The sequence below is a fragment of the Hetaerina americana genome, unplaced genomic scaffold (assembly GCF_022747635.1).
Source record: "Hetaerina americana unplaced genomic scaffold, ioHetAmer1.1.p SCAF_45, whole genome shotgun sequence".
Classification (NCBI taxonomy): domain Eukaryota; kingdom Metazoa; phylum Arthropoda; class Insecta; order Odonata; family Calopterygidae; genus Hetaerina; species Hetaerina americana.
The window spans coordinates 3,151,401-3,216,258 of NW_027287041.1; the positions used below are offsets into that span (position 1 = coordinate 3,151,401).

General features: G+C 39.0%; 2 protein-coding genes and 1 non-coding gene across 6 annotated transcripts; all 3 read left to right on the forward strand.

Annotated features, from left to right (window-relative positions):
* The first annotated feature begins 563 nt into the window (after positions 1–563).
* On the forward strand, positions 564–14,563 carry LOC139693240 (zinc finger protein 25-like). Of its 3 annotated transcripts, none has more exons than XM_071591347.1 (5): positions 564–892; positions 990–1,140; positions 5,802–5,922; positions 10,423–10,652; positions 13,781–14,563. In XM_071591347.1, the coding sequence occupies exons 3-5, from the start codon at positions 5,848–5,850 to the stop codon at positions 14,247–14,249; spliced, it is 774 nt and encodes a 257-aa protein (XP_071447448.1). In that variant the 5' UTR covers positions 564–892; positions 990–1,140; positions 5,802–5,847; the 3' UTR covers positions 14,250–14,563. The 3 variants fall into 3 exon arrangements, with proteins under 3 accessions (XP_071447448.1, XP_071447450.1, XP_071447449.1); XM_071591349.1 differs by having other exon boundaries at positions 13,784–14,563; XM_071591348.1 differs by having other exon boundaries at positions 5,811–5,922.
* A 5,490-nt stretch (positions 14,564–20,053) lies between these two features.
* On the forward strand, positions 20,054–57,338 carry LOC139693234 (uncharacterized). 2 transcript variants are annotated; one of them, XM_071591339.1, is made up of 11 exons: positions 20,054–20,515; positions 23,788–23,922; positions 26,541–26,606; positions 27,672–27,794; positions 32,928–33,062; positions 36,163–36,199; positions 37,789–37,997; positions 38,140–38,325; positions 45,851–46,133; positions 48,797–48,867; positions 57,193–57,338. In XM_071591339.1, exons 1-11 carry the CDS (start codon positions 20,399–20,401, stop codon positions 57,331–57,333), a joined length of 1,503 nt encoding a protein of 500 aa, XP_071447440.1. In that variant the 5' UTR covers positions 20,054–20,398; the 3' UTR covers positions 57,334–57,338. The 2 variants fall into 2 exon arrangements, with proteins under 2 accessions (XP_071447440.1, XP_071447441.1); XM_071591340.1 differs by having other exon boundaries at positions 36,166–36,199.
* TRNAA-AGC (transfer RNA alanine (anticodon AGC)) lies at positions 52,775–52,850 on the forward strand. The gene has a single exon. It is a non-coding gene; the product is annotated as a tRNA-Ala (tRNA).
* Positions 57,339–64,858: the final 7,520 nt, after the last annotated feature.

A 64,858-nucleotide genomic window follows, 5' to 3' on the forward strand; every position in this document is an offset into this window, starting at 1 on the left:
GAAAATCTATACTTTACTTTTCCCAACATGAGTTAATAAGCCTTAACGGGCGAATTTAACAGTTTTGGTTGAATCCAATGGATAAGAACTATCTACCAGAAAAGTTGGGTGGTCCATGTTACGTGGTAACTTTGATAATTGCCAATTAAAAACATTTTGATGACTAACATATTCTATGCATACGCTGTCCATATTATTGTTTGTTTATGTTCGCAGTATTGGTATTGGTCGCAGGAGCGCTGTTTCCACCTTTACGAGACTGTTAACACTGGAATATTTTAAATATTACTTTTATAAACTAATTCAAATAATAGTTGGCAGTCATAATAATTGAATAAATATATTTTCAGTTGAATTTAATCTAAAATTTCACCCAGCATTTAAAGTCCAAAAAATACTGAGGTTGAGACTACAAATGTCGCGTATATGCAATCAGCTGATGTTGTTTTCCTGATGGCGTCTTTGTGTTTATTTCAATGTTCGAAAAATGTCTTTTTCATTGTGTTCTCATGAATTACGCCGAGACTTTGGTCACAGGAGCATTATTCTCGTTGTTTGGTTAACGTGTATGTAATTTTTAATGGCTTTTAGTTAGTTTTAATGACTAATTGTTGTTTCATTGATGTACTTTCCTAATTTGAAAGTGCGTCCTTTTTCGTTGAGTTAATGCTATTTAAGAGAAGTGATCAATTTCGTGGGAGAACATAGAAAATTCCTGTACAAGTTATTCCGACGGGCTAGAGTTAATCATCTGATGTTTGTGCGAAGGGTGATAATGCCAACAGACGAAACTTGAGCTAAGATATATTTTTACCTACTTTCTACACTTTAAGAGGTTTAAGTTTCTAATTGGTTGTATATGCAAGACAAGTTGATATCGAGAAATTCACTGGTAAGGCTGAATTGTTGTTGGAAGTTCAAATAAATTGATAATTCTTGGTGGAAAAGTTAATCGTTTACCGCCACAATGTTTTCTTCCATGTTTTCAGGTGGATTACAGGAAGTTTGTATGAAATAAGAGGATGTTAGAGCGGCCCAGTTAGTATTACGAGTGTTTGAATTTGTGGTTAATGAGGAAATGCATTTAGTTTTGAAATCGAGTGAAGGCGTCCACCGAGTTGGAAGCCAGGATTGAAAGAGGTTAGTATCATATCAAGCGAATAGATGTGTTTTTATGTACTTTATATATGTACGTAAATTATTGAATGTGTTAATCTGAACGCTCAATCGTATAAGAAAATGTATATCCCAGATTATTTTGTCATACGTTTTGAAATAATTCTATTCATGTTCGTTTCCGTGTATTTTAATTCTTTTGTACATGTAAATGCCAGCATTCACCTTAATTCATGTGACGAGTTAGCACTCGATGAGTTTTGAGTAACCCATGTACAAATGACATTAATGTGTACTTAAATGGATATGCGTCTATAGAACTGTGTCTGTTTGATTAATTTGATTTTCTTATTTTAAATTCTTATTTTTAGTGTTCAATTCTCTTCTTTTAGTGCTACGTTACGTAGGTTTTGTTAACTTTTTCCCGTGCTGAACCAGTTTATTTTGAATTTATAATCTTATTACTGTTCTACCATTCCAGTTTTGCTATAGTTGTCTTACTTCTAATTTTCGTTCAACTTTAAACAATTAAGCATGTTTCTCTGAAGAGTTTAGGTGTCTACCTGCACAGGAGATTACATCATCATGAATAGTAATGTTTTTCTGGATATATTTAGAAATTTCTGCCATAGTTCTCTTCGTTTTTAATAGCCCCGCAATTTTCGCACGAATTCAAACTATAATGCATGCGTCTAGAAAGTGTCTAGGAGTCTACCTACCATAGAGATTATATTTTCATGAATAATAATGTTTTTGCAAATGTTTTTTTGCAAATTATGTCATATTTCTTCTTTATAAAACATCCCTGCAATTTTCGCACAAATTCCAACAATTAGGAATGCCTCTCGATGGGGTTTAGGAGTCTAAAATACACATGAGATTACGTTATCATAAATAGTAATTATGTTTTTGTGTGTATTTTTTGTAAATTCTGCCGTATTTCTCGTTTTTTTTACAAAAGTATCGCAATTTTCGCATTAATTCAAACAATTATGTACGTCTCACGAAAGGGTTTAGAAGTCTTAAGTACATATGAGATTACATTTTCATGAATTATAATTTTCGCAGATATTTTTTGCAATTTCGGCCATTTATCTCCTCTTTAAAATAACCCTGCAATTTTTCACAAATTCAAACAGTTGCGTATGCCTCTCGATAAGGTTAAGTAGTCTAAAATACTCATGAGATTAAATTTACATGAATACTAATTATGTTTTTGCATGTATATTTTGCAAATTTTTAGCCGTATTTCTCTTTTTTAAAATAGCTCGGCAATTTTTGAATGCATACAAACTAACGTGCATGTCTCTCTCAAAAGGTTTAGGAGTCTACCTAAACTTGATCACATTTTCATGGATAATAATTAGTCTGAATACACATGAGAATACATTTTCATGTGTAGTAATAATGCTTTGGCATATATTTTTGCAAATCCTAGCATTTTTTCCCCTTGTAAATAGCCCTGTACACATTAGATTACATTTCCAGGATTCAAACCCGGGTCATCTGCATGGGAAGCCAGAATGTCATGAGGTAGCACTCAATAGTTTTGAGTAGTCCACGTACAAATGAGATTAATGTCTAAAATTGTAGAACTGTATTTGTCTGCTTAATTTAATTTTTCTTAAGTGTTAATTCTTATTTTCTAGTCATCGTATACATTAGATTACAGTGTAATGAATAAAAATTATGTTTTTTTGGATATTTCTGGCAACTAAGCCTTTTTATTCTTTTTAAGAATGTCTCTCTAAAAGGGGTTTGAGGAGTCTTACCTACCATAGAGATTACATTTCCATGAATAATAATGTTTTGGCATACAGGGTTCATCCGGAAAATAAGTGTACTGAGCTCAGGAAAAAAATTTTATTACACTTTTACATATCTTAAGCTAATATTCCTCAAAATAGGACCCTTGTGAGTTGATACACTTGTTCCAGCGGGGTTCCCATTCCTGGAATGCTCCCTCGAAGGCATCATCGGGAACCTCTCGAAGACTCGTCGTCGACCTCTTCTCTGCCCTCCACGAAAATCTTGTGCCACCGAAAGATCATGTTTCTGGACATGGCTGACTCCCCGTAAGCCTGGTTAATCATACCGACAGTTTCGGTAGACGATTTCCCAAGCTTTACCGCAAATTTGATGGAATAACGCTGCTCCAAAAACTTCGGCATCGCGTTCCGTGACGTGGGTCGAGCGTGGAGGTTCGCGTTAACAGAGCTCCTCACTACACCACAGCTCAGAGCCGACTGCCTTTTTCAGCGTCGCTTGCCAACATACCCCCCTCCAATCGCAGCCCGTCAGAGCAGTGCTGGGCGCGCCTGGAGCGGTGCGCCCAGCCCAGGAGTCAGTACACTTATTTTCCGGACGAACCCTGTATATTTTTTTGCAAATTCTGTCATATTTCTTTTCTATAAAATATCCCTTCAATTTTCACACAAAACCAAACAATTAGGAATGCCTAGGAGAGTCTAAAATACTCATGAGATTACATTTTCATGAATAGTAATTATGTTTTTTCTAATGTATTTTTTTTGCAAATTCGGCCAAATTTTTCGTTTTTAAAATAGCCTGGCAATTTTGGCACGAATACAAACTGTAATGCATGTCTCTCTCAAAAGGGTTTAGGAGTCTACCTACACAGGAGATCACATTTTCATGAATAACATGTGTTTTTGCTGATAATTTTTGCAACATTTTCCATATTTTACTTATTTTTAAATAGCCCTTCGATTTTCACGTGAATTCAAACAATTATGCATGGTCTGAAAAAGGTTTTAGAAGTCCACCTACCATAGAGATTGATGTGTGCATGAATATGCACAGTATTTGTGAATGCAACCAAAACCAAAGTGTCTGTAACAGTTGTTCATTAATATTCAACGTATCTTTCAAAAGACGTCTGTTGACTTCTCTCATAGATGTTGACTTGAGTCTATAGAGAATTTAATCCCTCGGAAGTTGATGAGGAACGATGGTTCAAATGATCCGCAATGAAGTCCGCAACTGCACGCAATGATGCCAATATTTTTCGTCTCTGAAACATGAAATGAGGAAAAGAAGTACTGAGCATGCAATTGAAGACCGTTCTCTTTGCTTATGTTTCTCATTACACTTGAAAGAATCTCCCAAATCAGTTACTTCAATTATTTTCCGATCCCCTTGCTCGTACCTTGATATTGGTGCCAGGTATCATAACGTACGATGCACCAAGCGGTCCTCTCTTGCTTTCATCATCGTTTGGCTTTTGCCCCGGATGCTAAATTAAAATTGGTGCTGAGTTAATCAAGTTTAGGAAGTGTAAATGTCCATCTATGCAGTGGTCTATGGCTTAATGTCCCTTTTGAGTCTGTGGAACAGGAAGAAGTCACAGGACGCTTTCCTTTCATGTCCCTTTTGAGTCTGGGGAATGAGAAGAAGTCGCAGGATGCTTTCCTTTCATGTCCCTTTTTTAAGTCTAAGGAATGAAAAGAAGTCACAGGACGCTTTCCTTTCATGTCCCTTTTGAGTCTGGGGAATGAAAAGAAGTCACAGGATGCTTTCCTTTCATGTCCCTTTTGAGTCTGGGGAACGAAAAGAAGTCACAGGACGCTTTCCTTTCATGTCCCTTTTGAGTCTGGGGAACGAAAAGAAGTCACAGGATGCTTTCCTTTCATGTCCCTTTTGAGTCTGGGGAATGAAAAGAAGTCACAGGACGCTTTCCTTTCATGTCCCTTTTGAGTCTGCGGAATGAAAAGAAGTCACAGGATGCTTTCCTTTCATGTCCCTTTTGAGTCTGGGGAATGAAAAGAAGTCACAGGATGCTTTCCTTTCATGTCCCTTTTGAGTCTGGGGAACGAAAAGAAGTCACAGGACGCTTTCCTTTCATGTCCCTTTTGAGTCTGGGGAACAAAAAGAAGTCACAGGACGCTTTCCTTTCATGTCCCTTTTAAATCTGGGGAACGAAAAGAAGTCACAGGGCGCTTTCCTCTCATGTCCCTTTTGAGTCTGGGGAATGAAAAGAAGTCACAGAACGCTTTCCTTTCATGTCCCTTTTGAGTCTGGGAGTAGTAGTTTTAAGGGGAGGCGACCGACAGCTAAGGTCATTTGCGCCATAGGGGATGGACAGGAAAGGATGGAGAGAAACCCGGCGTCGGCATTAGCCTACTCTTTACGAAAGGGGCCAAGGGGTCCGCAGTTTAACGTCCCATCCGACGGACGGCGTACTCACTCAAAGTGCCCTCCACAAAGCACCTCAAGTAGGGATCGAGATACCTCTGAAAAATATTCAACACCGCCGGGATTTGAACCCGCACCCTCAGGGTGGGAAGCCAGTATGTTAGCCCCCGCACCATCTCGATCCCCTTTTGAGTCTGGGGAACGAAAAAAAGTCACCGGACGCTTTCCTTTCATGTCCCTTTTGAGTCTGGGGAATGAGAAGAAGTCACAGGATGCTTACCTTTCATGTCCCTTCTGAGGCCCATTGGGCTCTCCAAACCTGCAAAATTTAAAAATCCCTTTATTTTCTGAGTGCATTCGTACACTCGGTATGCCTTCTGCTTTGGTAGTATTCAGACTATGAGTCTTCCACTTATCTCACTCTGTGAACTACTAATGGAGTTGTGTATTGGTTTGTTAATAGCAGGTAGGAGTATGGTTGCGTGTATGTCTGTGTGGTATACTAAGTAAAACATTTAAATATATTTCAGTTTTTCCAGGTTTGAGGCGGATTTGCACGAAGGAAACGCTGATGCAATGTCAAGCAAGGAGGGAGACTCGGTGGGCACCAGTTGTCGACGGCCCTGGCCATCAAACCACGAGAATGGGGAGGTGAGTGAGTGAATGTGACATTGTGGAGGGCCAGCCTGGACGTATCAAGCTTTCGGTACCGTTACAGAGAGTCTGGTTGATGGGGTGGGTTTGAGACCTTTAAAGAACGCAATAGGTTGTGGAATTTGTTGAAGGGTACCGAGGGCACTTTCCCTATCGCCTCTCATGCATACCAACATACAAGTATATCATTCCAAACCGACTTGTTTCAATAATTATGAGGGTGGTCTAAAAAGTTTCAGACCTAACAAGGATACAAGACATTTTTCCTGAATTTTTTTTTATTTTTCCACTTACAAAGGGCGGTTCAATAAGTACCCGTGTTAGGAATGAAGAAACCATTTATTCAAAAACAATTTTTTTAATTTTTCAACATAGCAGTCCCCTTTATTAGAAAGATACATTTCTCCCACAGTTCGGGCCATTTTTTTAACTCTTCCAAAAGGTTAGTATTTGTCGAACTCTCTCGAAAATACGCCTGTCTCTTGGCGATAACTTCCTCGTTTGAGCTAAATTTTTTCCCCCGAATCATTTCTTCATGTTAGGGAATAAGAGAAAGTCGCAGGCAGCCAGATCGGGTGAATACGGGGGGTGCGGCAGCAATTCATAATGTAGTTCATGCAGTTCATGAAGTCACAGGCAGCCAGATCGGGTGAATACGGGGGGTGCAACTGCAATTCATAGCATAGTTCATGCAGTTCATGAAGTCACAGGCAGCCAGATCGGGTGAATACGGGGGGTGCAACTGCAATTCATAAGGTAGTTCATGCAGTTCATGAAGTCACAGGCAGCCAGATCGGGTGAATACGGAATGTGCGGCAGCAATTCATAACGTAGTTCATGCAGTTTGGCAGTGACCACTCCAGATCAGCTTGTTGTCCACTGTAAGCAATCGCGGCACCCATCGGGCAAGACAATTTTCTCATTTTGCACACTTATTCATGTAAAATATTAATTGCCGTTCTGGTCGACACACCTCCCACGGCCTCTGCTACTTCGTGCACTTTCATTCGTTGATCAGCGAGATTCATGGCGTGGACTTTTTGAATGATTTCCTCGGTGTAACCACGTCTGCCATGGGTGTCCTGGTCGCTCCTCATTCAAAAATAGATGTTCTACCACGTTTAAATTCGTTGAACCAATATCTAAGTGTGGCCATAGATGGCAAAGTGAAGTGTCCCTATCCAACAGCATCCAATTTTGCTTTTATCTCCTCGCATTTTATTCCAATCCAAAAACACAAAAAGCGAACCACTGAATGATACTGCTCTTTTTTCATCTTCAAGCGAAAATCACGAAGCACACATCTTACACTAAAATGGCTGCCAATTCCAAACTAACCTTTAAATCAGTCTGAAATTTGTTTTACCATCGCTTGATAGATGGCAGCACACGATGATAGCATAAACTTCCCTCAGGAATGCCCTTTGGTCATCAAACACGGGTACTTATTGAACCCTTGTCGTAATCTTCTCGTAACTCTGTCCACACTTCTCTCAGCGATGCACCTATCTAGGTAACTTGTCCAAATAGTACTCGGTGTGTTTCTCTACATAATAATTGTTCACGAATGGTTATTTCCTCTTCATTTGACGGAAAATCTCTGTCCTCCGAGGGCAATTTTTAGATGAGGGAACCAAGAGAAGTCACGTTAGGCTAGATGTGTTGAGTAAGACGGATGGTCAAGCAGTTCAAGCTGTAATTCTTGGATTTTCGCCATTGGCAACTGCTGAAGTGTGAGACCGTGCGTTGTCTTGGTGAAACAGGATTTTTTTTTCCCCAAATGTGACCGTTTTTCTGCAAGTTCTGCCTTCAGCTTGTCAAGCAATGATGTGTAGCAAGCTTCTGTAATGGTTTTTCCTTTTTGAAGATAATCTATTAAAATAACTCCATGTCTATCCCAAAAAAACAGTCTCCATCACTTTACCAGCCAAAATAATAGATTTGGCTGTCCACTTTTTGCATCCTCGTAGGCAGCTTTTTAATACCAGCATCGTACCTTTCTCCCACCACGTCATGAAGCCAACTGACGACTGCTTCTCCGATGTATATAAATTCATCCTGCCATTAAGTGGAAGTGTACAGTGAGAAGTGTATTATGGACATCAAATACGTGCATCTGAAGTGGTGCTGGGAGTTTTTTGATGGCCGGGAAAACGTCCTACCATGAGCAGTGGTCTATGGGTCTACGGCCCGTGTTTGCCAGTGGAATCAACAACGGTGGCTCCAATTGACGAGATGGAGGGCAATAACCAGAGGGAAATACCCTTCATTTAGATAAAGGAAGGCCTTAATGAATGAAGAGAGAGAGAGTGGTTACTTCTCCGTGCTGCAGAATATTGTGTGTCAGAGTTCAATCAGTTACAAACAAGGTGTCTCCTCACTTTAAGGAGTGGGTTTGCATATCATAATACAATGCATGTCCAAGTGTCTTAACATCAAACGACCACCCTACTCAATGAATTCGGCCGATGGGATATATCATCGACCCCCCTCCTCACAGCCCGGAGGACGTTGCCCCCCCATGCGACTAACACTTGTTTCTCACTCTCAAATGAACACCTTAAGAGGACAGAAATTCAAGTCAGACGAGGAAAAATGCAAGAAGCAGTTGTCTCAGTTAGCTTTGTGCGACGAGGTTGGAGAAAGGTACGAAGCTGGTATTTAAAAAGCTGCTTACAAGGATGCAAAAAGTGATTGATCGTCAAGGCGACTATGCAGAAAAATAGCTAAATGCCCAAGCTTTCCTATGATGTACGCAAAGTTGAGAGACTAAATATGATTTTTCATGAAAACAAAAAATAGGTGACCTTACTTTTTGAATCATTCTTGTATATGTAATAGAAAATATCTGCAAGTTCTGCCCTCAGCTTGTCAAGTAATTATGCGTAGCATGCTCTTGTGATGGTTTTTCATTTTTGAGATAATCTATTAAAATAACTCCATGACTATCCCAAAAAAACAGTCTCCATCACTTTCCCAGCCGAAAAAATAGTTTTTGCTTTTTCTTGAGCCGGTTCCCCCTTTGCAATCCACTGCTTCGACTGTATTTTTGTTTCAGGAATATAATGGTGTATCAAAGTTTCATCTACAGTAATTAATTGGTGCCAAAACTCGAATTTATTGTGCCAAAACTGTGCCAACAGAGCTTTGGAAATGTTTATTTGAACACATTTTCGGTCTAATGCGGCATCCAACGTGTGGACATCTTTCTAATGCCTAAGTGTTGATTTAATACAGGGTCGCACCCAAAAGTAGTAGGACTGATTTTTTTACAAGAATTTCATTGACGATATACTTACATCGACTTAATAATCTTCTAAGTGTGCTCCTTGAGCTGCTGCACACTTGGTATAACGTTGCTCCCATTCCCCGTACGCCTGCTGGAAATTTTCTTTGGGGATGCCGTAGTGATGACCTTCATTGAACCCTCTTGAACGGCCTTTATCGAGTCAAAACATCGTCCCTTGAGCTGTCTTTTCATCAGGAGGGAAGAAAAAGAAGTCCGGTGGTGCCAGATCGGGAGAATAGGGCGGGTGTGGCAACGCCGTATTTGGCCAGGAGCTGTCTGACGACGAGCGCCCCATGGCAGAATTTTCGGCACCATCCTGGCGCACACCTTGCGCATGGCCAAATCCTGTGAAATAATGCGTTGGACATTGGATGCAGACAGACCCAACTGGTCTTCAATTTCTTCACTGGTTAAGCGTCGGTCTGTGTTCAGCAGTGTCCTCACTCTGTCCACATTCGTGTCGGTTCTTGCCGTCTGGAGCGATGGTCGTCGTCGATTTGTTTAAAGAGGGTAGGGAGCTCGTTGAAGACGACCATCGCTCCAGACGGCCATCGACGGCAAGAACCGACACGAATGTGGACAGAGTGAGGACACTGCTGAACACAGACCGACGCTTAACCAGTCCAGAAGAAATTGAAGACCAGTTGGGTCTGTCTGCATCCAATGTCCAACGCATTATTTCACAGGATTTGGCCATGCGCAAGGTGTGCGCCAGGATGGTGCCGAAAATTCTGCCATGGCGCGCTCGTCGTCAGACAGCTCCTGGCCAAATACGGCGTTGCCACGTTGCCGCACCCGCCCTATTCTCCCGATCTGGCACCACTGGACTTCTTCTTCTTTTCCCTGATGAAAAGACAGCTCAAGGGACGACGTTTTGACTCGATAAAGGCCGTTCAAGAGGCTTCGAGGAGGGTCATCACAACGGCATCCCCAAAGAAAATTTCCAGCGGGCGTACGGGGAATGGGAGCAACGTTATACTAAGTGTGTAGCAGCTCAAGGAGCATACTTTGAAGATTATTAAGTCGATGTAAGTATATCGTCAATGAAATTCTTGTAAAAAAATCAGTCCTAAAACTTTTGGATGCGACCCTGTATTTCTAAATGATCGGAGACCTTACTTTTGGGAATACGCTCATATTATTTGTGTATGATGTACAAGAATGTTTCCATGTCTGGCAGATGTGGTCATCCCTTTGGTTCTCCGCAGGGTGAGGGTGTGAAGGACAGTCTGGCCGTGCCGGTTGTCGCGAGCTATGCCATAATCAACGGTGAGGAGGGAGGGGAAGGCGATAGGAAGGCCACTGCTCCATCTCGAGAGCTGTTTCATGGTCACTCTGCCGCCATGAGTGGAGAAGAGACCCTTCCCCCAGAGGGCGTCCCACAGATGCACTTCAAGCAGGAACCCAACCTGGAAAACCTACCGGCTGAACAACGCAGGTAATCTCTCACAATCAAAGGTTGCCACTCGGACAATAAGTTCCTCTGAATCGTGTTGCTTCTGTCAAGGATCTTGGTGTATTAACTGATCGCAAACTAAATTTCTCAGGTCATATCAAAGCAGTTAAATGCAAAGCCATGTCTCTTCTAGGACTACTTTACTGCTACACAGAAATAAAAGATGTACAATCTCTAACCGCATATTTCTCAACCATTATCTTACCATTAATTACCTACTGCTCCCCTATATGGTCCATGTCTGCCCTATCTAACCTTAATACCCTTAACACGATAACAAATATTTTCAGTAAAATTGTCAAGTACAGAGTCCCCCATCTTCGGGACTCGCCCACTGAATCACTTCTTCCCTCGCTCCCGATTTGTAATCTCTCCACTCTACGTCTAAAATCCGATTTAAAACTCATGCATAACACCCTTAACTCCATTAACGACTGTCCTGAACTAATTTCCCTTATCAATTTCAGAGTTCCCCCCCGAGTTACCCGCGATCACTCTTTATTCCACCAACCCGTTCCCAGATTGTCCCTCACCAAACGGTCCCTTTTCTTCCGTCTCCCCGCTTTACTGAATTCCCTTCCCGAAAGTATTGACCCCCTCTCACTCCCAGCCAACACATTTATAAACCTTTCTCTGACACATCTCTCACACCTCCCTCAATAGTATAGTCTTGTTGATGTTTGTATGTTTGTGTCCTTATATGTTGCTGTTATACGTGTCACTGTAAATTGGCAATCCTGCTGTATGTGCACAATTTTTTACTTAATAAATGAATAAATAAATAAAATAAATAAATAAGTCACATCAACACTGACTAAGTAGGCTTAATCTCAGAACTAGATCAAGTGCAACGAATAGCGGTTAGGTTTGTGTATCTTTGCCACAATTTCAGAATGTAAAAATCCTTTTGCCTTGACCCGGGATTCGAATCGGGTTCCCTCAAATGTCCGGCCGAATTGCTTCAGCCCAGTTAAGCCATTTGATCCTATGGTTAATTGAATTTTTTCACCATAGTTCTCTCAACAAAGTCTTAAGGGCTCTTGTAACTATGTCCTTCAGGAAGAAACTGAAGTCAGGGACTCCCAAGTACCCTCTTTCGAGGTAATACTGAATTAGACCTGTTAAAAATACTTCTGTACCTCCAAGGCCGATAGATGTTCAGTTTATCTCGTGCCAGAACAGAGAACAAGGTTGGGAAGACAAGAAGTCCAGAAAGTCAATTGGAAATGCAGTCATAAATGACTTTAATTGTGGTTTCCAAGTTCCTTGAGGCTGTTTCAATCCTTAGACATGTCTCCTGGTTGTCTTAGCCTCCAGCCATTGGTTGATTCAGAGAGAATGATGCATGCCTTGTATATTTATCGATTTCCCTTATTTCTTCCCCTCAACCAATTAGCCCTCTTAGTGCGGTGGGGATTCCATGGGTACTTAGTGAGAAGTGCGAAGGGTAATTTAAGAAAATGTATCACCTTAGGAAAAAAAATATTATGGAGTTATTTGTTTAGATATCCATATACAGTGTTTTTTATTTTAAAATAAAATATTGTAGAAAATAATGATGGTTTACATTTACATCATCTGAAAAATAAATGTAATTATTACAGTATTATAAATTTGAAGAATATTTTTTTAGTAGAAATATTTCGATTTTTTAGACACAATACTAATATTTTTTTAAAACATTTTTCATTAAAACTACAATATTTAAATATGACAAAGAATCAAAAAGACATGCAGAAAATATTATAAATAAATAAAGAAAAACCAGTGAATTGCAAATTTTTTTGTCAGCCTCTGCATAGTTTGATTTTGTTGAAAAGGCTGATCTCACCTGAGTCAAAAATTGGGACTTTTCCCCGTTCCTTGAGACTGCGGCAATGTGCTTACAATCTAAAGGCAGGAAACAACCAAGTTCTAACTCGGAGAGAACTGCTGACAATGTAATCCAATACACAGGGCGCAAATGATTAGATAGGATGGATGGCAAGAGAAACCAAAATGATTACAAAGCAGTGCTCTCATTTCCATCGTCTCAACAAAGTCTGAATAAGCAGTTATATATCAACACCACCACACCATAACACATTCAAGAGATTACAGATGAAAACAGATTAGTAGCCTTTCAGTGGCTTTTCATAGTGGAAAGACCACTCAGAAAAAAAACGAGCAAACAATTAGGCTGAGCTTCCCGACATGTACAAAACTGAACCTAAAATTATAGTAAGAATTATACTTTTTGAAAAGCAATTAAAATTGCTAATAAAAAATTAAAAAATGTGTTATATAATTGTATGGAATTCACCCTATCGATAGCACAAAAACCATAAATTATTAGAGAAAAAACCATAAGTTACAGCTATTTAAAGAATAGCCTACACAAGAGCCGATATATATCGACCCGCCGCACTTTTCGCCAGGGATACAAAAGCCGATATATCGACCCGCCGCACTAAGAGGGTTAACAGAAGTATCCTGCAAGTATTTCTACTTATAATTATTTATACTATACTAATGAATAATGGCAGAGCAGAAACACTGACTTTATTTCACGACCATTCAATTGAATTACTGTAATATTATTTTGTATATATTCACAATCAAGACCAATGGTTGCCATTTACTTTTCCACATTAAAATCCAATGACATTGTACGGATTCCCGAAAGAAATTGTATTTACGATGAAGCGTCAGAGGCCAAAGAAACAACAAGTGTATTTAAGGTAATTTAAAAGGTACGGAGAGCGTTTTATTGTTGGAAGAGATTAGTTAAACCAGCCTCATTGTTCTGAGTACTTGTTTCCAAATTCTTGCCCACTTGTCGAGAATTGATAAGGGCACAAAATGATTATTTATAATGTTAAATTACTGATTAGGGTATTTTTCGTTGAGTTTTCAAGGCTTTTTCTAACGTTACGAAGAAACAATGTCTGTTTTTAAGGTGTTACAGACCAAAGGACACTGTATGGCCATAACGTTATGTCTGAGAGGTGTGGCAATGCCGTGGTTGAGCCGTTTGATAGATAGAAAGCCGAGGGCTTTTGTTAGAAGCATTCTAATATGCCGTAGCACTTACTAATATAAATTTCTTCCCCTCACCTCTTTGTTGATAGCAGCCGCAACGAGAAATCATATGAATGCAAGGTCTGCGCACGCAACTTCGAGACGGCCGCAAGGCTTAAGTCTCACCGTGCCGCAAACGCATGCCACGCACCATATGCGTGCCGTCTCTGCTCGAGGGAGTTCCACCGTGCCAACGAGCTAGCGGAACATGCCGAAGCGGCACATGCCGACCCGAGGATGTGCGTACTCTGCGGCCGACTCCTCTCGCGCAAGGACAAGTTGGAGAATCACGTCAGGACGCACACGGGAGAACAACCGTTTGAGTGCAAATTCTGCCTGAAGCGGTTCTCGCGCCGGGATCGGTTCAATGAGCATGAGAAGCTTCACCGCGGTATCTCTTTCAAGTGTGGGGAGTGCCAGAAGTGCTTTTCGCGCCGGGACAAGATGAAGGAACACTTTCAACGGTCCCACCATGACCGAAGTGAGGATTGTGAGTGGTACGGTGGTACACTGAGGTGAACCATGCATACCGCATTGGTCCGCGTGCCATAATAGTGTAACACTGCAAGGCGGTAGCTGTGCACGGAGGTGTAAGTGGGCTCTGTGCCGCATATATTGGTTTTAAAAGCGGAACGGAATCACTGTCCGTGCTGATGAGTAAGGTTTGAAGTGGTTTTTTGAACTCCTGCGAGAAATATTGTTGAAATAAATGAGGTTTAGTAGGCTGTTGTCCGTCTGTTGTGTGATTTTGTATTGCAGAGGTATGATGGGCAACTTTCAATGATTTCTAAAGAAAATAATTGTTATAGAAACTCAAATGCGCAGATATATATATATATATATATATATATATATATATATATATATATATATATATATATATATATATATATATATATGTGTGTATATAATATATATATATATATACATAAACCATAAACACAGTAATCAACCCTGGAAGGTCTGTTTGGTATGGGTGATGGTAGAGTTCACCCAGTACTAAGCCCTATTTACGGCGTGTGAAAATGCACACATCAGGGTATTAAGGGGGGCCAGTTCCTTTCCCTGTACTGGTTATGGTTTCCCAGGAATATCTGGTACACCAAAAATCACTTTACCTTGGGTGTAGCTGCAGGTGCCCAGAGTGCCTTGCCCAGGAATCGAACCCGGGACCCTCTGGTCAGTAGTCTAACTCTACCCACTGGACCACTGCGACCCATATATATATATATAAATATATATATATATATAATTTATATATATATGTCTATATATAAAAATATATTAATATATGTATGTGTATATATATATATATATATATATATATATATATATATATATATATATATATATATATATATATATATGTATATATATATATATATATATATATATATATATATATATATATTTATAACAGCGTGATAAAACTGGTTGGGAGATGTGGTGGGGGGTCTGCCCTTCCAACTTAGCCAGTCGTCAGTTTGCTGCGAGCAGTTTGATAGCTCCATCATGAAAGTAATGTACATAATTTTTTTGTTACGCAATCATCCATGGGAGGGAGATGTGGTGGGAGGTCTGCCCTTCCAATGCACCCAATCATCAGTGTGCTCCGAGCAGTCTGAGTGGTAAGACATGCCTCCATGTGAGGTGTGTGTTACGCTTGAGCAGCGAAAGCTCCATGTTTTGCCTGTAACTTGGAAAGAATGCAAAAAAAACATTCCAGATGCTTCGAGAGACCTTCAAGGACGACTGCATTTCAAGGTTATAGTCCAGGAGTTGGCATAAGGCTGTTAAAAACCCTGATTCCAAACCGCTGACCAACCAATAACCAACAAACATACCCAAGTATTCCTTTTTGCCAATTCGCCACAAAGTAAGGTGTTTCTTGGAGCTGTCAAACATGCTCTCAAGATTTCTCCAGGTAATTGAGCCTTCAAACCAATCGCAGGCATGCTGTAAATTACTGCCACAGGTGGACAGGTGTATAGTAATTAGGATTTATTGCTTCTGATTAACTGTTTCGGGTATTTTTACGCAATGGGCCTTGGGAGGGTTCGATCTCCCATGAATTCCCTCTGGACATTTCATCATGTTTGCAATTTTTTTTTATTTAAACGAAAGTCCAGTTGTGAAAAGGTTGTTGAGGCATTGGATATCAAAATGGAATGCGGGTGTGAATTGTGAATGTTTGTGTTGACGAGGACATGGTTATTTTTCTTGGTATATATGTATATATATATATATACAAATGTGTATGTTTTTGTAATGCAATCTTTTATCCTGTGAAATAAGACAACGAAGGGTAATAAACTATGTAAGGATAAACTTTTCCTCTTATAACAATTTCTTTTGTGAGTAAAAAAGTATATTGAAAGATTATTTGAATTGTTTTATTATGTTTTGTTATGTATGGATGTGTGTGTGTATGTGTGTATATATATATATATATATATATATATATATATATATATATATATATATATATACACATACACACATATATATGTATATATATATACATATATATAAAAATATACACATATATATAAAAATATACATACATATAAAATGATATATATGTATATAAATGTATAGATATAGATATACATAATGAAAAAACACTTAGCACTGGTGGACCCAGACAAAAACACAGAAACACACACAAAAGAGACTCACTATTTTTTGTTTTTGTCTCTGTCCACTAGGGCTAATTGTTATACGTTATTATTCACGTCCATGAGACTTTCAAAAAGTTTATATATATATATATATATGTCAATATAAAAATATCTTCGAAATGGAACGCTCTTCGGCGATGCATAAATATATAAAAACACAGATGTAGATTTTTAGAATATAGAGACACAAAGAAAGGACACTAACAATATGTTGTTGGCCGTCGTCTTCAGAATGGCATTCTCGGGAAAGAGCGGAGAGGATGTGCGGGGGAGAGGTGGAGGAAGGAGAGGTAAAGGGACCAATAGGAAATGAACAAGGGGGTGGGAGGGGATATGTAGGCAGCCAATTGATGCATTCAGTGGGCTTGGTTCAGCCCGGGCGGTTTGAATGATTGGGCCACCCAGATATGCGCCATCTCGCATGTTCTCCCTCTATTATACTCGCAGATTTGGGAAGGATTTCAATCACCGAAATGGAGAAGCAGTCATCAAAAGATTGATTGTGGGAAGCGGTGTGAGTAGGAATGGGATCTGAGAATTAGTCGTGGATTCCAGGGAAGACTGTGTGTATGGGACTAGAATACATATTTTGGAATATTCATTGTAATTATTTAAAAAAATAATGTCAAAAGCATTAAATTTTTCTTGTGAGCCAAGTATTAGTAGCAGAAATTAAATAATTACTAATTATTACTGTAAAAAAATTATTAATAACTAATTTTCTGATCGGACAGTTAGAATTTTGAATTTTTTTGATAAATAAATGTTGAAAACTTTTTTTTCCCCAAAAGATGAGACGAGAAAGCAACATCATTTGATTGTTTTTGTCTTACCTGTAATGGTTTATCACATTTGGATCTGGGAAGAGCTTCTAGACCACGTGTTGAGTGAGTATCCAAATTTATATTAGGAAATGCCCTACCAGACTTCTTTCTTTGCCCCTGCAGCCTCAAATCTATGCCGAAAGGAAGTCAAACCAACTCCGTGGAAGCACTACAACAGGCGGTGATGAGGGAGCTTAGCAGCATTCCGGGCACCGCCTTCCAGAAGGCATACGAGGTGTGGAAAACCCACTGGGAGTGGTGCGTGTGGATGTACAATGGTGCTGCTTCCAAGTCTTTTGAATGAATTTATCAATCCTAGCTATAAATTTAATTTTAATCGACTCAGTCCTGTTACTTTTGGGATAGACCTTGCATGTTACCGTAAAAGTTTCTTCCTGTCAAATATTTCAGCAAATCTTCTGTGTTTTCTCAACATTTCTTTGAAATTCCATTGAAAGAACATTCGTATTTTTGGTTCCAAGTTAAGTGTATAGTAATGATGATCAACTTTAAAAAGGAAAGCTCAAACAATCCAACATCATAGAGATAAGAAATTAAAATGACAAGGATGAAGGGTTTATAAACTTATCGAGAGAAAATATAAATAGATAGAACGATGTGTTTCTGCTTTGGTACGTCTTGTTGGCCAAAGTATTGTTTATACTGCGATAAAATTTATTTTTGTCAGTTAAAATCATCATGTAAGGAACATTAATATCAATTTTACATCATTATTTAACAGCAGATTTCTGGTTCTGTAAGTTGTAAAGATTTCCAAAAGAATACTTATGTGGAAAATGATAATTTAAACATCCCTACGCAATTGGCATGTAATACTCTACGATTAGAATTGCAAACGTTGGTTTATTTGTGGAAAAACCATGATTTTACCAACACTCTCAGACCCTTTGTAAACATTATTCCATGGTAAAATATTATTTCTTTTTATTTTCATAAAAGGAAATTGTCAGGAAACATCCCAAAACTAGGGTCACATCTTAATAAAATACTGCTTAGTTACAAAATTATATTTTTTCATTTAGAATTATCCTGTTACAGCCATGAACTATTCTCTTCTGAAAGTTTGACTAATTTTCTCCAGGATATACAGACTTGGGGAAGTTTATCTGGCTGGGTTTGATTGAGGAGAGTCTTAGTAAAGGCTGGGAGCTGGTGGAAATTGGTTCCCAGCCTTTATAACGTGCGGAACGCTCGCTTGCGAAAGCTCTATAACGTGACCACGTAACGCTCCGTCACGAAACTGTTTTTGAAAGAGTGCTATACCATTCAATGCTTACGTTTAAACTGGGCTAAACCGGGTAACAGACTCATGACATGATCAAGGCTTATGATGATGATGCCAAGGGTAGATAGGTTGTTTTTATAGGGAACTAGTTGTTTGGGGAGGGGTTTTCATTATGAATTATCCCGGCAGAGTCATAAACTGTTTCTTATCTGCAGAGGGGGAGAATGTATATGGATTATATTTTGTTCAATAAATGTTTTATTGAGAAGTAACGGTTGATATTAAGCGAGGGATCTCATTTTCTACGTGTGACCATTAGGTTATGGCCGGGAGGTGGGACCACGACGGGTTAAAGCGAATTTAATATTGCTGAGAAAAGGTTTTTTGAAATTCGCAGAACTGACTACACTCCATAGAATATATCCTAAGTAATTATGCAACACACACGGTTTTATCAGTATTGCGTGGTAGCCTAATAAATGCCTAAACTAGCAAAGCATTGAGCTAGAAAAAGGTTAGAAAAGCTACGGAATAATGAAAAAGTATTACAAAAATGTATCAATAAGGCTTGAAATAGACATTTTAATAGATTGTTTCATTAGCTACTTCAATATGATAACTGTGCTTACCTCACTAACCTTCTTGTCGGAAAGTTTAGCCTATATATAGCATAATATTTCATATAATCTATTTTGAAGAGTAATAAGTAATGAAGTGTTCCTATCTCCAACTATTAACGGATGAAACCCTATCATATGGAATAATGGCTATATCGAGAATGGTCCTTTTGTTATGAATAACTGTTGAAATCTGAAAATCATGAGGAAAAACCACGACGGGAAGCATGTATTTTTAAGATATCCGTTTTCGACAATGCTTTTCCTCTTGTCTGCTGAGAGTTAACATGGATTAAAAGCGTTCTAAGTCAGAACCAGAGTTTTGATAAAGTGGCGATAATTTCTGTAGGCCAAATTTGAGTTAATTTTCCCTAAACCTACGGATGAAGTGGAATTGAAATAAGGTAATACTAAGATTTCACAATTGGTAATGGTATTTGTGATCGAAAATGACAGCGAAACATCATAATTCCTCATTGAGTAACTTAGAAAGAACTTATTGATAGCATTGAAGCAAGTATATATATCGTACTACTTCTGTATGTTAACAATAAAATATAAAAAATAGAAATTTAGCCGATATTGTTTTGCTCCAAGTGGCATTCAAATTTAGCGCGTTATTCAGGTAGTAAATTTATAAGACGAGAGATAACACAGTGATCGCTTAAATTTAGAATAATCTTTGCATTAAACGTAAAAGCAAGGCATAATTATTCAGTCTGGTACAGTTATTTTGGTTTATTTGACGAAGAAAATAACATACAGGAGCTTACCTGAAGCTTGCGCATGATATAGCATGTGTTCTTATTAAAACAAATAAAATGAAGGCGGCTTAAGCGCAAGAGCGCATTTCCACGAATGTATTGTTTACAATCATATGCAATGTTTCTTTACAGTAAAGAAGGCCCGACGGGTGTCCACGTTTGAATATTTATCAATTACTCTTTAGGATTTATTGTGGCATATGTGTACTGTTCATCAGATTGCGAAGAATCTTGTCTATAATTGAATTCATCGACAACATTCACGCTTATGTTCCTGGTATGTGGAAAGTGATATTTGGAAGAGACATCTGTGGTTTTCTCGTTCGGATAGATATTTTAAGGCACTTAATTCGTCACGTAGAGTTACCTTTTCAATTTAAATTGGTGATTTAAAGTGATTTGGTGTAAACTAAGTTGGCCTACATACAATTCGGAGATTGCCTTAGAGAACTACGCCAATATAATGTATATTATCTTCTTCAAAAGTCTATGGTAATCTAAACTAGAAGTTAGCTCGAAGAACTCCAAGTGAAGATATGGGTGGGCCGTGTAGAACCTGTCATGGAACTGGCCAGACGACAAAAAATATATTCATTGAGTTTGAATCCGGCAAACCTTTGTATGAGATAATCAACAATATTTACAAACTTGAGGTGAGTATCATAATTATAATGTATTATTATTAGCCAGAAGTTGTTTTAGTTGGAGGCGTGAAGATATGAATTGGAACCCAAGTATCATAATAGGAAAATTAGTAAATTGAGATAGAGTATAACCTCAACTGATACAGTAAAAAGTTCCCAGTTCATCTCCGACGTACTTTTAGACACAAATGAAAACCTTTTACAAGAAGGAATCACATAGTGTAAAATTTAGTTAGAAATACATGTGAGAATCCTTAAATTTATTGAACCAAGGTGACGGGTCACTAGGCAATACACCGGGTATGACAATGTGGGAGGATATATTTACAATGTTTCGATGAAATGCTATTGAAACGTTAAATCGTCAACGGAAATGTAGGACGAAACGTTGACTCGATAGAAATTAACGTATAGATTGAAAAATATATGGGAAAGGCATCAAAAATCATTAGTTTTATGTCAGAAACGGCCGAAGAATTGCAAAGTCATACCTGTACACGTTAAATTTATCCTTTGCTTTCGGTGATTTTATGCCTCAAATAGGAATCAAATAATATGTGAATGAGTTGGAACTAATTAATAAACACGAAGAAGTTTGTTTTGCGTGCACAACAATACTTAGGTTACTCTGGCGACATTCAGTGTTTACACGACGATTCAACATGCATTAGCGTACAATATAGCAGGGATAACTGTGTTTTAACCTCATTTAGATATAATTTTAACTAAAAACCAGAAGTGGTGTAGTATTTTTATGTCCATTGCCAATTGGTTAAATGCATTGACGATGTGACGTGGTGATGAGCTTTTCGCGGTTCAACTACTTTACGTATTGTAATCGTTTGGAATCCACTAGGAATGTATTTTCGGGGATTGCTTAAACAATTAATACATAGTTAAAAGTGTAGAGTTGACGAAACGTGAGTATAGAATACCTGAGGCATGTGAAGGGAGTTGGATCATTACCTTAAGAGGTAGGTACCACAAACACAATATACAACAAACGGACGTGTTCTAAGTAAATTTGCGAACGAAATTGCATTAAATGTTCCGTTTTCACAAGAATCTTTATAGCTATCATGAAATGTTACCTTTACTTAAGCTCAAACGTAGAAATAGCAGAACGTAGAATATAACCACTTTTCGTAAAAATTACGGCATAATAAGATTACGGAAGAAAATAAACTTTCTTTAGGTGGTTACCTATGGCTTCCCCATTTTACCCCATGCTAGCCGAAGTCTTCCTCAATTCTGAAGAAGAACATCTTTCCAATGCTGACAATCAGCATAACAAAAACGTGGGTTATTGTTTTCGTTACGTTGGCGATATTCTATGCACATGGACAGGAACCAACCGCCCGTTAGACTCCTTCCTTAATTACCTAAACACACTTCATCGGAATATCTCCTTCTCCATGGAAAAAGACGTCAACGGCACCGTCAACTTCCTCGACTTGTCAATTACAATAAGGGAAAATAGGCACGAATTTGCAATTTATAGGAAATCCACTTCCAAATTCATACAGACCGCATAATTTCTAATGATTCCGCGCACCATTTTTCTTACTAACACGCGGCCCTCCACTCCATGATCCACCGCCTCCTACACATCCCCCTTTCCCCCAAAAACGTCAACATTGAACTCGTGAATATCACTAATATAGCTACCAGCAATGGTTACAACCCCAAACTAGTTGACGCATTACTGCCGAAAAAACAAAAATCAATGGCCATAAAAAGTGTTTTCGTATCACAGCCCGCAGTATCTAAAGATTTTAAGTGGTGCTCGATCCCATTTCTGGGAGATATTTCATATAGGATTTCCAACTGCCTACCCACCTCACTCAAAGCAGCCTTCTATCCACCCATAACCCTCTCCAAACTTCTAGCCAATCGAAAATACACCCAGGATAGCCTTCTCAAATCAGACATTTATAAACTGAAATGCGAGGATTGCAACAGCGTTTATGTCGGTCAGACCGGCAGGAATATCAAGTTACGAGTCAAGGAACACGCTAGGTGTCACAAAAATCAGAATAACAACTCTCTCTTCGCCAATCATTTAGTGGAATTCGACCACAGCAGTGACTTTGTCCCTGAGATATTACGCACACTCCCAAAAGGATTAAAAATGGACGCTCTCGAGCAATTAGAGATAAGAAGGCACTTGGCAAACCCCAACACGTCACTTTGTAATGAGCAATTGTTCCCATACCCCTCCCCACTCCTCTCCGAGAATCTGGCCTGGAAATGGTGAAAACAACCCCTCCATGCACCTGAGAGCCCCCACCCCTCTCTGGCCCTTCCAACCCTCCCCGCCCCCACTCTGTCCTGAGGGTATATATTCTGGCACTGTCTGTTTAGCAAATTTGTACCTGATGATACCGCAAGTCATTGAAACGCGTTGTATCGTATAATAAAATCTGTGGAAAAGTATAAGTCTTTCCGTTTAGTATGGATATTAAATACTTCCACGAAGTGAAGCCTGAAACAATGGAATTTATGATTTAATCCACTCGAAAACGAATATTATTTATTTAGCCATTAGTCTGAAAACAGCATTCTGGCCTTTACATCGGACTGTTAACAAAGAATAACAATGGAGACGATTACAAACACCCAAGTCCTAGGTGGAAGAAAAACCCACCCAGGCGGGAATCGAACCCGCGACGAAGGATTTGGCGACGAGGACGTTACCCCGCCGCCACCGAGTCCGGCCAGTATATTTACTTCAGAGCATTATGACGGTTTAAACAGCTGTCAACATTTCAGTAATTTCTTGATAACTTTTACCGCACTTCACCAAAAAACTTCCCGATGATTTCTTGCTCGGTGATATCGTCAAATACCATTTTCAAGTAACAATAAAAACAAGGACGATAGGAACTATCATGACTGGCACCATACTCACGGCTCGACGATCCGCGAAGCACAGACACGCCTCATTAGGTCTCAGGCAACTAGCGCGTAGCTAACCGGGCAGGGCTACAGTTCACGTAATGGTCGCCAGATTGCATCAGTTTGCGTGTTTATCGAACACGCGTAGTGTGCGTTTATCGTAAGAATACCTGGTAGATTCACAACGTACACCAAAAAGAATATGCTTAGTACTTCCAGATTAATTTATGCCGAAATACAAAGTGTATTCTTTCGGGTAAAGATTGTCTGTATTAAAGAAAAGGCGTTCTCTATGTGTACGTGTTTAAATTATCGAGGGACATGACACTTAGCTGCATTGTCACTGCTATTCCTTTGAAACGAAATCTTTTGCTTGTCCACAGATCGCCCCAAGGGATGGGTTACCCAAACAGGTATGTGACAATTGCCATCAGAGTGTGATTGAGTTCCACCGGCTCAAGAGGACGGCACACGAAGGCTATGCCGCCTTGGAAAGAATCAGGAAGAAGCTGATCGAGGTTAGTATTGGTGTCTGGAGCCTCCAGCAAGCTGGAACAGCTGGGGAACTCAAAGGTATCTCGTCAGACTGGAGGTCTATTGAGAATTTTGTCCCTCTTGGGTAGGAATACATGGAGACATTGATTCTATTAATGTGTTTGGGTTTATAGAAACATTTTGGGGAGATATCTGTGGGTATGCTGGAAACTAATGTAAACATGCTTGTAGACCACAAACAATATGGCCTCCAGAAGCACTCCTGGTCTGGGCATGTGGAAGTAACATTCCCCCTCACCACACTTGCGCAGGTTTGAGGTCGTTACATTCATCCTGTGTATATTGAGAAGCGGAAGTATGGAGACTTGTTCTGGTAGCAATAACAAAATGGCCTCCAGAAGCACTCCTGGTCTGGGCATGTGGAAGTAACATTCCCCCCTCAACACACTTGCACAGGTGTGAGGTTGTTACATTCATCCAGTGTATTTTGAGAAGCGGAGGTATGGAAACATGTTTGCAATCATGTACTGTTCTGTCCCATTAGTACGATAACTTATATTTTCCCGGATAGACAGCCTTGGGGCAGTTTCTCTGGCTGGGTTTGGGGGAGGGGAGTCATAGGAAAGGCTGAGAGCCGGTGGCAGTTGGCTCCCAGCCTTTATGAAGTGCAGATCGTTTGCTTGCAAAACCTCTAAAATGTGACTTTGTTACTCTCCGTCACAAACCGGTCATTGGAACAGTTCTATGCCATCAAATTTGGCGTTCAAAATAGGCAAAACCAGGAAAGAGACTCATGTGCTTAAGGCAGAGTTTATGGTGATGTCGCCATGGGTAGATCAGGTATTTTTCGGTGAAACTAGTTGTTTTGGTAGCTAAGAGAAGATGTTGAAGATGCCAAACGTTCAGCCCCTTTGACAGATCTGCCCAAGAGCTTCTGGACCATTTGAGAATCCAAATTTATATTAGAAAATGCCCTACCAGACTTATTCCTTTTCCCCCGCTGCCTCAAATCCGTGCTGAAAGGATATCACCGCAGGTCGATGGAAGTGTTACAAGGGCGGTTCAATTAGTACCCGTGTTAGAAATGGAGAAATCATTTTTTCAAACACATTTTTTTTTCTTTCAACATAGTTCCCTTATTAGAAAGATACACTTCTCCCAACGGTCCGGCCATTTTTTTAACCCCTTCAAAAGAATACGATTTGTTAAACTCTCTCCAAAATACACCTGTCTTGGCGATAACTTCCTCTTTTGAGCTAAATTTTTTTCCAGCGAGCCATTTCTTCATGTTAGGGAATAAGAGAAAGTCGCAGGCAGCCAGATCGGGAGAATACGGGGGGTGCGGCAGCAATTCATAAGGTAGTTCATGCAGTTCATGAAGTCACAGGCAGCAAGATCGGGTCAATACGGGGGGTGCGGCAGCAATTCATAACATAGTTCATGCAGTTTGGCGGCGACAACTCCGGGATCAGCTTGTTGTCTACTGTGAGCAATCGCGGCACCCATCGGGCCGACAATTTTCTCATTTTGCCGACTTATCATGTAAAATATTAATTGCCGTTCCGGTCGACACACCTCCCACGGCCTCTGCTACTTCGTGCACTTTCATTCGTTGATCAGCGAGATTCATGGCGTGGACTTTTTGAATGATTTCCTTGGTATAACCACATCTGTCGTGGGCGTCCTGGTCGCTCCTCATCAAAAACAGATGTTCGCCCACGTTTAAATTCATTGAACCAATATCTAACTGTGGTCGTAGATGGCAAAGTGAAGTGTCCCCATCCAACAGCATCCAACTTTGCTTTCATCTCCTCGCTATTTCTTTCCATCCAAAAACACAAAAAGCGAACCACTGAATGATACTGCTCTTTTTCCATCTTCAAGCGAAAATCACGAGAAACACGTCTTACACTCAAATGGCTGCCAAATCCAAACTAACCTTTGAATCAGTCTGAAATTTGTTTCACCGTCCTTTGATAGATGGGAGCACACGATGATAGCATAAACTTCCCTCAGGAACACCCTTTGTCGTCAAACACAGGTACATATTGAACCGCTCTTGTACAATAGACCGTGACGAGGGAGCTTAGCATTCTGCATTCCGGGTGCCGCCTTCCAGAAGGTCAACAAGGCATGGAAAACCCACTGGGGGCGCACAGGGGCGCTGCTTCAAAGACTTTTGAATGAATGCATCAATTCAGGCAGTCAATTTAAATTTATCAACTCAGTCCGACTACTTTTGGGACAGTCCTTGTATCATTCATGAATCTGGTTCTGATTTTCGAATACCTTTTGCTCTATTTTAAGTTTAATCATGTGCTTTCCTCAAGCCGTCTTTTCCGGCACTTATTACTCATGTTAATAGTCTGTTTTCAATTTGGATAATTTTATGTAATAGTTAAACATTTCTGTTGCAAAAACTTTAAGCTTGGAATAATCTTTGAGTAAAGAGAAAGCTTCCGTCTTGGAAACTTAGAAAAAACCTCATACTAGTGAAATAAAATATGGTTATTAAGGTGCTAGTAAATAGGATTAAACCAGCATTCTCACTATATTATGATCAAATTAAACATAGGTTAATTGTTAATTGAAAATTCATTTACGTACATCTTATTAATGTATGTATGTCTTTTTGTTGCAGCATAATTGTATCTGGATCAAACAAGAGGTGGACGAGACATTAGAAGAGGATGGAGTTCAGATAGAGGTGAGGCATTTAATTGAGGCATTGAGGTTAATTTGGAATTAACTGATTTAAAATCAGGAATTACAACTAAAGGGTTTAAGTAACAGGCAGTAGATTGCAAAATAACAGGATGTGTGCCAAAACTAATGCTAATATTAAAAAAAATTTATAATACAGATTTGGACAAACACTTAAAATTCTTCAAAGTACTGTGGAGTAATGGATGGATGCATTGGGAAAGTAATGCTATTATTTTTTGTTAAATTAATTTATTGAATAGATTTTGGACAAACACTTAAAATTCTTCAAAGTACTGTGGGATAATGGATGGATGTATTGGGAAAGTAATGCTATTATTTTTTGTTAAATTAATTTATTGAATCGATTTTGGACAAACACTTAAAATTCTTCAAAGTACTGTGGAATAATGGATGGATGCATTGGGAAAGTAATGCTATTATTTTTTGTTAAATTAATTTATTGAATCGATTTTGGACAAACACTTAAAATTCTTCAAAGTACTGTGGGATAATGGATGAATGTATTGGGAAAGTAATGCTATTATTTTTTGTTAAATTAATTTATTGAACGGATTTGAACAAAAACTTAAAATTCTTTAAATGACTATGCAACTGTGGATGGACGCATTCCAAAAGTAATGCAATTATTTTTAGTTAAATTAATTTATTGAACAGATTTGGACAAACACTTAAAATTCTTTAAATTACTATGCAACTGTGGATGGACGCATTCCAAAAGTAATGCAATTATTTTTAGTTAAATTAATTTATTGAACAGAATTGGACAAACACTTAAAATTCTTCAAAATACTAAACAACAATGGCTGGACAACATTATAAATTCATTAAGCTGCTTTGTTTTTGGAAACTATTTGCAAGTTTCTGGAAAATATAGGCGTAATGATATACATTTGTATTTTATTTAGGACTTAATTTGTAATAAAAAACATGTAACATCTTCTTCTCAGAGTTTCCGGTTTGAAAATTTGAATAGAGGAGAATTAGTAGCTGAATTAGTTCTTTGCCAGTAATGGGTTTTAATAATAATGTTTCATTTCTCCGACAGGACAAGCTAAACAATCTCTGTCGTATTTGTGTCAACGAGAGCGGATTCCACCTGAACATCTTTCAGTATCGCCACAAAGGGGTGCGGCTCTTCGAAGTCATCAACGAACTCTGTCGTTTAAATGTACGTTGCATTTCTTGCACGTTTACACTTAATCGCATGAATTTTGCACATCTGTGTAGCATATCTATGTTACAAAGGTCACACACATATATATGCCATAAACAATAAAAATGACATGAATATATATTATAAAAAATAATATATATATAAATATATATATATATATATATATATATATATTTTTTTTCATTTTATATATATATATATATATATATATATATATATATATATATATATATATATATATATATATATCTATATATATATATGGGGTCGTGGTAGTCCAGTGCGTAGAGCGTTGGACTGCTGACTGCTGGGTCCCGGGTTCGATTACCGGGCATGGCACTCTGGGCACCTGCAGCTCCACCCAAGCTAAAAGTGATTTTTGGGTACCAGGTCTTCCTGGGAAACCATAACCGGCACAGGGAAAGGAACTGGCCCCCCTTATTACACTGCTAATGTGTGAATTTCACACGCCGTATAGGGCTTGGTACTGGGTGATCTCTACCATCACCTACTAAACCGATGCATGTATGTATGTATATGTATGTATATATGGATATGTGTATATATATATATATATATATATATATATATATATTTTTTTTTAAGTAATCTACCGGTTAAGGTAGGTTTTTGGATGGACACAACTACCAACAAATATTTTATTACTCCTAACTAAACACAAAATCCATCATCCTACTCTATATCAGGTCCCTCTTCATCTCCGAGTACTTTCTTCCTCCCTTCATCCCGTCCAACAACCCTATCCTGTTCCTTCCCTTTCCTCTTTTGCCCAACATTCTACCCTCTATCACAGTCTTCAGCATCCCACTGCCGGTCAAAACCCCCTTCATCCACTTTTCCTGCCTCCATAGGATTGCTCCCAACAAACCCCTCTCTTCGCCCACCATACCAAGTACTTCCTCATTTGTTTTCTTCTCTGTCCATTTCACCTTCTCCATTCTTCTCCACACCCACATTTCAAAAGCCTCCAATCTACGTCTATCCTCCTGCTTCAATGACCACGTTTCCGCTCCGTACATAGCTACGCTCCATATCAAAGTTTTTACGAGTCTTTTCTTAACATCCTTACTCAAAGTCCCTGTCATCAACTCCCTCCTCCTTGTGAAAGCCTCTTTGCCTAGCGCAATTCTTCTCCTTACGTCCCTACTACTTTGACCGTGTTGGTCCAAAACACTACCGAGATACGTAAACTGTTCTACCTGCTCTAGCTTTTGCCCTCCTATTTTAATGTTAAGCTTGGCCTTTTTCTTTCTTGAAAATCGCATAACCTTTGTTTTATTAATATTGATTCTCATCCCATACCTGTCGCACTGAATTTCCAATTCACTAAGCAGTGCTTGCAGCCCCTTGGCTGACTGACAAACTAAAGCTTGGTCATCAGCAAATCTAACTGATTTTACGAATTCCCCGCCCACTTTCATTCCTACCTCCAGTTCTTCCCATGCCTCTTTGATCATTTCCTCTGCGTACAGGTTGAACAGCAACGGTGATAATGGGCAACCCTGCCTTACACCCCTTCCTAACACTGCCCATCCTGACTCCCCGTTTGCCACCCGCACCTGAGCAGTCTGAGACATGTACAGGTTGCGGATTAGCCTCCTTTCCCTCCAATCTATTCCTAATTTCTGCAATAAACTCATTAGTTTTTCCCAATTTACTCTATCAAACGCTTTTTCGAAATCTACGAAACAGGCAAATACCTCCTGGTTGTGTTCTATATTCCTCTCGATTAATAATCTCATTACTGCAATGGCATCACGCGTACCTCTCCCCTTCCTGAACCCAAACTGATCATCCCCTAAGTAATCGTTTGCCCTACTCTCTATCCTTTTGTTTATGATCCTGAGAACAACCTTAGCTGCGTGGGATATCAAACTAATTGTCCTATAGTCCTCACATGATGTGGCCTTTACCTTTTTCGGAATAGGAACTAAAACTGATCTCACAAAGTCTTCCGGCCAGATTCCCTCCTCATAAATACTACGGATCAGCCCATATAGCCTCTTCCTCCCACATTTTCCTAAGCATTTCAAAAGTTCCACGGGAATGTTATCTACCCCCACGGCCTTATTTAGTTTCATCTCCCTTAATGCCCTTTCTATCTCATTGTCCAGTACGTCTGGACCTAAGCTATCTTCTTCTACGTCATGTTCCTTTTCAATGTCTAACTTTGTTGGTCTAAGCTCTTTACTATACAGTTCTTCTACATATTCCTTCCATCTCTCTTGGATCTTTCCTGCGTCAACTATTACCTTACCGGCCTTATCTCTAACTGCTATCGTTGATCTCCCTTTCTTACTTCCCGATAACGATTTAACTTTGCTGTAAAGCGCACCGATTTCCCCCTTCCTCTGCAGACTTTCCATATCCTCTCACTGCGTCTTCCACCATGCTTCCTTTGCTTTATTTGTTGCCCGCCTTAATTTATTGTTCAATTCTTTGTACTTCATTTTGCCTAATTCTGTATTTATATTCTTCCATTTTCGCCGCTCATCCATTTTTGTAATCATCTCATCCGTGATCCATGGTTTACGAGTCCTTTTAGCGTTAACGGTTCCAATAGTGTCTTTTGCCGCTTTAGACAACCCTTTTTTGATACATTCCCATTTTTCTTCGATAGTACTTAGCTCTTTACCGTCCTCCATGATTTTCTCTACCGCCTGTTTGTATTCCTTTCTTTTCAACCCATTTAACGCTTCTACATTCCATTTTCTAACTCGCCGCCCCTGCCTTATCTTTTTAAAACGTACGCTACATTTCATAACAACTAAATTGTGGTCTGAGTCCGCATCCGCTCCCGGGAAGCTGTGGGAATTTATCACACTGTTCCTGAACCTGTGTCTAACCAGGATATAATCTAGCTGATATCTTCCCGAGTCACCTGGCATTTTCCATGTATACCTGCGTCTTTTGTGGTGTCTGAACCAAGTGTTGGTGATAACTAAGCCCTGTCTCCTGCAGAACTCAACTGCTTTCTCCCCGCGGTCATTCCTTGTGCCTAAACCGTAGTCCCCCACCTCATCACCATCTCTTCCTTCGCCTACCGTCGCATTCCAATCCCCCATCACTATCAAATGTTTCCCTGCAGGAACACATGCAATCATGTCCTCTAACTGATCGTATATCCTATCGACCTCTTCTTCCTTATGGTTGCTGGGTGGCATGTATACCTGGATAATAACTAAGTTCGTCGGTTCTGCTTTTATCTCCACCAGTAGTATTCTATCCGTTACCTGCTCTATGTTGACTACGCTTCTTCCTACCTCTTCATTTAATACTATGGCAACCCCTCGTTGGCTCTCGTCCCCACCGCTGTATATTATTCTATACTTATCACTCCAGTAATCCCCGCTATCTTTCCATCTCGCCTCGCATAGACCTAAAATATCTATATTTCCCCTTTCCATCTCTCGCTTAACATTCTCCAATTTCCCCGTCCTCATCATTGTCCTAACATTCCACGTTCCTATTCTAACTAATTTGGTCTTCTTCTCCTGCGTCTTCTGTCCTGCTGTTGCTGGTTTTCCCTTGCAAGGGTTTCGTGGGATGACGACCGTGGAAGCCTTGCCTCCCCCGCTGCCGGGCACGACACACGGCCGATTGGGCCGAGCCCCGTGGTTGCCAGGACTCAAAATATCTCTATTGTCCATCATATTTTTCTAGGGAATGATAATTGAGGTGGTTTCCCGTTGCCTTCCTCAATAGTGTTTTTAACGTGACACCATCACTTACTGGCCGCCCCACTGGGGTCAGACGCCATTGCAGCCGCCTCACTGAGGAACAGACGCTGCGTGGACTACCTTTCGTCTGGCTCCTAACCTTCGACCTATCTGGCATGGGTGACCCTACCAGGAGCAATTTTTATTACTCCCGCCAGTACAGCTCTAGGGGTCATCGGAACGCACAAGCCCTTCCACCACGTCAAGGTTGTAGTCCGGGGAGGGATATATATATATATATATATGTATATGTATATATATATGTATTTGTGTTTGTATATATATATATATATATATATATATATATATAGTACAATACACAGTAACACACAATATAGAAACACAAAAAAAGAAGAACACTCACACGTTATTTCTTGATATTTCGACGGAAACAATCCGTCTTCCTCTGAAGATATAGAAGTAATTACTGATTACTTCTATATCTTCAGAGGAAGATAATTCATCAGTAATTACTTCTATATCTTCAGAGGAAGACGGATTGTTTCCGCCGAAATATCAAGAAATAACGTGTGAGTGTTCTTCTTTTTTTGTGTTTCTATATTATGTGTTACTGTGTATTGTACTATTCGGCACTTCCGTGTTATGTCTACGAAAGCATATATATATATATATATATATATATATATATATATATATATATATATATATATATATATATTTATATATATATATATATATATATATATATATATATATAACTTGAAGAAGGCCTCTGAGAAGGCTGAATGCTCGAACAATTTACCGTGTGAGTGTCCTTTTAAATGTTGCTATTCTAATCTATTTGTGTTATATTGTGTCAGCCCATTAATTGTATATATATATATATATATATATATATATATATATATATATATATATATATATATATATATATATATATATATATATATATATACATATATTTATATATATAACCATAAACACAGTAATCAACCCGAAGGTCGGTTTAGTAGGTGATGGCAGAGATCACCCAGTACTAAGCCCTATACGGCATGTAAAAATTCACACATCAGGGTATTAAGGGGGGCCAGTTCCTTTCCCTGTGCCGGTTATGGTTTCCCAGGAAGACCTGGTAGCCGAAAATTCACTTAAGCTTGGGTGGAGCTGCAGGTGCCCAGAGTGCCTTGTCCGGGAATTGAACCCGGGACCCTCTGGTCAGCAGCCCAATGCTATACCCACTGGACTAGCGCGACACATACCAACACACATATATATGTATATATATATATATATATATATATATATATATATATATATATATATATATATATATATATATATATATATATATATTACTTATTTACTATATTATTTATACAAACTTTCTATTTTTACAATATATGCATACATCTCTTTCCTTTGCAAGGTGTCCGTGGATGATGACCTCCCTGCATGGCTGTGCCAAAGCTGTTTCATAAAGGTTATAGACTTCTACAACTGCAAGTGCCTGGCACACGGAGACATAACAGGTTCTGGCACAAATAATGCCAACGTGAACTTGGTGAGTGTGAACGTTTGCTATGTAATTAAGATTCGATTTCCCGTCATGTGGTATTCAAGGCCTGGAGCAATTTGTCAAAAATGTTGTTAGTATTCATGGTGGCTGAGTTTATGAACTTATTGATGTATTTTACAATTGGTTCAGGGATGACAATACGTGGGAAAGCCCAGAAGTACCCGGTCTGACCTACAGTAGAGATGGTGGTATTTATTTGAAAAATATCACAGTATCAGAAAGTACGCTATCAATAAAGCATTTCTTTAAAGTTTTAAGACACCACGTTGTTCTGTATTTGTTTGGCATCCATCAATAGGGAACGTTTACAATTGAATTTGTGAAAATTCAGAGATATTTGGTCATCGTTACATGTGATACAATATACTTTCATTATCTGAGAGGCCTCTCAGCACACAAACCAATATTTATCAAAGCTGAACTGGATTATTCTACTCTTCTGGAAGTGAGTCTGCTCCTTTGTTTATACAGCAGTAAAATACAAATGGGCAGCAGAGTTTATGAACGAGGCCATATGAGCTGTCAAAGACGAGAACATCGCTATTGGGGTCGACCAAATGAGGTGTGACGACTCATAGAAACGGTGAAGGAAATCCACAAAGTGATACTGGATGATCGTCATCTGAAAATGCACGAGGTAGCAGACATAGAGTAGGCATTTCAAAAAGTGTGGCAAATTGCATATTAACTGAATATTTGGACATGATAAAGCTCTGTGCAAGATGGATGCCACGTTTGCTCACACTCGAGCGAAACCAGTGTTGTGAAGATGTTTAAATTTAGAGTGTTTAGCAAAGCTTCACAGCAACAAAGCAGGATTTTTGTGCCGTTTCAATGACCATGGATGAAACATGGGTCCATTACTTCACACCTGAGACAAAAGAACAATCAAAACAGTGGATTCAAGAGGGAGAACTGACTCCAAAGAAGGCAAAGACCGTTTCATCTGCAGGCAAGGTCTGTGGCATTGGTTTTTTTGGGATGTGCATGGGATAATTTCAAATGACTTTTTTCAAAAAAAGAAATACTATCAACGGCGAGTATTTTTCGGAGTTTATTGCGACGTTTGAGCATAGAAAGCAATCTAAAGTGGCCGCAGTTGACAAAGAAGAAAGTGTTGTTTAATCAAGACAATGCACCAGCTCACAAATCCGTTATTGCAATCCACAAAATTCATTATTTAAACTTTGAATTGCTACCTCATGCATCCTATTATCGCCAGATTTAAGTCCCCTCGGATTATTTTCTGTATTTGCAAACTTGAAAAAATGGCTCAGTGGTCAAAGATTTTCCAACTGTGAAGAAGTGATGTCAAGTGGAGTTATTGGCTATTCTGAGGAGCGAGACAGTTCTTATTATAGAAAAAGGGTATCGCATCAATTGAACATCGCTGGGAACACTGTGTATGAAGCTGAAAGGAGATTATGTTGATATATAAATTCATTTTTTCCAAAATGTTTGTTTTTCTTGTTGGGTCAGGTACTTCTGGGACCACCCTATTAAGTAGGATTGATAATGTACGAGGGTAGGCTAAAAACTAATGCACACATGCTTGTAGACCACAAAAAATGACCTTCCGAAGCACTCCTGGTGGCATGTGGAAGTAACATTCTGCCTCTACACATAGGTTTGAGGTTGTTACATTCATCCGGTGTATTTTGAGAAGCAGAAGTCAAGAGATGAGTTCTAGTTGTACAAACAAATTGACCATCAAAAGTACTCCTGGCTGGCTTGTGGAAGTAACCTTCCCACTTAACATGCATGCGTAGGTTTGAGGTTATGACATTTATCCAGTGTATTTTGACATGCTGAAGAATAGGGACGTGTTTTAGTTATGAAAAAAAATGGCCTTCAAAAGCACTCCTTGTGGCATGTGGAAGTAACATTCCCCCTCAACACGCATGTGCTGGTTTGTGGTCGTTGCATTCATCCAGTGTATTTTGAAAACTAATGCAAACGCATGTTAGTAGACCACAGACAAAACGACCTTCAGAAGCACTCCTTGTCTTAGGCATGTGGAAGTAACATTCCCCTTGTTTGAGATGTGTAATTCATCAAATGTATTTTGAAATGTAGAAGTATGGAGATGTGTTTTAGTTATACAAAAAAATGGCCTTTAAAATCACTCCTTGTGGCATGTGGAAGTAACATTCCTCCCTCAGAATGCATGTGCTGGTCTGAGATTGTGACATTCACATAGTGTATTTCGACATGCAGAAGTATAGAGATATGTTTTAGTTATACAAACAAAATGACCTTCAAAACACTCCTGATCTTGGAATGTGGAAGTAACATTCCCCATCTACACGCATGTGCTGGTTTGAGATTGTGACCTTCATCAAATGTTTTTGAGATATGAACTTATAGAGATGTGTTTTAGTTATACAAGCAAAATAAACTTCAAAAGCACTCCTGAAGGCTTGTGGAAGTAACATTCCCCCTCAACATGCATGTGCTGGTTTGAAATTATGACATTCATCAAGTGTAATTTTAGATGCGGAAGAATAGAGACGAGTTCTAGATGTACAAACAAATTGACCTTCAAAAGCACTCCTGGTTGGCATGTGGAAGTAACATTCCCACTCAACCTGCATTTGATGGTTTGAGATTATGACATTCATCAAGTGTATTTTGAGATGTGGAAGTATGGATATGTGTTTTAGTTATGCAAACAAAATGACCTTCAAAAGCACTTTTGTTGGCATATGGAAGTAACATTACCACTCAACACATGGGCAGGTTTGAGGTCAACGTCAGTTGAACAGTGTGCTGTTTAGCTTGTGTTAATCTATGTCATAGATAGAAGTTTATACCCTTAATAACCTCTGCCCTCAAGATCTAGGCTAATTTTAAGGCACTATTTGTGGTAACAATAGTTCAGTTTATTGGCCAGTAAAGATTTTAGTACTCATAATAGTCTATAAATCTTTTGTTTATGACCAATTGTCATTTGCTATTGGTTGAAACATGCTTTGCATCGACCTCTGAGTGATAAGTGCCCTAAAAATGTCATTTAGTTAATAAGTTTCCATCATTAATCTCAATTAGTCATATTTGTTCTGACTCAATCTGGGTTTTGTTTCAGAAGGTGGACTCTTCGGACAGAGGGAGTGATGGGAATGGTGAGTAAGCATGTAGAGGCATGTAAAAACATTTAGGATATGTAATTGCATATAAACTCATGTAAATACGTCGAAATGCATGTAGAAACATGTGCGAAATTGAAATTCATGTAAACATTTGTAAAAAATTGTCTGAAATGTGAATTCGTTTGACAAGTGAGATGGTTTGCAGCCCATTTAAATACATTCAGCTCATGTAAAAGTATGTAGCTCATGTTAGAAGTGTAAATCCACGTAAATAAAGTAAATTAATCATAAAATATTGTAAATAATAATAAGAAGCATATTATTTCTGGTCACTTCTTTAGTTCTTTAAATGACTGACCAAGTTGAAGTATTCCATTGCATAATTAGTTGACCAATAATTCAAAATCAAAGAAAGATCTGGACAAAATTAGTCTATCATTCAAAAACACTGAAACATATTCCTTATTAATTTCATTTATGCAATTGTTTTTGAAATATGGCTGCAGATATTTCATACCAGTATCGGTTTGTAAATTGATTATCGTATTGGTTTAAAAACTAAGCTTTGGTTCAATATCTACTTGAATTGCTTTATAGATTTAATGTATTTCATGTGTAGACTGCATGATTGGATCTTCAATTTGAGCCTTGTTACCATTTACGGTTTTTAAATCATTGAAAAACTCTTTGCTTGCTCCTTACGTTGCGAGGACCGCTACCATGACTGAATCTAATGGAACATATTCCCATTAAAAGCCTTAAGTATTCCAATTAATTTTTAATGAGCAATTCAGTGGTCTTTTGCATCAGTTTTAGTCAAACAAGTATCCCATTGTGGTGAAATCAATGGTAATAATTAATGAGTGTTTGACAAAGAGTTTAATTTTTTATATTATTGATTGTATTAGAAGGTGTGTTTGCATATAAACAATCAATGGTGTCAATTGAACAGTGCTTTAGTTAATATGGAAAAAGAATTGGTTGTTCTTGTTAATTTAAACAGAATTGAACAAATTCAGAAGAAATCCTCACAAAGTTAAGAGCTTAATTTTTTATATTATTGATTTTTTAAAAAGGGATGCCTGTTTGCTGATGGTGTCAGTTGAACAATGCTTCAGTTAATGTGAGGAAGTAATCGGTTGTTTTTGTTAATTTGAAGGAAATCGAACAAATTCAGAAGAAATCCTAGCAAAGTTAAGAGCTTAATTTTTAATATTATTGATTTTTTTAAAACGGATGCCTGTTTGCTGATGTTGTCAGTTGCACAATGCTTCAGTTAATGTGAGAAAGTAATTTGTTGCTCTTGTTAATTTGAAGGAAATTGAACAAGTTCAGAAGAAATCCTCGCAAAGTTAACAGCTTAATTTTTGATATTATTGATTTTTGAAAAAGGGAAGCCTGTTTGCTGATGGTGTCAGTTGCACAATGCTTCAGTTAATGTGAGGAACTAATTGGTTGCTCTTGTTAATTTGAAGGAAATTGAACAAATTCAGAAGAAATCCTTGCAATGTTAGGGTTTCGCAGGAGTAATGCAGGAGTGTGAAAGATTGATTGTTCTGTCGGCTCCTGAACCTATGCGCTTATGTATAAGTGTACTTCCTTGTTTGATTTGAACAACAAAGGTGGTGGGGTCAAGTATCGTAGTCGGGAAAGGACTTCTCCACAGCAGTTGCACTACATAGCAGACTATATGATGGCACACCCAGAGTTTGCATCAGGGCGCTTCCTCAAGACGCACGGAAAGAGGGCGAACCTGGTCCATTGGGACAAGCTTGCAGGACTTGTGAACAGCCTCTGCGGCCCCAAGAAACAAGGTCTCGAGTGGAAGAAGGTTAGGGTTGTTTTGATCTTTATATAGTCTTGTGGGATTGGAGCATTTTCCAAATAGTGTGCTCTTATCTTCGTGGAATTGAAGTTAGTTTTTCCTTTGCGTGTGGTGGTGCGCAATGCGTTCCTTCATATTTGCCTTCCAGGTATGGGCTGACCTGAAATGCAGTGCAAGGAGTCGAGCAAGCCAAGCAAAGAGCGCCAAGGATCGATCTGGTGCTAATGAAGCACCACTGGTTCTATCGGATCTTGATCAAAAAGTTCTGCATGTGATCCGGATGGAGTCGTCTTTAAACCCTTCTGCGTCTTCACCAGGAACGCAAAACCCCCTGGTAAGATGGCCTTACGCAAGGTGTAGATGATGCTAAATAAAAAGAGTGTTTGTTAGAATGTAATCAGTACTTTGGCAAGCAGAAAACATATGCTATATGAGGTCTGTCTGATAAATATGTGAACTTAGGCCATAAAAACTTTATTTTGCAAAATTTAGAGTCTATACTTGATTGATTTTGGTGTCTATACCTTCTCCAAAGTACTCTCTCTGTCAATTCGTAGTAATGGCTATCTATGCCTTCTCCTTATTATTATATATTTCATCTTCTTCTTCTTATATTCATTTTTACTGTTTAATAATAATAAAGGACCCTCCTCCCCTTTGGGAAGTCCTCCCGCTCTTATTTAAAGGCAGTTCAGTTCTTATTAAGGTTCTTATTATTTAATTATCAGTAGTAGTAGTTTTCTATATCGTCGTTTCTTCTTTGCTTTATTATTATCATTTATTGTGTCTCTTCTAGAGTCTATAGTTAAATGATTTTCTTGTCTATACCTTCTTCAAAGTACTCTCTCTGTCAATTCGTAGTAATGGCTATCTATGCCTTCTTCTTATATTCATTTCCACTGTTTAATAACAAAGCACCCTCCTCCCTTTGAAAGTCCTCATCCTCTTATTTAAAAAGGCAGTTCAGTTCTTATTAAGGATCTTCTTATTTAATTATCAGTAGTAGTACTTTTCTATATCCTCGTTTCTTCTTTGCTTTATTATTATTATTTATTGTGTCTCTTCTAGAGTCTATACTTAAATGATTTTGGTGTCCTTTCCTTCTTCATAGTACTCTCTCTGTCAATTCGTAGTAATGGCTATCTATGCCTTCTTTTTATTATTTTATATATATATATATATATATATATATATATATATATTCCATCTTCTTCTTCTTATATTCATTTCCACTGTTTATTAATAATTAAGCACCCACCCCTTTGGAATTCCTCCTCCTCTTATTTAAAGGCAGTTCAGTTCTTATTAAGGTTCTTCTTATTTAATCAGTAGTAGTATTTTTCTATATCGTCGTTTCTTCTTTGCTTTATTATTTATTTATTTATTGTCTGTCTCTTCTCCAACAAACATATTATTATCATCTTTTGTGCCCCAAAGTGTGATATGACACGTATAATGTCCCCCCAAACATTATTATCATCACATTTCATCGCATCCTTATCGTATTTCCCTCAGGCAATACATTCGATTCAATTACCTCCCACACTTGATGTTAGTACATCTGGGAGAATGCTAGGAGGGTCATTAATATTATCCTCTCCAATAAATGTGCGAACTGAGGCCGTAAAAATGTTATTTTGGTTTAAATTTAGAGTGTATACATGTATTAATGATTTTGGTGTCTATACCTTCTTCAAAGTACTCTCTCTGTCAATTTGTATTAATGACTATCTATGCCTTCTTATTATTATTATATATTCCATCTTCTTCTTCTTCTTATATTCATTTCCACTGTTTAATAATAAGAAAGCACCCTCCCCTTTGGAAGTCCTCCTCCTCTTATTTAAAGGCAGTTTAGTTCTTATTAAGGTTCTTCTTATTTAATTATCAGTAGTAGTAGTGTTCTATATCGGCGTTTCTTCTTTGCTTTATTATTACTATTTATTGTGTCTCTTCTAGAGTCTATAGTTAAATGATTTTGTTGTCTATACCTTCTTCAAAGTACTCTCTCTGTCAATTCGTAGTAATGGCTATCTATGCCTTCTTCTTATTATTACTCTATATTCCATCTTCTTCTTCTTATATTCATTTCCACTGTTTAATAATAAGAAAGCACCCTCCTCCCCTTTGGAAGTCCTCCTCTTATGTAAAGGCAGTTCAGTTCTTATTAAGGTTCTTTTAATTACTTTTCTATCGTCATTTCTTTACTTTATTATTATTTATTGTGTCTCTTCTCCACACATCATCTTGTGCCCAGTGATATACAGTGTCCCCCAATTATGACATTTCATTGCATTTTATGGGAATGAATAGGGAAAAGTTACAAAGAGGAGTAAAGGCCTATTAAGAATGTGATAATAAGGAAGATTGTGATGGAAAGAACTGAAGATGATTGAATATTTTTTAGCCAGAAACAACGGTAAACAATTCAAATACTCTGAATAATGTGTTACATGGTGCATTGTGTCATTATGTGAAGGATCTATCCATCCTGGCCTTCGGTAATCAAATGGTAATAGTGTGGGCACTGTTGATTTTCCTAAATTCAGTTCACTATTCATCAGCTATTATCACTCGGATAACAGTTTATTATAATGACGATTAGATAAGAAGGACAAGGGACCATTGCACACACGATCAATGTTGTCCACGTCAAACACAGGAGGTGTTTGAAGCTCGTCCCGGCCTAGCATCATCCATCTTGCATCTTTAACCCTCTTAGTGCGGCGGGGATTCCAGGGGTACTCAGTGAGAAGTGCGAAGGGTAATTTAAGAAAATGTATCACCTTAGAAAAAAAAAACATTATGAAGTTATTTGTTTAGATATCCATACGCAGTTTTTTTTATTTTAAAATATAATATTGTAGTTAATAATGATGTAATACATTTACATCATCTGAAAAATAAATGTAATTACTACAGTATCGTACATTTGAAGAATATTTTTTTAGCAATTATATTTCTATTTTCTAGACACAAAACTAATATTTTTTTAAAAACATTTTTCAATTAAACTACGATATTTAAAATATAATAAAGAATCAAAAAGACATGTAGAAAATATTATAAATAAATAAAGAAAAACCAGTGAATTGTAAATTTTTTTGTCAGCCTCTGCATAGTTCGATTTTGTTGAAAAGGCTGATCTCACTGAGTCGTATTGGGAATTTTCCCCTTTCCTTGAGACTGCAGCAATGTGCTTACAATCTAAAGGCAGAAAAAAACAAAGTTCTAACTCACAGAGAACTGCTGACAATGTAATCCATTACACAGGGCGCAATTGATTAGATGGGATGGACGGCAAGAGAAACCAAAATGATTACAAAGCAGTGCTCTCATTTCCATCGTCTCAACAAAGTCTGAATAAGCAGGTATATATCAACACCAGGACACCATAACACAGTCAAGAGATTACAGATGAAAACAGATTAGTAGCCTTTCAGTGGCTTTTCATAGTGGCAAGACCACTCAGAAAAAAACGAGCAAACAATTAGGCTGAGCTTCCCGACATGTACAAAACCGAACGTAAAATTATAGTAAGATTAATACTTTTTGAAAAGCATTTAAAATTGCTAATAAAAAATTAAAAAATTACTTACGTAATTCTATGGAATTCAACCTATCGATAGCACAAAAACCATAAATTATTAATGAAAAAACCATAAGTTACAGCGATTTAAAAAATAGCCTACCCAAGAGCCGATATATCGGCCTGCCGCACTTTTCGCCAGGGATACAAAAGCCGATATATCAACCCGCCGCACTAAGAGGGTTAAAATGCTTAATCCACTAGAAAACTGATGCTTTTTTATTCAGAGCATCATCACCATTTAGACAGCTGTCAGGACATTTCAGTAATTTCTTGATAACTTTTCACCACACTTCACCAAATCCCTGATATGTTGATTCGTATTAGTAGTAGTAGTATTTAGGCGAGGCAACCGGCAGCTAAGGTCATTTGTGCCGTTGAGGATGGACAGGAAAGGTTGAAGGGTGGAGAGAGAAACCCGGTGTTGGCATCAGCCTACTCTTAACAAAAGGCACCAAAGGGTCTGCAGCTAAACGTCCCATCCGACGGACGGCGTACTCACTCAAAGTGCCCTCCACAAAGCACCTCAAGTATGGATTGAGATACCTCGGAAAAATATTCAACACCGCCCCTGGGATTTGAACCCGGGCCCTCTGGGTAGGAAGCCAGTACGTTAGTCCCCGCACCACCTCAATCCCCACATAGCTACGCTCCATATCAAAGTTTAAATGAGTCTTTTCTTAATATCCTTACTCAATGTCCCTGTCAACAACTCACTCCTCCTCCTTGTGTGAAAGACTCTTTGCCTAATATGATGCAATTCTTCTCCTTACGTCCCTACTACTTTGACCGTGTTGGTCCAAAACACTTCCTGAGATACGTTTAAACTGTTCCACATGCTCTAGTTTAATTGCCCTCCTATTTTAATGTTTAGCTTTGCCTTTTCCTTTCTATGAAATTGCATAACCTTTGTTTTATTAATATTATTAATGGTTTCTGGCGTAACTTTATGGAACCGATTCATTATAAATAAATGAAAGGACTAACTTTGTAGTTCCAAACGAAAACGATTTATTCACACGACCCGGGTTTCGAAGTAAAACTTCATCATCAGGTGAGCTCTCTACATTTGCAGCCCTTCTTATATAAAACAAAGTTAGTCCTTTATCTACAAAGTTAGTCCTTTCATTTATTTATTAATATTAATTCACATCCCATACCTGTCGCACTGAATTTCCAATTCACTCTGCATTGCTTTCCAACTTTTCATTTATTCCCTTAATGCCTCTTTAATCATTTCCTCCGCATATACGTTGAACAGAACAGATTGCTCTTAAGGAAAGGCAACAAGGGGTCAATCAGTTCAACGTCCCATCCGACGGACGGCGTACTCACTCTAAGTGCCCTCAACAAAGCACCTCAAGTAGGGATCGAGATACCTCTGAAAAATGTTCAACACTGCTGGGATTTGAACCCGGGCCCTCTGGGTGGGAAGCCAGTACGATAGCCACCGCATCAATCGTGATCCCCATTGATTCCTTTCTCTGTGATATGGTCGATTCACATTTTCAGACGACAAACAGTAAAAAGAAGAAAGGACAACAGAATATAACATAACTGGTATATCATACGCACAGCTGAATGATCTGATAAGCACAGTGGCTCCTCATTCGGTTGCTCAGGCAACTGGCGCCTAGCTGGTGGGGGGTAGGCTATAGCCCAAGCGTCATTCTGGCCAAATTGCATCCGTTTGCATATATATCTGGGAAGATTAGGTGCAAAATGAACGTCAGTTCTCGTGAGATATAACTATCAAACTGAGGTTTTACAGTAAATGGAGCTTAAGCCTCTGCGGTGCAGTAAGGATTCCAGGGGTACTTAGTGAGAAGTGCGAAGAGTAATTTAAGAAAATGTATCACATTAGGAAATAAAAACATTATGAAGTTATTTGTTTAGATATCCATATGAGTTTTTATTTTTAATTAAAATATTGTAGTTATTAATGATGTTATACATTTACATCATCTGATAAATAAATGTAATTATTACAGTATTATAAATTTGAAAAGGTTTTTTTTAGCAATAATATTTCGATTTTAGGCACAATACTAATATATTTTTTTTAAACATTTTTCAATAAAACTACGATATTTAAATATAAGAAAGAATCAAAAAGACATGTAGAAAAAATAATAAATAAATATAGAATAACCATTGAATTGCAAATTCTTTTGTCAGACTCTGCATTGTTCGATTTTGTTGAAAAGGCTGATCTCACTGAGTCAAATTGGGACTTGAAAAGCATTTAAAATTGCTAATAAAAAATTAAAAAATGTGTTACATAATTGTATGGAATTCACCCTATCAAATGACAAAAACCATAAATTAAAAGAAAAAACCATAAGTTACTGCGATTTAAAACAATAGCCTACGCAAGAGCCAATATATCGGCCCGCCCCACTTTTCGCCAGGGATACAAAAGCTGATATATCGGCTCGTCGCACTAAGAGGGTTAATGTAAAATTAAAGTTTATGTATTATCAAGGTTTTTTTAAATTGTGGGCTTACATAAAAACAAGGTTTATTTATTTGTTTATTTATTTTATTTTAAAACATTATTCACATATAGCAGTAGCGCCATTTTACTGTTAAAAATATAACAAACAAGACAATAACAGCATAAGAATGACAACGAGAAACCAAGCATTTTAAGCAGGAAAATTTTAATTTACTGAAAGGTGGGATAAAGCTTGGGTTGTGAAATTGTGACAGAATTAATAAAAAGGATGGGCAGTGTGAGGGAGTGATTTTAGAAGGGAGGAGAGCCCAAATATTGAAGGTGAGCGTTAAGTGGGAGATATCCTAGGAATAGGAGCAGAGATGGAGGGGGGATTGGGTTTGGGTGGGCTGAGTTGGTATCCTGAATTTGAAGAGAGAGAGCTGTTCAGTTCACGGCAATCGATAGTCAAGTTTAGGGTGTTGTGGAGGAGTTTTAAATCAGCTCCAAGTCTGCGGTTTTGGGGACTAGAAATGGATAGGGAAGACGGAACAATTTATGTAAAGTTAACATTAAATGGAAATTTATGTTAGAAAGAGTGAATAGATTTGTATGAAATCGAGGTTTTGCAAAAGATTGAAGTGTATGCTGGATTGTACGTAAATGGGAGTTTACCTAAGATAGTGGTTTAGCCTAGATAGGGGGGGGGGTGTTTACATAAATTGTAGGTTTACATGGTATACGAGCTCAGCGATATTAGTTTGATAAAATAAAATTGATGGAGTAATTTGTATTTAGCCTTTAGTGTAGACTTCATATCTGTAAACCCACGTTTCGACTTCTGTTTAAACTTATTTCAGTAATTCTGAATCGTCGTTGACTTCATTTAGTGACTTATCCTAAGTAACTTCCATTCACTGCTGTTTTTCTTGCTTAAATATCAATTTTAGAACAAATTTAGCAGTTTTAGGTGTTTCACACCCAAAACATTCGAAAATATTGCTTGGCATGAGCCTATCGACGTGTTGAGATGATTGGAGACATCTCTGATTGAGATTTGGCCATCATTCTACACCATTTCTTTCACTTTTTCCACGTTTTGTCATTCGGTTGTCGATGTGCTGGGGCGTCCGTTGGTCATCTTCAAACGTCTTCACAGCAATCTTGTAATTGCTTGTTAAATACTCGTATAAACTCTTGTTTTACTCACAGTAGACTCGCCACTAAGGCCTTCTTTTGTTGACTTTTCACCCACTTTGTGATACACTTGCAAAATTTGATTCACAAATTTCTCAACCCATTTTTATAACAAACGAAAATCACGTCTAAACTTAGCGTCTGTCTCCAGACAAATTAACAATGAATAAAGCTGAAAATTTGATCGTACTTCAGGGACAGTTATACCAAAAAAAAAAAAAATTTTGACAATCGGACACTCCAAATCCGCAAAATTTAAAAATTCCGATTACTTCCTGTACACTCCTCATGTATCACCTGATGATGATGTGCAGCATCGAAACCATGATCTTGAGAAATAGTAAATCTTAAAACTAGTAGTACAAAGTTTCTTTTTCCACCATCATCAAGAATATGAAATTCTAAAGGTTAATAACGAATGCTAAAGGGGAAACGATTAATGGGAAATTACAGAGAAGAAAATCAAACCCTCAAATATAAAAAATTCCCATTATTTCCCAGACACAACTCACATGTTATCAACGCTTGACCATTGTCCAATTCAAGGAAAATTTGCCAGCAAAACATTTGACGTACCTTTGGTCCTTCACTCCATTCCTTTAATGTGTATATGTGTGTGTTTGCAAATTTTTGCAGGACGACAGCACCACGCCCCCGTTAGAACCTTTACCAGCCCCCCATCCACCGTCTCCCCAGTCCCTGGTGACCCCTGAACTGACCCCGGTGGTACCCAACGTCCCTGCTGAAGGTTCAAGTGCCAACATGTGGTCACCACAGACGTCAGCGCTCCCGGAAGTGCCCTTCTTCCCTCCGACGTCGTCATCCTACTCTTCCACATCTCTCCACTCCATCTTGGGCAAGGACAGGGCCCAGAGGAAGACCCAAGGGCCGGACACACCACCGACGCTCCCAACATCCGGTGAGTAATCTCCGCTCCCTCCATCTCTCTCTCCGTTTCCCTCAGCAATCATGTACGTGGCCTGTGTTTTGACTTACAGGGTCTTGATTACGTCTCTGTAAGTTGAAACCTGGGTCTTGAATGTTCTTTTCTGATTATGTGTCAATTCCACCTCCTCCCTCTCCCTCCTTGCCTATCTCCACTCACCTCTAGCCTCTCCTCTCCCCAAACCCCTCCTCCACCTCCCATTCTCCCCTTCCCCTGGCCCCCTTCCATTTCTCTCGCACCCCTCACCTCTTCTATACCAGCAGTCAGTACTTCTATTTCTTCTTCTGAGGAAGACGGAGCTAAATTCTTTCAAAATTATCAAGAAATAATATGCGAGTGTTATTCTTATGTGTTCTTGTAATGTTTGTTGCTGTCCCAATTTTTTATTCAACACTTCTGTGTTACTTCGACGAAATCATATAATATACATAAAACTATGAACGCAGTAATCAACTGGAAGGTTGGTTTGGTAGGTGATGGTAGAGTTCACCCAGTACTAAGCCCAATGGCGTGTGAAATTCACACATCAGGGTAGAGGGGCCAGTTCCTTAATATACTGTGCCGGTTATGGTTTCCCAGGAAGAACTGGTACCCGAAAAATCACAAAGCTTGGGTGGAGCTGCAGGTGCTCAGAGTGCCTTGCTCGGGAATCGAACCCAGGCCCCTCCAGTCAGCAGTCCAACGCTCTACCCACTGGACTACCGCGACCCACAAATACATAAAAATATACACATATGTATTTATTTATGTACATATATATATTATATATATATATATACACACAGATATATATATTTATTTATATATATATATTTTATATATACTACCTTGATCAAAAAGTTCCCGGAATAACCACCGTGTGGCGCTCCCATCGTTCCGATTTGAGTTCTGTTTTTTTTGTTAAATTGGTACATCTGTTGTTGATATTCCCTTTAAATCTTAGTGTCATAACTTGACATTTGCAAAAGTTACGTAGCCAAGAGTACATCTATCTCTGTGTGTGTTGGCGATTTTTTACAATTGCAGAAATGGATTTAAATTTGCAACAACGAACTTGTATTAAATTTTGCGTAAAAAACGGATTTAGTGGCGCACGGACGTTGGAAATGTTGGAAAAGTGTTTCGGCAACGATTCTCTAAAAAAAACGGTCGTTTACCAGTGGCACGAGCGGTTCAGAAGTGGTCGTGAGTCAATCGAAGATGATGAACGCAGTGGCAGACCATCGACATCGAAAGTCGGTGAAAAAATTGATAAAGTAAAAGAAATGTTGGTCAATAACCGCAAATTAACCATCAGAGAAATAGCGGAGGACTTGAACATTGCATATGGATCCGCCCAAGACATTGTGGTTAATGATTTGGGTTTCCGTCGTGTAGCAGCAAAGTTGGTGCCAAAAGACCTCAATTTCATGCAAAAAAGAGACCGTGTTGACGTCGCAAAAGACATGATTTGCGAGGCTGAATCCGATCCCACATTCATCAAAAGGATCATTACTGGAGACGAGACGTGGGTTTATGAGTACGAAACGCAATCCAGACATCAGGCAAGTGAATGGCGTTCACCAAATGAGCCGAGACCAAAAAAACCACGTCGTTTTCAGTCAAAAAAGAAGGCAATGCTGACGGTTTTCATGGATTACAACGGTGTAGTGCATCATGAATTTTTGCCAGAAGGCCAGACAGTAAACAAAGAGTATTATTTGGGCGTTATGAGACGTTTGCGTGAAGCAATTCGCCGAAAGAGACCAGAAATGTGGGCAGAAAACTCGTGGATTTTGCACCATGATAACGCACCGTCGCACAGTGCTATCATTATTCGTAATTTTTTGACGAAAAATGCAACAAATACCATCCAACAGCCACCGAATTCACCTGATTTGGCTCCCTGTGACTTCTTTCTGTTCAATCGAGTTAAAAAACCATTACGGGGAACGCGTTTTAGCAGCCGAGAGGAAGTAATGGAAAAATCGCAGGAAGCACTGATGGACATACCGAAAACCGAATATAAAAAATGTTTCGAGGATTGGATCAAGCGCTGGCATAAGTGTGTTGCAGTCGATGGGGATTACTTTGAAGGGGACAATATAGATTTAGATGAATAAACTTGTATTTTTAATTTTCTGAATAAATTCCGGGAAATTTTTGATCAAGGTAGTATATATATATATATATATATATATATATATATATATATATATATATATATATATATATATATATATATATATATATACATATATATATGTATGTATATGTATATATATACACATATATTTATACACACATACATTGTAATTATATGTAACTTATACTTATTTGGCATTTATCCAATGGAGTCAAATTCAATGATATGTTCATTTAGTCACAAAATCTTGATGAAAATTAAGATTTTAAGAATATAATTATTAAAAAATAAGATTAACAGGATTTTAAATAAATCATTTTACAGATGCAATCCTTTAAAATATGATATAATTTGTGGCAATTGTAAATAAAATCGATCGAACGGGTGTTTTAATAATATGCAATTAAGGACTTAAACAACAAAAGATATAGGCATGTTAGATAAATCAGGGGGGATGAATGAATGTGCCCAGGGGATATGGATTTTAGTATTATTATTTTTGTCATTCCAGGTCAGAGGAATGGGATTCCGTCGTCGGCTGAGTCCAGTGAGGGCTCGGATCAAGTGGCTGAAGGGTTAAAGGTGAGTATGGAGAGTTTGCTCAGAGCTACACACATACATACATACATACATGGTCAGTCCTAAAGGTGGTACAACTTATTTTTTCTCAGATTGACAGAAGGCTGGGAGCCAGAGACATTTTGCTCCCAGCCTTTGCAGTTTGGATAATTCATTTGCAATGCCTCTATAACATGACCTTCTTACACTCCTTCATAAACTGGAAGATATATGTAAATATAAATATATATATGTAAATATATATATATATATATATATATATATATATATATATATATATATATATATATATATATATATATATATATATATATATATATATATATATATATATACATACATACATATATCTTATATATGTATATACATATATGTGTATTTTTATACAGGTATATGTATATATATGTATATATATATATATATATACATACATACATATATCTTATATATGTATATACATATATGTGTATTTTTATACAGGTATATGTATATATATGTATATATATATATATATATATATACACATTCAAACACGAAATCCCGCCAAACGGCGAATAAATACTCATATATACAGAAACAGATATAAGGAAAAGGGATAGGAACACATATAAAGGACGAACACAATAGAGGTGGGGAAGGCGGAATCGAACGGATCACAAGAGTAAAAATATCTCCTCAACCGGGACTCGAACACCGGATCTTTCCACTTGCCGGGCGGATGCTCTTAACCACTTGAGCTATCGAGGATAGTCAATTTACCCTGAGATCCGTGGGTCTAATATGTCGCCAAGCGCCCCGATTCTTTCAGCCAAGAGATGGCGTCAGGGGGCTGTTTCACCCACCAAAGGAGAAATAGACAATACACAAGGAAAGGAAAGGACAGTGGGTTAGAATTCATACAACATCATACAGGAAAGGAACAGTGCGTTTCGTGGCACGCATAGCCAGAAGAAAGAGATGAGCCACATTGGCCAAATACACATTCAAACACGAAATCCCGCCAAACGGCGAATAAATACTCATATATACAGAAACAGATATAAGGAAAAGGGATAGGAACACATATAAAGGACGAACACAATAGAGGTGGGGAAGGCGGAATCGAACGGATCACAAGAGTAAAAATATCTCCTCAACCGGGACTCGAACACCGGATCTTTCCACTTGCCGGGCGGATGCTCTTAACCACTTGAGCTATCGAGGATAGTCAATTTACCCTGAGATCCGTGGGTCTAATATGTCGCCAAGCGCCCCGATTCTTTCAGCCAAGAGATGGCGTCAGGGGGCTGTTTCACCCACCAAAGGAGAAATAGACAATACACAAGGAAAGGAAAGGACAGTGGGTTAGAATTCATACAACATCATACAGGAAAGGAACAGTGCGTTTCGTGGCACGCATAGCCAGAAGAAAGAGATGAGCCACATTGGCCAAATACACATTCAAACACGAAATCCCGCCAAACGGCGAATAAATACTCATATATACAGAAACAGATATAAGGAAAAGGGATAGGAACACATATAAAGGACGAACACAATAGAGGTGGGGAAGGCGGAATCGAACGGATCACAAGAGTAAAAATATCTCCTCAACCGGGACTCGAACACCGGATCTTTCCACTTGCCGGGCGGATGCTCTTAACCACTTGAGCTATCGAGGATAGTCAATTTACCCTGAGATCCGTGGGTCTAATATGTCGCCAAGCGCCCCGATTCTTTCAGCCAAGAGATGGCGTCAGGGGGCTGTTTCACCCACCAAAGGAGAAATAGACAATACACAAGGAAAGGAAAGGACAGTGGGTTAGAATTCATACAACATCATACAGGAAAGGAACAGTGCGTTTCGTGGCACGCATAGCCAGAAGAAAGAGATGAGCCACATTGGCCAAATACACATTCAAACACGAAATCCCGCCAAACGGCGAATAAATACTCATATATACAGAAACAGATATAAGGAAAAGGGATAGGAACACATATAAAGGACGAACACAATAGAGGTGGGGAAGGCGGAATCGAACGGATCACAAGAGTAAAAATATCTCCTCAACCGGGACTCGAACACCGGATCTTTCCACTTGCCGGGCGGATGCTCTTAACCACTTGAGCTATCGAGGATAGTCAATTTACCCTGAGATCCGTGGGTCTAATATGTCGCCAAGCGCCCCGATTCTTTCAGCCAAGAGATGGCGTCAGGGGGCTGTTTCACCCACCAAAGGAGAAATAGACAATACACAAGGAAAGGAAAGGACAGTGGGTTAGAATTCATACAACATCATACAGGAAAGGAACAGTGCGTTTCGTGGCACGCATAGCCAGAAGAAAGAGATGAGCCACATTGGCCAAATACACATTCAAACACGAAATCCCGCCAAACGGCGAATAAATACTCATATATACAGAAACAGATATAAGGAAAAGGGATAGGAACACATATAAAGGACGAACACAATAGAGGTGGGGAAGGCGGAATCGAACGGATCACAAGAGTAAAAATATCTCCTCAACCGGGACTCGAACACCGGATCTTTCCACTTGCCGGGCGGATGCTCTTAACCACTTGAGCTATCGAGGATAGTCAATTTACCCTGAGATCCGTGGGTCTAATATGTCGCCAAGCGCCCCGATTCTTTCAGCCAAGAGATGGCGTCAGGGGGCTGTTTCACCCACCAAAGGAGAAATAGACAATACACAAGGAAAGGAAAGGACAGTGGGTTAGAATTCATACAACATCATACAGGAAAGGAACAGTGCGTTTCGTGGCACGCATAGCCAGAAGAAAGAGATGAGCCACATTGGCCAAATACACATTCAAACACGAAATCCCGCCAAACGGCGAATAAATACTCATATATACAGAAACAGATATAAGGAAAAGGGATAGGAACACATATAAAGGACGAACACAATAGAGGTGGGGAAGGCGGAATCGAACGGATCACAAGAGTAAAAATATCTCCTCAACCGGGACTCGAACACCGGATCTTTCCACTTGCCGGGCGGATGCTCTTAACCACTTGAGCTATCGAGGATAGTCAATTTACCCTGAGATCCGTGGGTCTAATATGTCGCCAAGCGCCCCGATTCTTTCAGCCAAGAGATGGCGTCAGGGGGCTGTTTCACCCACCAAAGGAGAAATAGACAATACACAAGGAAAGGAAAGGACAGTGGGTTAGAATTCATACAACATCATACAGGAAAGGAACAGTGCGTTTCGTGGCACGCATAGCCAGAAGAAAGAGATGAGCCACATTGGCCAAATACACATTCAAACACGAAATCCCGCCAAACGGCGAATAAATACTCATATATACAGAAACAGATATAAGGAAAAGGGATAGGAACACATATAAAGGACGAACACAATAGAGGTGGGGAAGGCGGAATCGAACGGATCACAAGAGTAAAAATATCTCCTCAACCGGGACTCGAACACCGGATCTTTCCACTTGCCGGGCGGATGCTCTTAACCACTTGAGCTATCGAGGATAGTCAATTTACCCTGAGATCCGTGGGTCTAATATGTCGCCAAGCGCCCCGATTCTTTCAGCCAAGAGATGGCGTCAGGGGGCTGTTTCACCCACCAAAGGAGATTCCTTTCTATCTATCTATCCTTATATCTGTTTCCGTATATATGAGTATTTATTCGCCGTTTGGCGGGATTTCGTGTTTGAATGTGTATTTGGCCAATGTGGCTCATCTCTTTCTTCTGGCTATGCGTGCCACGAAACGCACTGTTCCTTTCCTGTATGATGTTGTATGAATTCTAACCCACTGTCCTTTCCTTTCCTTGTGTATTGTCTATTTCTCCTTTGGTGGGTGAAGCAGCCCCCTGACGCCATCTCTTGGCTGAAAGAATCGGGGCGCTTGGCGACATATTAGACCCACGGATCTCAGGGTAAATTGACTATCCTCGATAGCTCAAGTGGTTAAGAGCATCCGCCCAGCAAGTGGAAAGATCCGGTGTTCGAGTCCCGGTTGAGGAGATATTTTTACTCTTGTGATCCGTTCGATTCCGCCTTCCCCACCTCTATTGTGTTCGTCCTTTATATGTGTTCCTATCCCTTTTCCTTATATCTGTTTCTGTATATATGAGTATTTATTCGCCGTTTGGCGGGATTTCGTGTTTGAATGTGTATTTGGCCAATGTGGCTCATCTCTTTCTTCTGGCTATGCGTGCCACGAAACGCACTGTTCCTTTCCTGTATGATGTTGTATGAATTCTAACCCACTGTCCTTTCCTTTCCTTGTGTATTGTCTATTTCTCCTTTGGTGGGTGAAACAGCCCCCTGACGCCATCTCTTGGCTGAAAGAATCGGGGCGCTTGGCGACATATTAGACCCACGGATCTCAGGGTAAATTGACTATCCTCGATAGCTCAAGTGGTTAAGAGCATCCGCCCGGCAAGTGGAAAGATCCGGTGTTCGAGTCCCGGTTGAGGAGATATTTTTACTCTTGTGATCCGTTCGATTCCGCCTTCCCCACCTCTATTGTGTTCGTCCTTTATATGTGTTCCTATCCCTTTTCCTTATATCTGTTTCTGTATATATGAGTATTTATTCGCCGTTTGGCGGGATTTCGTGTTTGAATGTGTATTTGGCCAATGTGGCTCATCTCTTTCTTCTGGCTATGCGTGCCACGAAACGCACTGTTCCTTTCCTGTATGATGTTGTATGAATTCTAACCCACTGTCCTTTCCTTTCCTTGTGTATTGTCTATTTCTCCTTTGGTGGGTGAAACAGCCCCCTGACGCCATCTCTTGGCTGAAAGAATCGGGGCGCTTGGCGACATATTAGACCCACGGATCTCAGGGTAAATTGACTATCCTCGATAGCTCAAGTGGTTAAGAGCATCCGCCCGGCAAGTGGAAAGATCCGGTGTTCGAGTCCCGGTTGAGGAGATATTTTTACTCTTGTGATCCGTTCGATTCCGCCTTCCCCACCTCTATTGTGTTCGTCCTTTATATGTGTTCCTATCCCTTTTCCTTATATCTGTTTCTGTATATATGAGTATTTATTCGCCGTTTGGCGGGATTTCGTGTTTGAATGTGTATTTGGCCAATGTGGCTCATCTCTTTCTTCTGGCTATGCGTGCCACGAAACGCACTGTTCCTTTCCTGTATGATGTTGTATGAATTCTAACCCACTGTCCTTTCCTTTCCTTGTGTATTGTCTATTTCTCCTTTGGTGGGTGAAACAGCCCCCTGACGCCATCTCTTGGCTGAAAGAATCGGGGCGCTTGGCGACATATTAGACCCACGGATCTCAGGGTAAATTGACTATCCTCGATAGCTCAAGTGGTTAAGAGCATCCGCCCGGCAAGTGGAAAGATCCGGTGTTCGAGTCCCGGTTGAGGAGATATTTTTACTCTTGTGATCCGTTCGATTCCGCCTTCCCCACCTCTATTGTGTTCGTCCTTTATATGTGTTCCTATCCCTTTTCCTTATATCTGTTTCTGTATATATGAGTATTTATTCGCCGTTTGGCGGGATTTCGTGTTTGAATGTGTATTTGGCCAATGTGGCTCATCTCTTTCTTCTGGCTATGCGTGCCACGAAACGCACTGTTCCTTTCCTGTATGATGTTGTATGAATTCTAACCCACTGTCCTTTCCTTTCCTTGTGTATTGTCTATTTCTCCTTTGGTGGGTGAAACAGCCCCCTGACGCCATCTCTTGGCTGAAAGAATCGGGGCGCTTGGCGACATATTAGACCCACGGATCTCAGGGTAAATTGACTATCCTCGATAGCTCAAGTGGTTAAGAGCATCCGCCCGGCAAGTGGAAAGATCCGGTGTTCGAGTCCCGGTTGAGGAGATATTTTTACTCTTGTGATCCGTTCGATTCCGCCTTCCCCACCTCTATTGTGTTCGTCCTTTATATGTGTTCCTATCCCTTTTCCTTATATCTGTTTCTGTATATATGAGTATTTATTCGCCGTTTGGCGGGATTTCGTGTTTGAATGTGTATTTGGCCAATGTGGCTCATCTCTTTCTTCTGGCTATGCGTGCCACGAAACGCACTGTTCCTTTCCTGTATGATGTTGTATGAATTCTAACCCACTGTCCTTTCCTTTCCTTGTGTATTGTCTATTTCTCCTTTGGTGGGTGAAACAGCCCCCTGACGCCATCTCTTGGCTGAAAGAATCGGGGCGCTTGGCGACATATTAGACCCACGGATCTCAGGGTAAATTCAGGGCAAGAGATCTGGAGATCTGGAGATACGTCCTCCTCGGCTTGAGAATCTCGATCGACTGTCCATCTCAGGCTTCATCCCACCTATATACCAGCCCGGACCCCGAATCCGAGGCCGAGCGGGCATAGGGAGGTAGGACGGTCCGGGACGGACGGTCGGCCGGATTCTGGTCCGAAGGGATGTACCTCCAGGTCACATTCCGTGACAATTCCTTTATTAGAGACATAAATAATTGTACAATGTCGGGGCGAGTAAACAATATCCCCCTTCCTTTTATCAAAGAGTACATAACAGACATATTATCCGTATAAACATTTATCATTGTGTCTGGTTCCGTGACACTGATGGCGTGGTGTGCCGCCATTAGGGCCGCCAGGCCCTCGGCTTCCAATATCTGCCGTTCCTCCTCCAGTGCCCATATCTCTGTAGTCCGGAGCATGGGGATGGTCCATGCTACCTGCCACGGTGTGGCGTCTGCATACACATCTAGGATGTAATGGTAGTTCGTGAATCCCTTTTCCTTATATCTGTTTCTGTATATATGAGTATTTATTCGCCGTTTGGCGGGATTTCGTGTTTGAATGTGTATTTGGCCAATGTGGCTCATCTCTTTCTTCTGGCTATGCGTGCCACGAAACGCACTGTTCCTTTCCTGTATGATGTTGTATGAATTCTAACCCACTGTCCTTTCCTTTCCTTGTGTATTGTCTATTTCTCCTTTGGTGGGTGAAACAGCCCCCTGACGCCATCTCTCGGCTGAAAGAATCGGGGCGCTTGGCGACATATTAGACCCACGGATCTCAGGGTAAATTGACTATCCTCGATAGCTCAAGTGGTTAAGAGCATCCGCCCGGCAAGTGGAAAGATCCGGTGTTCGAGTCCCGGTTGAGGAGATATTTTTACTCTTGTGATCCGTTCGATTCCGCCTTCCCCACCTCTATTGTGTTCGTCCTTTATATGTGTTCCTATCCCTTTTCCTTATATCTGTTTCTGTATATATGAGTATATATATATATATATATATATATATATATATATATATATATATATATATATATTATATAGATACACATTCAAACACAAAATCCAGCCAAATGGCGAGCAAATACTCCTTTATATAGAAACATACATAAGGAAAGGGATAGGAACACACATAAAGGACGAACACGGGAGAGGTGGGGAAGGCGGAATCCAGCAGAGATCACGAATGCAAAAATATTTCCTAGACCGGGACTTGAACTCCAGATCTTTCCACTTGCCATTGGGGGGGAGAGGCTCTTAACCACTTGAGCTATCCAGGAAATGTAATTTTACACTGAGATCTGTGATGCTTTAAGCAACCAAGTGCCTCGATTCTATGGCCAAGAGATGGCGTAAGGGATCTGTTTCACCCACCAAAGGAGAAATAGGCAACACACACAAGAGGAAAGGATAGTAGTAAAGGAATCATACAACATCATATAAGATAGGAACAGTGCATTTCGTGGCATGCATAGCCAGAAGAGACGAGCCACATTGGCCTAATACACATTGAAACACGAAATCCCGCCAAACGGCGAATATATTTTTGCATTCGTTATCTGCTGGAATCCGCCTTCCCCACCTCTCCTGTGTTCGTCCTTTATATGTATTCCTATTCCTTTTCCTTATATTTGTTTCTATGTAAATGAGTATATATATATATATATATATATATATATATATATATATATATATATATATATATATATATATATATATATATATATATATATATATATATATATATATATATATATATATATATATATATATATATATGTTGCATATAATACTTTTGTGAAAGTGTCACAGACAAGAATAATAATGTATATGACTTTAGCTTTAGTGGACAAAGACAAAAACACATAAAAGGAAAAGAAACTCACTTGGTTTCGAATTTACAGTTGTCCACACAATCTTTCTCAAGGAAGAGAAGGACGGAACTCGAAACTTAGTGAATTTCTTGTCTTTTCTTTGTGTTTCTGTGTTTTTGTCTTCATCCTTTGATGCTAACTACGCATATATACATACACACAAGCACTGGCATTCATAATTATCCATTGGTGAATTTGTATTCACTTTTAACTTCTAAATTAATTTCTCTTGTACGCACAGGAAATAGCGGCGTCCATAAGGGAGCATGCGCAAGCCACAAGGGAGAATGCTGCAGCAACCGCGCGTTTGGCGGACGTGGCAGCAAGTTTTTTAAACTATTACATGAAAGACTTCCAGAGGAATAATAAAAATAGTTTATGAAATGATCTTTTTGTCAGTTTTTTTCATCCTTTGATAAATAATACACTCCCTTTGGTTGTATTTTGTGGTTCCAGGTTTCAATTCAATGGTGAACCAACTGGAATACTCCCAACTGCATTACCTTAATCCAAACAAAAACATTTCATTTCCCTTCGATCTTTCTCTTGATTACCAATTTCATCTGGAGTTTATCATTAACTTGTTCATGCTCTTTTGACTTGCCCATGCGATATTGTGAATTCCCATAAATTCAAAATATATCTCTGCCAATTTGTTTGGAGTGCTGTAGTCTAAGCAAATAGTCGTAGCCAAAGTTCCCACAGCTGTTGAAGTGAACCTCAGAATTCACTCTATAAATCAATGTATTGATTACAATTTAAAATACATCAGAGAAATTGGCTAAATAAAAATAAATTTAGTTTATTTACATCTTGATAAACCATAAACACAGTAATCAACCCGAAGGTCGGTTTAGTAGGTGATGGTAGAGTTCACCCAGTACTAAGCCCTATTCGGCATGTGAAAATTCACACATCAGGGTAGGGGGGCCAGTTCCTTTCCCTGTGCCAGAGTGAGCTTTCCCAGAGTGCTTTGCCCGGGAATCGAACCCGGGAACATGCTTCCCATCATAATACCCCTTTCAACCTGTGCTACAATGTTTCCGTCCTGGCCTCCCTTCCCACATCCGATAACCCTATACAATTAAAAACACTTGAAATGGCATTCATTTACATCTGTATGGCCTATCAGCATCCGGGCCTCAATGTCGTTCACTGATGGGAGTGGCCTAAAATTGTTACTTTGTGGAAGCCCACCCTCACCCCTCCTTCGCCTCCCGTTCTCCCCTTCTCCTGGCCCCCTTCCCTTTCTCTCGCACCCCTCACCTCAACAACTCCAGCAGTCATTACTTCTATATCTTCAGAGGAAGACGGATTGTTTCTGTCGAAATATCAAGAAATAACGTGTGAGTGTTCTTCTTTTTTTGTGTTTCTATATTGTGTGTTACTGTGTATTGTACTATATATATATATATATATATATATATATATATATATATATATATATATATATATATAGATATATATATATATTAACGGATTTCGGATATAATACTAGCAATCAACCCTGGAAGGTCGATTTAGTAGGTGATGGTAGAGTTCACCCAGAACTAAACCCAATACGGCGTGTAAAAATTCACACATCAGGGTAGGGGGTCAGTTCCTTTCCCTGTGCCAGTTATGGTTTCCCAGAAAGATCTGGTACCCAAAAAATCACTTTAGCTTGGGTGGAGCTGCGGGTGCCCAGAGTGCCTTGCCCGGGAATCGAACCCAGGACCCTCTGGTCAGCAGTCCAACGCTCTAACCACTGGACTACCATGACCTAGAGCTTTGCATTACTTTCAGCCTAATTACGTAAGAAAGTGTAAAAGCAAACACAATTGGTGTTATTACATGAGAAGTCCAACAACATACAAGATATACATAGGTGGTCACCTAAGTACCTGGCCTATCCTAGAAATGGCGATAATTGTTTGAAAAATATTACTGTAATAGAAATTACGCTATCTATAAAGTATATGTTTCATGTTTGAAGACGCCACGTTGTTTAGTATTTGCTTGGCAGCCATCAATAGTGAAAGCTTTCGGTGAATTTCATGAAAATGCAGAGAAAATTGGTCCTCGTAACAATACAGTTGGCTTCCTGTGACGTGGAAGGAGAAAGGTACGATGCCGCTATTAAAAAGCTGCTTACAAGGATGCAAAAAGTGATTGATCATCAAGGCGACTATGTAGAAAAATAGCTAAATACTCAACCTTTCCATACGATGTACGCAAAGCTGAGAGAATAAATTTGATTTTTCATGAAAAAAAATAGGGGATCTTACTTTTCAAATTGCCCTTGTGCGTGTGCCTTTCATTCAATGTTCCTGCTTCCTTATGATTTCTCCCAAAATTACCACTAGCTCTTTCCCATTTGTGCTTCCTACTGTCCACTTCACCTCTTCACTCCTTCTGCACACCCTCACAATGTCAAAAGCCTCCAATCTATGCCTCCTACCATCATCCTGCCTCTTCAACGACCATGTTTCCATAGCCGTACAAAACCACACTCCATATCAAAGTGTTCACCAATCTTTTCTTAACATCTTCACTCAACGTCCCTGTCGTCAATTCCCACCTCTGTCTTCAGTCAAAGCTTCTTATATTCATGAATTCTACATCTCTTTATGACCTCCCGAGACTACTTAAACCATTTTGGTCCCAAACACTTCCTAGATACATATTATCTGATAAAATTCCTGTATTTTATGAGCTCATATTTTAATGTTTGAGTTAGCCTTCTAGAAAACATGTTTCCCCACCATGCATAGCTACGCTCCATACCATAGTTTTTACAAGTCTTTTCTTAATATCCTTACTCAACGTCCCTCTCATCTTAACTCCCTCCTCCTTGTGTGAAAGCCTCTTAGCCTAGCGCAATTCTTCTCCTTACGTCCCTACTACTTTGATACCGTGTTGGTCCAAAACACTTACAAGATACGTAAACTGTTCTACCTGCTCTATAGTTTTTGCCCTCCTATTTTAATATTTAGCTTTGGCTTTTTCTTTCTGGAATATAACATCACCTTTCTTTTATTAATATTGATTCTCATCCCATACCTGTCGCACTGAATATCCAATTCACTCAGCATTGCTTTCCAACTTTTCATTTCTTACCTTAATGCCTCTTTAATCATTTCCTCCACATGTATGTTGAACAGCACAGGATATACAAGAAAGCCAGAATAAACAAAGGAGTAAGACAAGGATGCAGCCTCTCATCAGCAATATTCAATGTATACCTGGAAGAGGTAATAACGAAAGAAATACAAGAATTGGGTATCAAAGGAGTCAAGGATGAATGGAGAAGAAAATCGGTTTGCAAATGATATCACTGTAGTGGCGGAAACGGGAGAGAGGAACTAAATACTATGGCTCAAGAACTGGGGGAATACTATAATATGAACATTAACGAGAGGAAAACTAAAATCCTTTTGTGTGTGGAGGAGAGAAGCTGAATGCAGACATATATCGCAATTGAGAAGGGGTGAAACTAGAGCAAGTAGAATCCATTGTCTACCTACAGGGTTCGTCCGGAAAATAAGTATACTGACTACTGATTTTTTCCCGCCGCTACAGGCACGCCCAGCACCGCTCTGACGGGCTGCAATTGGAGGGGGGTATGTTGGCAAGCGACGCTGAAAAAGGCAGTCGGCTCTGAGCTGTGGTGTAGTGAGGAGCTCTGTTAACGCGAACCTCCACGCTCGACCCACGTCTCGGAATGCGATGCCGAAGTTTTTGGAGCAGCGTTATACCATCAAATTTGCGGTAAAGCTTGGGAAATCGTCTACCGAAACTGTCGGTACGATTAACCAGGCTTACGGGGAGTCAGCCATGTCCAGAAACATGATCTTTCGGTGGCACAAGATGTTCGTGGAGGGCTGAGAAGAGGTCGACGACGTGTCTTCGAGAGGTTCCCGATGATGCCTTCGCGGGAGCGTTCCAGGAATGGGAACGCCGCTGGAACAAGTGTATCGACTCACAAGGGTCCTATTTTGAGGAGTATTAGCTTAAGATATGTAAAAGTGTAATAAATTTTTTTTCCTGAGCTCAGCACACTTATTTTCCGGACGAACCCTGTAAGCAGCAGTATAAATTGGGATGGAAGAAGTTTGACCAATATCAAGGGAAGAATAGCCTTAGCAAAGAACGCATTCATGAAGAAGAGGCAATTGCTATAATGAAAAAGAACATAAGATTGCAAACAAGGAAGTAATTCGTCAAGACTTTTGTGTGGAGCATGGCGCCCTATGGTTCTGAGACTTGGAACATTGGAAAAGTGGACAAGCATAGAATAGAATGGAAGCATTTGAAACGTGGTGCTGATTATGAGAATGATGGAGATTAAATAGACAGACAAAGTAAGGAATGAGGAAGTATATAGAAGAGGAGAGGACCAAATGGAGAACTCTATGGCACAGAAGAAATAGATGGATTGGACACAAATTGAGGCACAATGGATTGATTAGGAACACAATAGAAGGGAAGATTCCACGAAGAAGACCAATACAATTGAACATACAGGACAAATTAAGAAGGACGTAAAACATAGAAGGTATTAAGGATCGGGAGAATTGGCATTAAAGTAGAATGGAGGGCCACAGTAAAGCAACCCTAGGATTGAAATACTGATTATTATTATGAAAACTATTGGAAAAATAGATTCATTTTGCCAGATATTACGCTACAATGCCTCTCAAAATTCTTCCAAGTACGTGTTCCATTGAGAGTGTCAACTTGCACACTTATGCCAATGGTTTTTCCATGACTTGAAGGCTCCCTGGTAAACGGAAATCGGAAGGTCCTTAGTAAGGTGGGCATACAAGCTTCTTTGATGGCACTTTAGGGCCCCATGGTGATGTCCTTTGAGGAGATAGGAATAATAATAATACTTCATTCATTTTGAAAGATTGTACAACCATACTGAATGTTGTCAATATAAATATTATTTAACATTTAAACATAAGTTCTTAAATGCGATGAAGATTTTCAGAAAAGAATTCATCAAATGAGTAAAGTGGATGAACAAGTAACCAGGTATACACCCTATTCTTGAAACTCTGGAAGATACCGTCTGATTTCAACTGAGTGGGCAGATAGATATTCAGTCCTATGCTCATATTATGAAATGTGTTGTAAGTTAATGATCATATACAATAAGTAGGGGGATCGAGATGGTGCGGGGGCTAGCGTACTGGCTTCCCATCCAGAGGGCCCGGGTTCAAATCCCGGCGGTGTTGAATATTTTTCAGAGGTATCTCGATCCCTGCTTGAGGTGCTTTGTGGAGGGCACTTTGAGTGAGTACGCCGTCCGTCGGATGGGACGTTAAGCCGCGGACCCCTTGGCGCCTTTCGTAAAGAGTAGGCTAATGCCGACGCCGGGTTTCTCTCCACCCTTCATCCTTTCCTATCCATCCCCTATGGCGCAAATGACCTCAGCTGTCGGTCGCCTCCCCTCAAAACTACTACTACTACAATAAGTAGTATTTAGATTTGTTTTACCTCTTGTGGAGTAGTTATGGATGTTAGATCTTACTTACATTCATATCAACCATTTGAATTGATGGAACCAGTTATCCATAAGTATGTTTATCAAGTTTCTGGGGCAACAATTGGTACTTATTTCTGCCATGGCAATGGCATTAGTATATATATATAGCATATATATATATATATATATATATATATATATATATATATATATATATATATATATATATATATATATACCTGTATATACGTACACATTTACATAATGGTTTCACAGGAAGATCTGGTGCAACCTGCAAACCCACACAGCGTATTTGATGCTGTGAAATGTTTAGAGAGCGTTGCCCTGGAATCGAACACTGGCCCTCTGCTCAATACCAGCATCAGGGTAAGTAAACTATGAGAACAAAGACCATTTTGCTTCATCCAATCACTCTGGCAACTTCACAGCAGACATTCTTTACAATAATAATAATTCTTTATTCATTTTGAAAAATGGTACAACCATATTAAATATCTTCAATATAAGTATTATTTAACAGATAAACATAAGTTCTTAAATGCGATGAAGATTATCATAATAGAATTCATCCAATGAGTAAAGTGGGTAAGCAAGTAACCAGGTAAATATACCCTATTCTTGAAACTCTAGAAGATACCGTCTGATTTCAACTGAGTGGGCAGATAGATATTCAGTCCTATGTTCATATTATGAAATGTGTTGTAAGTTAATGATAATATACAATAAGTAGTAATATATTCTCTTGTTTCAGGCTTCACTTCGTGGAAGTATTTAATATCCATACTAAAAAAGAAAGACTTTTGTACTTTTCCACAAATAATAAAATCTTTGGAAAAATTTTTAATTAAATTAAATTTTCATGAAAAATTTTCATAAAATTAAAAATTTCCATAATAAAATCTGTGGAAAAGTACTAGTCTTTCTTTTCAGTATGGATAATAAGTAGTATTATTTAGATTCACTTTACCTCTTGTGGAGTAATTATGGATGTTAGATCTTAATTGGTAAGTTTCTAGATTAATGTTCACATAAATCAGAGCCTTAAAGATATATATAAACTAAATACAGTCATGATTCCGTGCCTAATAAAAAAAGGTTTGCAGGAATTACCTGGTGGTATATTAGCAAGAGAGCGAATAGCTCTCTTTTGTAGCAGCAAAATTTGTTTAAAATGTGGGGAATGACCCCATAACTCAACACCATAATTGAAATGACATTGAAAAAAGCCATGGTAAAGTGTTAAACGATACTCATTGGAAATGAGAATATTGAGCTTTATTAACGTATATCAACAGCTTTACTACTTCAGTTTATTACACATCTGACTGATGTGAGTCTCCCAGTTAAGTTTTGTTTAAATAAAAAGTCCTAATATTTTAACAGTTTCAACATCAGTTTTTTTTATTTAAGACTGCACTCAATATACTGGTACCAAGTCGGGATCGTAAGGGAGTTGGAAAATGGTCGCGGTGGCGTTGCAGAGGCTGCTCTTTAGATAATCCAACCAAAGGCCTTCTGAAGGAGGAGTTTAGCGGCGGAAATCACTCGCATCGCCATCAATGATATGTGAGCTGCCATCTTATTATTTTTAAAACGATTTGTGATCATTGGTACACGTAACTGTCAGACTTAATCTGAATTCAGCACTGCACGGATAATTACCGATACTTTTATACAAACCTGGTACAAAATTTGAACATGAAGATCGCGGTGTTTTTTTTATGACTCTGGTCATGTATTCATCCATATTTGCCATTTATTTCACAGTTTTCCCTAAGACTATAAAGTAATAACATTCAATACGGCTTCAAATAGCATCAATTGATGACAATGAACAAGGATTTAAAAAAAAGTAATTTTAAAGAACATTTTATTTATTGTTACGCAACAATTAATTGTGTCTACCGAATAAAAATCAGTAAGCTGTAATTTTTTTTCCAATCTTTAATAATATTCTCAAAATTTCAATTTATTCAGAGATGCTTTCCCATCCATATCCTTCATAGTGTTTTGAGAATTACGATTTATGAAATTAGTTATTTCCACTTGGTTCCTGTTGAATTACTGCATACTATACGAATAAATTTCTTTCTAATTATTAAACTAAATATTATCCCAAAAACAAACACCAAAGGAAACACAGTTTCCATTTAAAACACATTTTATTAATTTTTACCATACGTTAGTGCAATTAGCACCGTTTGTCCGATTGCATAATGATGTAAATATAAAAAAATTACATCAAAACGAAAGTATATGCATCACATTGTTCATCATACATGAACGAGCTACCAAGTATAACTATACTATGGATATATATTCCTTTAACAGGTATGCAATGGAGATATGTAGATTCACTTTGATTCCATGATAAATCTGCATGTTTTCACACAGTGTTGCATTCTTTGCCTAT

What these genes read in the sequence shown, in the direction of transcription:
- LOC139693240 (XM_071591347.1), top strand. Translation starts at nt 5,848, where the DNA reads ATGTCAAGCAAGGAGGGAGACTCGGTGGGCACCAGTTGTCGACGGCCC. An exon ending in CAAACCACGAGAATGGGGAG is followed by an intron (nt 5,923 to 10,422) that starts GTGAGTGAGTGA and finishes GGTTCTCCGCAG; the next exon opens with GGTGAGGGTGTGAAGGACAG. An exon ending in CTACCGGCTGAACAACGCAG is followed by an intron (nt 10,653 to 13,780) that starts GTAATCTCTCAC and finishes CTTTGTTGATAG; the next exon opens with CAGCCGCAACGAGAAATCAT.
- LOC139693234 (XM_071591339.1), top strand. Translation starts at nt 20,399, where the DNA reads ATGGGTGGGCCGTGTAGAACCTGTCATGGAACTGGCCAGACGACAAAA. An exon ending in AGGATGGAGTTCAGATAGAG is followed by an intron (nt 26,607 to 27,671) that starts GTGAGGCATTTA and finishes TTTCTCCGACAG; the next exon opens with GACAAGCTAAACAATCTCTG. An exon ending in ACGAACTCTGTCGTTTAAAT is followed by an intron (nt 27,795 to 32,927) that starts GTACGTTGCATT and finishes TTCCTTTGCAAG; the next exon opens with GTGTCCGTGGATGATGACCT.